Source organism: Zosterops lateralis, assembly GCF_965231275.1.
Source record: "Zosterops lateralis genome assembly, chromosome: 12".
Lineage (NCBI taxonomy): Eukaryota > Metazoa > Chordata > Aves > Passeriformes > Zosteropidae > Zosterops > Zosterops lateralis.
Window position 1 is genome coordinate 5,423,351 of NC_139772.1, and position 70,368 is coordinate 5,493,718.

General features: G+C 41.0%; 1 long non-coding RNA gene across 4 annotated transcripts; it reads left to right on the top strand.

Annotated features, from left to right (window-relative positions):
- The first annotated feature begins 2,178 nt into the window (after positions 1–2,178).
- Positions 2,179–54,132, top strand: LOC310914366. Of its 4 annotated transcripts, none has more exons than XR_014591013.1 (5): positions 2,179–2,322; positions 45,857–45,943; positions 47,034–47,169; positions 48,412–48,606; positions 53,941–54,132. It is a non-coding gene; the product is annotated as an uncharacterized lncRNA (long non-coding RNA). The 4 variants fall into 4 exon arrangements; XR_014591014.1 differs by having other exon boundaries at positions 47,038–47,169; XR_014591015.1 differs by lacking the exon at positions 53,941–54,132 and adding an exon at positions 49,151–49,934.
- Positions 54,133–70,368: the final 16,236 nt, after the last annotated feature.

Genomic DNA, 70,368 nt, shown 5'->3' on the forward strand with positions numbered 1-70,368 from the left:
TCAGTCCATGTACATCCTTGCCACTTCATAAGAGCATTTATAGTGAAGGTTTTTCCATTTGTTGTGTGTGCACATGCAATATATGTGTAGAAGCAGCTAAGAATTTGCCAGGTGCACCTTCTATTAATAACAGGGGAGAATCTCCTCTCCAACACAGCCTCTGCTCTCTTTGGATAACAGAGCTGTGAGACACCATAAAATGGGCTAAACCATACCATTATGTGTAAATAAAAGTGGAAATTTAGGTGACTGTGGATGAATGATTCACTAAAAGAGCTGTGTAGTCCTGTTTTCCCTGTTAATACCTGCATGTAAGCAGAGATGCATCTAGGCAGTCTCATGGATTTAGTTGCAGCGGGGACTTGCTAAGATGAACCCACAAGCAAAGGAGAAAGGAGCAGATTTTTGTTACTCACTCTGAACTTTGGTTTATGAGGTTCCTGTCCCAGGCAATGATGGGAGGTCAGTGCCACCAGACAATAAAGCAAAGTGCCTGTTACAAGTCAGCCCATTAACTTTTTTTCCCAGCAGTTATATTAAGTGGTGAAAATATTCTCTGAATTTCAGGCATGCCAACGTTGGCCCTATTTATATCTGCATCATCTGAAAAGGTGGGGCCTGCCTGCTGTGGGATGATACAGACACATGGCAGTGCTAAGTCCGTAAAACCCTGGCTTGACTGAACAAAGAGCTTTAATAAATGTGATGGGTTTTGGAGCCTGTAGCTGGAATTTTTCCTTCTCTTCAGTTACACTAATGCATCCAATAAATTAATGAATATAGGGATACCTTAATGCCAAACAAAGGATTGCTGCTTCTTGTAGTCCATTGACATTTGTAGATGCTTTTGGTGTTTTTTGGGAGTTTTGCTCTTGACTTCACCAGGGCCAGGATTTCTCCTGAGGAGTGTTCCCACAAACAAAAGCAAGAGTAAGAGCTTCTGAACTGATTTGTGTGTGCCTTAGATTTCCCCTCAGCACTATTTGTTTGTCCCAAGAAATAAAATAAGTGCCACTGATGCATTCATATCCTTTTCAATTTGTCTAACACAAAACAATAGTTTCCACTTCTTTTGTGTGATTTATGTTCCCTTAATGCACAACTGGTGCTTCGACATGCTGCAGAAGAGAATTTGTTGGACACGGTAATGCTGATAGAAAAATGTTCTCTCTGTTTAGATGTCATGACTATTTCCCTTTTCAAGTGAAAATTCTAGTGTCACATACAAATGTTACCTTTTCCCCTGATTATCTTGTAGAAAGCTGATAGTTTTGGAATAGATACAGATTTTTAATGCAATGCTATGGTTCTGGTTTATAGAAAAATGGATCAATTACCAAGGCAGGCTTCAAAGAGGGAGACTGCCCTAAGTTATAAATGGCTCAGTCCCTTAATTCTGTCATAATCCTATTTGATATATAGTTCTCAGTGCTGCTGAATCCTTTTAGGGCTCTTTGATCAAGTGAGTACTTTCAAATGTGATGCCTCCTGTCATCTAACCCCCTAAAAATAACACAACTTGCCATTTAATTTCTGGAAACATTCATTTTTCCTGCCTTTCTTTTTTTTTTTTTTTTTTTTTTTTTTTTTTTTTTTTTTTTTTTTTTTTTTAAGCAAAACAAAAAGTCTCACTTTCACATTAGCTAATTTAAGGGGAGAAAGAAGGACTACCAGAAACAAGAGGTTTGTTTTTGAATTTATCAAAGATTCTCTCCACTATTCCTTAGGCTGATAGCCTGAGCTGTAGCAGAGAGAGGTACTTGGATGTTGATGTTCTGGGTTTTGCTGAGGACTGAATTAATTGAGGATATCGAATGTATGAGAGAATATCATAGACAGCTTCTGCTTTCAAAAGTAACAAATTGTTTGGTAATTATTTTGAGGTACCTTACTTTATGCCTTGAAATTCAACAATAAGGAGCAGATCTCTGTGTAGTGCCTCATGTCTGGCTTTTTTCAGTCTCCTGATGAGTCTTTCCCAGATTAGGTCATGGGACTCATTAGATGTGCATGTTTGACACAGATCCTTTTCTTCCTCCCAATTTTTAAAAGAACACCAGGAAATTGTACAGTTACTAAGCCTGAGTTAATATTTTTTATATTAGGATGATGTGGTGCCAGAACTCCTGCTTTTCTGTTGGGCACTATAACTGCTGTCACTGCTACTCAAAATCCAGCTCTGTAAGGAAGAAAAGCACGCAAATGGAAGGTTTAATATTTGGCATATGAGAAGCTCTTTGTTTTCCTTCCCCTTTGCAACCGCTGTCACTAAGTTACATTCAGCACTGGTGTTCTTTCTTCCTGTAACTGATATGCACCCAGGTAAGCAGATCCATCGACTTAACAGAGGCAACTCAAGAGAGTGAGGGATTTTAGGATCAAATTGTCCAGACCCGTGCAAGGTTTTCAGCTCTTCTAGTTGGAAATTGGCAGCTCCTGGAGCTACACTTGGCAGTTTCCTGCAGGAGAAGCTTGGTCTGGGGCAGCAGAACCCCAGGAGGGAAATTTGGCTTGCACAGAGCCATGGCTTGCTCAGCACCTCCCATTTTGCCCAGCTAGTTATGTTTTCCAAGAGATCATTTGTGTCCTGGAGAAGGAAAATGCTGGAGGAGTGTGGTTGAGGTGAATCTTTCAGACCTCTCCCCCGATGTGAAATGAGTTTGAACTTTGTCCTCGTGGAAGCTTTGGATCTGTGGGCTCCGTGGGGAGCCGTGGCTCACACTGTGCACACTCAGCAGTGGCAGCCTGCAGAATTTGGCTTCTTTTCTATCTTTGTATCTCAGCTTAAAAGCCAGTCAGCTCTTGGCTTTCTTACACATGGCTGTGACCTGTCTTTCTGCAGACATCTCCTCTTGAAAGGTAACGAGGAGAGGTTAAATCTTCGGTGTCGTTGTAAATACTCTTAAAAGGTAGATTAAATCTCCATGTCTGTCTCTTGGAGCAATTAGATTTGCCTACAGCCCTCCAAATGAAGTGATGGGAGCATGACAGCCAAATGCTGTCATGATAGAACCAGGCTGGCTTGTAAAAAGGGCTACTCAATGATGCAGCTGCTCTGTGCCTGTAGAGGACTGGATGTTTTCTCCCATAGAAATAGATTATCCCAACCAATCCCATGTCCCTGTTTCAGACCAGCTCTCCCCCAGCATTTAACAAGTAGAACAGACTATCACAGACATAGTTCCAACCTGTTCAGATGTTATTCTGCTTCTGCCTACAGGTTATTTTATGTTCAGCTGGAAACTTGAGCATTTTGAACTCCTGAACCACCATCTGCTCAATCTATAGAGTCTGTTTATCAAAGGGTTTAAGTGCACTGTAAGGTCCAAACCATTTTATGGAGCCTTGCCAGCTGAGATGAAATATTAGTTGCTGTATATTTTGAAAAACTGTCGCTTTGTAGGCCAAAAGAGCTTGGAGATCCCAGCTGGTAATCAAAGACCAGTGTCACATTTTTTATGGTTAGAGGCTCCACTGGTCCCAGATTCTTTAGAAAGTGAACTGATAAATTAGCCAATCAAATTTAGATCTGACTTAAATCCAAAATGCCATCGCTGAAGACCTGTATCACCAACAATAAGCACTGCAAAAAATCAGACCTTGTGAAAGTAAGCATGTAAAACATCTATGCAAGATGTTTAGCTTCACGTTCAATAAATCCCTCCTTAGAAAACAAAAGCTAAACACAGGCGTGATCCTGCAAGCACTTCTGCCCAGGTGGAGATGTCCTAACCTGTCACCATCAGGGTCTGAAAGGGTTTGCTATTGATTCCTGTGGGTTAGATGTGAGGGCTCTTTATTCCTCTCCACCCACAGGGCAGATCACTGTGGAGGTTTCAAAGGCTTTGCTCCTTGGTCCTGTATTGCAATTAGTGACAATTGAGTCTAATTTTGCACCTTACTACTCAGTGCTTGGGCTGATCTAGAAAAGGCCATGCTCTGAGATGCTGTGTGCCATGGAATGGATTTCCTGAGCCTTTAGCCTGACCTCATGTTGAGGGAGAAACTCCCTCTTTTAGAGCTGGTTTTGCTGGCAATGTGGCAGCCCTGGACTCACAAGAGTGGTGTGCAAATTGTCTGAGGGTGGGGCAGGTGTGCCTGGCTTCCAGGGTGAGAACAAGGCAGAGGCAGTGCCTTTGGAAGGTGCCTTCTCCAGCATCTGCCCAGTTTGACAGGCCACACAGCCTGAAGGAGGCATCTCTTGGTGGTCTTGGGAAGTGAGGAGTGGAGCAAATGAGGGGATTATAGCACTCTCTCCTTGGCCTGGATGCTGCTTTGTGCAGCAGACTCGTGAGCAAACCCCAAACCTGTGACATCTCCTGCTGTGCCCAGCTCTGCGGGCAGCAATGTCACCTGGCACTTGGCAGGACCTCTGTGAGACCCTGGGCTTTGGCAAGAGGGGGAAGGGGAAAGTGGGATTACTCCTGAGAGGAGCCCCGAGCACACAGCTGTCCTAGCTGAGACACTTGCCAGCCTTCTAAAATAAACCCACACACAGTCACTCTTTTCTGATCAAAGAATGAAGTGGCTTAAGCTGGATAAAGCCTGTGTTGGTGACAGACTTCACTGCTAGGGCCAGCTCCTGCATTTACTTCATTTAGTGATGGCTTTTAAGGATTTTGATTTAATTCTTTGGGTCTTAAACATAAGCAGAAAATTTTCATAACTAATCATACATTTTTGTTTTAATTATGGAATTTGGCAGCTTCAAAGCAGAATATCCTCTCTGCAGTGTTTCTTGTAAAATGTTCTATTAAAATGTATTGTTCTATCCTTTTCCTCCGGCTGAGTTTAGCACAGGGTAGCTAAAGAGACCACAACAGAGCAATTTGCTCAAGACTTTTCAAGGAGAAATTGTTTTGAGTGGCTGTATAACCTCCAGAGCCCCAGAACACATCTGATTTCTCCTCACCTCTGCTGTGACTTGTCCCATGACATGGGACTATCGATAATGTATGTATCTTCTTACTGTACTGCTCAGTACATTCTCCTGGAGGTAGCTCTGGTTAGAAAGCACTTGAAGTTTCCTTACACATCTCCACTTCCCCAAGGGATCAATGTCTTGATGGATCACATTCAAACACATTCAACATCTCACGGAGGGTGTGCGAAAGGACAACAGAATCACTTTCACTCTATCCATATCCATTTCCTACTGCACTCCCTGTTTTACAACTATTGGCATGCCTGGAGGGAACAGCATTTCTCAAGGTCACAGGAGGTGGAAAATAGCCACTGTTGAGGTACAGAAATTTGTGAATCAGGGTGGTAAAGGCACGACCTTTATCTAACTCCAAGGAGAAGTTGGGATTTGGGATTTGCTGGTGGTGGCAGCGTCTCTGTCTGTACAGTGGGGTTGTGGTGATTTTTTTAGCCTTTACAAACAAGGTTAAGTGCTTATTTTTTAAAAGTTAGTAATTTTTTAAAGTTAATAAATTCAGTAATTTTTAATAATTTTAATAATTTTAATTTTTAACTTTTAATAAAGTTAATAAAGTTAGTAATTTTTTAAAGTTAGTTATTTTTTAAAGTTAGTAATCTTTGCATTTTCAGGGTAAGAATAATTTCCTAAGCTTGTCAACTTTACATTACAGGAGTGAAGGACAATGAGATCCCAGTGTTATCATGTTTCACCTCCCAGCGTGGTCTGTACATGTGCCTTACAAAGTGCAGGGCAGTTTTAGGCACTGCACACTTTCTATTATGTAGAATACTTTATCAGTATTAAAAAGGAGACTTTGACAGACCATAGCCTGGGAGTGGCCAGCAGTGAGCAGTCATTTACAAGAGTTTTTTACTGACACTCGTGGAGGGGGGGGAATTAAATCTCAATTTTCCACATCCAAGAAAAGAGCCCCAGCCATTTGGTTTCGAGGGAAGAAGGAAGAAGCACATTGCTTCTTTGTAGCCTTGAGATGAAATGTCAAGTGCCTGTGAACCTGTCCCAGCAGAGCCTCTCCCAAGTCAAAATGATGTATTTTGGATCTGCCAAAAGGAATATTTGTCAGTGTCAGTGCAACTCAATCCAGCCACGTGTGATTGAGAGTGAACACAGACCAGGCAAGTGCATGGAGCATCCTGCAAGAGATCCAGTTACTGTTGGAACTTTCTACCACAGATTTTTCTAAATTTTTTTTTTTAATAGAAAACATGATTTATGGAATTTTCTGAGAACAAATTTCATTATCATCACAAAAGTATTCATCCTTCATTGAGGAAAGCAAATGAAGTATCTTGTTTCTACTTGGACTTCTTGAGTTTGTGGTTTTAGAACCGAATTAAGTTTTGGGTTCCTTTGACATGTAATCTGCTTCTACCCTGACTGCCAGGATGTCTTATGGGAGTTGTAGTTTTCTGGTACCACAGTTCCAAACTTCATCATTGTCAAGACAAGGTTAATCTTCCACAATCTTTAGCTGAACCAGTGCTCATACCCCAGGAACCTGCTGACTGTCAGCTGAGTAAGGGGGATCTTTGACTCAAATCTGGAGTCCATGTGCCAGAAGGGATGGATTGAACAGGGAACAGCTGATTTTGGTCTGCAAAGACCTGCAGATTTCATAGCCTTGTAAAAGCAGGAACCAGATGTATATTTTAATGAAATTTAATGAATTCACTATTGAGCTGCCAGGAAGAGAGGGAAGTTGAGATGATAAGAACTGAAGTGAGGCATTTACTCATTTCTTCGCAGAATTTATTGGGTCAAAACCAAGAAATATTTAAGCTGAGCTTTTGAGAGGGCTGTAGGTTCCCAGTGCCCGTTGGCTGTCAGGAGCTGCCAGGCATACACCTTTTTGATTTTTATGGAAAATCTAAATGGACTCAGTGGATTTTTTTCTTCTGCTCTTTTTTTTTTTTTTTCCTTGGAGTATACTGTGAAATGTGTGTGGTGCCTGTATGTGATGGGTAAATCCTTCTTTCCTGAGAAAAGTGGTTTAGATATTGTGTAGCATCATGCATAACACTCTTAAAGTGCCAGTCCTACAGTATCTCAGGTATTCCTTGACTTAAAAAGCTTGTCAGAGGGGGATGCTTATTTCCTTATTTTACAAACTGGGAAACCAAGAGACAGAAGAAGCTCTGTGCAATCACACAACTGGATCAGGAAGATATTCTGGATTTCCCCGTGTGTTTATTTTTCCTGTGTTCTGTTAGCATTGGCTCAAGTGCACCTTGCAGCAGTGATGGCATTCCCATTAGCACATGGCTTGGATGGTGGGAGCTTCCACACAGATTAATAAAGAAGCAGAGTTTCTGTGCAGGCTTTATAGCCTGAAAAGATCATGGCATTCCCTGTGTGAGGAGAGCTGCCTAAAGTCTTCCTGCCTCTATTTGTGTGGAAGAGACATTTCAGCACATTTGACTTTGCCCAACTTAAATGTTTGTTTCACTTTGCAAGTGATATTTTGTAAATATTTGTCAGTTTGCCAATGTTTGTGCCTCTTGCAGCCTTAAACAAAGCTTGTTCCTGTTAGTGAACATATCTGCCTTTTGGCATCTTTTCATTTCATTCTTAGGATTCCATATGTTTTTAACACACTGAAAATAAATTCTTACTGCTGGTAATTCTGCTGCCCTTAAAACCTTTTACCTCTTTTATCACTTTTCTACAGTTCTTACTTTCTCATTTTTATCTGTGGCTTTCAATTCTCTTCCTCTTTCCACCCCTATTTGTTATCTGTTTTATTTATGCATACTTAGGATTCATAAATGGCTGCATTTCCTTCTCCCTCCATTTTACCCACTGGCTCTTTCTTTACTAATTGTGTCCTTCTGAGCTAATTAACAATGCTCTTAGTATCAATCACAACTTTCTGTTTACATTCTTTGTACTACTGTAAGTGGCAAGGTTGGTTTAGCCAATAACTTCACAAAAAGCAGCCAGGTCCAGGGCAAGTGAAGGTCCAGGGCAGGAAGAGAAATCTAAAAATGTCCTTTACATTTGACTCGACTCTTACTCTGTCCAAATGCCCTGACAAATTTCCACTTGTCCTTAGGATGACTGAGGTGGATATAAATAAACCCCGACATGTGACCGAGCAAGGAGTGTGAGGGGTTGAAATCCCATCCCAAATAATCAATCCCACTGCAATTTCCTAAGTAAGATTGGAGAAGGGATAAGAGTCAGCTGTACTGAGCAGCAGTGATTAGCCTCATTTACCCTGAATTGCCTGGGAATGGCGAGGTTGTGTGATTGTATAAGTCACCAGCTGAGCAAAAGTGTTGAGGGAAAGGATGGAAGGAGGGTCTGGGTTTGTTTCTAGGTGATAGAAAGCAGTTGGCCATGAACTGTGCAGCTCTGGAGTTCCTGTGCAAATTGCTATTAACTTCATGGCCAGCTCAGTGCAGAGATTTTGTGAATTGCTTGGGACTTTAGTATTTGTGTTCAATTTCTGCCATATTCTTGCAGTTGCCTTTTTTTTTTCTTTTTTTTTTTTTTTTTTTTTTTTTTTTGTTCTCAAGTAGAGACCTGTGTGTTTCTACCTTGAGTTTTGCAAGCAGCATTAAAAGCACTCTTAGGTTAAACTGAGTCTAAGAGGAGCAGGGTAACCCCAGGCTGGTCTCTAGGATGCTGCTGGCTCACCGTGTGGAAAACTAAGATCTGCTTTGGCTCGAGGAACAGGCTCACATTGAGGGGCCCTGGCAGTGGAGGAGCAGGTGTGTGCTCGCTGCAAATGAGTTCCCCTGGCAGCAGTGCAGGGATGTGTGCCTACTGCTGATCAGTGCTGTGCCTGGCTCCAGCTCATTCCATCAGGATTTGCTTTTCTGAGCACTTAAAATCAATATAAATTAATAAAAAGAAACCCAACGGCCCATAAACAACATTAGCTATGGAGATGTTAAAATGCAAGCAGTCAAACTATATTTAATCCACTCTCTCACATTAATGTTGGGCAAGGGCGCATTTTTAAAATGCTGCTATTGGATTAATAGCAGATGTTGCTCAAAGGAAATAATCAATGATTCTCATGGAGAGTTGGTTTGGAGGAGGCTTCTTGGGGCCATCAGCAGTCAGTGGTGTGTGCAGAGCTGCCCAGTGCAGAGTGACTCTGGGCTGTGTCAGGGCCAGCCTGGCTCTGTGACCAAGAGCCCTCCTTTGGCAAGACCCAGACAGGCCCCCCTGCAAGCTGTCAAAAAATGGACTGAATTTTTTCATTATTGCTCTGAGATCCATTTCTTCCCAGCTCAGTCCTTGCCTGGCTCCAAGATAGTATCTTTATAGTTCTCTGAAGTTCACCAGGGATTTCCATGCTTTTGATAAAATAACAGTGTTTAATATTGAATTATGTACCAATGTTCTTTGGGAAGTGTATCCTCATTTCAGTGGAGTCCCTCCATCCAGTGTTACAACATCTTCCCTGCTTTGTGTGTATCAGACTTCTCTGGTCTGACATAATTGGCTAGTTTTAATTATTTTATGAGTTCTGGCATAATCTAGCACAGAACTGAAGTATCTCCTTCCTATTTCATTTCTGTGGATACACAAAACATTTCCCTGTGCAGCAACAAGGCTCAGCCTGGTCACGCAAGCTCCAGAGAGCTGCTGGGAGCTCTGATGTGTCTATACCACTGTTGCAGCATCCAAAAAGTGAGCAGAATGCTTGTCCTTCCTGTGTGACACACAAATGAAATGCCACATTTTGGTGTAGAAACAGAGGGGAAGGTTTGCCCTGCACTGTCAGTGTCACAGGGCTGGAGAGGGTGAGGGAAAAGGGGAAGGAAGGATGTGGCAGACAGTTCTGTGGGGAGCTTCCATCAGCTGTAAACCTTGGTGCAGGGCACTCACAGCCTTGAGTCTGACCCCAGCATCTCAAAAGTACCTGAAACCAGCAGCACCTTGGCTGGTTGGGACCTTTCTGCACAGGGAAACTCATGGGAGGAATGAAGAAGCTGAGAACACTTCACAGTAGTAGAGGAGGTTTGAGGCTTTTGGTCAAAGCACAATCCAGGCTGTCTTTGTCTTCAAGATATCTCAAGGAAACATCCTCCCTTCTGCCTGAAGTAGATTCATATTTAGACCTCTCTTCTTTCTCTAATACCTGTGTATAGGTAGTTTGTAAATACACACACACACATATATCTCTCTCTCTATATATATATATGCACACACACACACTCCTATATACCATAACCTCCCACCCTCTTCCTATTGTAAGGGTTTTTTTAAAAAAAACATTTGTGATTATACAGCATCTTGTAAGGAATTAAGAAGTTCATAATTATTTATAAAGTTAATACTTATAATGAAATGGTTGCACTTTGATGTCTGTGTATGTTTTCTGAGCTAGAATGACCTATATTGTAGAGGTATTATGTGTAGTAGGTGATGCAGGGATTGGCTTGGGAATTACCCATGTTTAATGAACACTAAAATTAGAATTTGACTGAAATCCACATAAATGGCTCGACAGCAAGTTCGACTGCCCCTGGGGAGCTGTGGGCAGCTCAAATTTACCCACAGGCATTTTTGAAAATGTTTTTTTTGAATCAGCATAGTGTGCTTTTTGGAGCAGAGAGTGCAGCTTGCACTTTAAACTCCCTTCTCTTCACTTTGTCCCCCATTTTGGCGTTGAAAAGCCCTCCATGGAGAATAGAGAATGAAGTATGTTGCAGGTATAATATATGCTACACTGGTGGGGTTTTTTTTTTTGCAGTACTTGCCATGGGAAGTCTTCTGCTTTCCCTACATGGTGGCCTTATTGCTTTTACTCTTGCTATTTTGAATTCCCAAATATTTGGCCTCTTCTGTGGGTATGTGTACTTTGGACAGTGCAAAACCTGGTTTAGCTGTTCTCCATCTTGCTGCCCACCTCTAAAAGCCTACAGCCATAGAGAATCCCTGCTTTCTGAAGGCCTTTTTTTTTTGTTTTCATGTTGTTCTCTCACTCTGAGCAAAGATGAAGCTGTGCCTTTCTTTAACCATAAAGAGAAGGGGTTTAATTATCCTTCAGGAGACCTGCTTTTATAATGACTATTAATTCCTGGTCACTGAAGGAAAAAACATTCCTGAAAGAACAATATACAGAGCTCTCACTCTGCACAGGCCTGGGGAAAAAAGACCAGTCTTAATTTCCTTGCATCACCCCAAAAAAGGAGTCAAGAAACACTGACTCCAGTGTTATTTCTGTTCAGGATGCAGATGTAGGCTGTCCTTTGCTCCTTTTGCTTTGTCCCAGCAGCTGTCTGGTGGCACTGAGCTGTGCCATGGCCATGACTTTGGGGTGTCTGGGTGTGTGTGACAGGACAGGAGTTTTTTGCTGCAGAGCCAGGCAGGAATGGTTTGAGCCCATGGCCTGTTTAATTCACAGCCCAGTTGTGCAAGTGGAAAAGTATTGCAATTATAATTGTCGCCCAGAGTCACTGTGAGAATTCTTCTTGAGATTCAAGGGGAAATTTGCTGATTTAAGAAGCCAGCATTTTTCCAGAAAATCTTTGAGCAAATGAATATCCCAAGTCTCCAGGGGGATACATTATGTTATTGGTGGGTTCATCTGCAGGACTTTGGTTCAGGAGGCATATATCTCCTTTTAGGATGTCCCTGGAAGGAAGCTCTAGGTAAAATGGAAGAGTATAACACTGGTTTTAAGCTGTTTAATTGGAATTTGTGAGATGACATGACTGTAAAGAATTAAGTCCCCCTGTGCCTTCTTAGTTGGTGTACTCTGGATTCAGTTTTTTGCAGTTTTATGTTCCTAAGCCTGAACTGTAGCCAAGCCTTTTAAAACTTGTCTACATTGCTGCTTCTCTCCTTCTTCTTGTCCCTTCTTCTTCTCGTTTTTCCCCCCAATTTTGTCTTGCCTGATAGCAGCAGGATGTTGGCTGGAACAGACAAGCCTTTTTATTTCTTTTGACTGTTTCTGCAAAGCTTGATGAGGAATTTGCATAATCAATGAGGTAACCCTGTCACCCCAAACATGGAGTCTTTAAAGACAATAGTTTTATGCAAATTAGATATTGATGGTGTAATGATTAATTGGCCCCAAGCCTTTATTAATATGCAATTGTTGTAGTGTAACATGCATTTGTAATTATTTTGGTTTGGTTGTTCAAACAAGTGGTGGGCACTTAATTGCTTGCAGCAATTGAAGAGACAGGATATCAGAGAGAAAAACAAAGATGTGGTTAACTGGCTGATATAATATTAGATTTCCTTGGTGTCTATGGGGTTACATGGTCAGATTCTCAGGTGATAAAAAGCAACACGACTCTCTGGCAATAAATAGAACTATTCTGACTTGTAGCAGCTGAGGATGAGATTTGAGATGTTCCCAAACTCCAGTTTCATGTTGTGTTTGGATCATAGCAGAGTGGGGATGGTGAGCTGTGTTGTTGATTGCTGGTGGTTATTATTATTAAAAATAAACAACTTTGTTTCCAAGGGTTGCAATGAGCTAAAAGAATTCATCAGTGAGAAGCTTCTTGGACTGTTTCAAGCAAATAAATAAGTATCTGAGCTACTTTACAGTGTCCAAGGTGTTTATGTGCCTTTCCAGCTAGTTTGGTATCTATTTTCCATGCCCTTTGTCTTTAGATCTGCATTTAGCAGACAGGGAAAAAAGTCTGTATTTGGAGGTGACAAATCCTACATCTCCAGAACTGTGCTTAAGCTGTCAACTGCCAGGTGTTGGTAGTGTATGAATTTACTCTATTTTTGCAGAGAGAGTACATTTAAGTTGGGAAGTTTCTCTCCTGGGGGACCTGGAGGAGATAGCAGAGGGATCCACATGGGAATAGTGGACAGAAAGGTAGCAGCTGAGTGTTATTAAGATCTTCTAAAAATGAACTCAGGTAATAGTTATAGAAACATAAATATTAACTTGGTATATAATTATAATTCTATTATTATTGTACCTATTGTAGCAATGAGCACATTCAATGAGAAAGAATCTACAAAACAGAATAGAGAAATGGGAGTGAGTAAAGTGTAACAGATCCTTCTGGGCAGACAGACAGCAAGATGTCATTTACCTCATCAACAGAAAGCAGAATTACTTAGAAAACATGCAACTTTTGTTCTTTATTCCATCAAATGAAGGACTGGGAGTGGGAGAACTGTGTATGTAGTGTGGGTAGGACTTGACTTGGCCATGATACACTTTGGGGCTGAGAGTGCAATCCTTTGGGTTCCTCAGTCTTGCTGTGGTCTGTTGTTTCCTAAAGCTCTGTCCAAATTCCTATGATATAAAGCTTATTCTTGGTTCCTCAAGAGGCACAAAACCCAAGGAGAACCCACACCCCATTTTTATCCCACTTAACAGGACAAATAACAGTGTGTGTGCATTGTCCTGAGGTTGGTGCTGGTGTGTAAAATAAAATCTGTTTTTAAAATAAAATTTTTGCATGGTCAAAATGAAGCTATAATTTTCCCCAAATCGTTGTAATAGAGTGGCTGATGAGATCTAGGTTGTTTTAAATTAATGGTGTTATCACAAGGAAAAGGAAATGTAGAGCTTTGCTTTCAATCTTTTATGAAATCTCTTATTTTTGTTTAAACCCACTTATGATAGTGGGGATTAATTATACAGATCCACTCTATTTTGGTTGGTGTCCTTTGACATAGGGGTCAAATATAAAATGTGTCCTGTGTTCTTTTCTGTGATATATGCTCTGCTTCCCAAGTAGGAAAATACCATTTAATCTCATTATGGATTCATGGTCTTTTTTTTTAATGTAGAGCTAATAGACAAGACAACAAATTAATGCTCATATCATCTATATAAAGAGTTCAAGCAGATGTCTTTGATCTTTTCATTCACTGAGAGAAATTGGTGCCAAATGGTTTTAATTTGAAATTGACTGAGCTAAAAAGCTGCTCAGGACTGAGGAAGTTCCATCATTAACCTGTGCAGCAACATCTTCTTTACCACCCGTTTGAAACTCAAGGAAGAAAGTGGGTTTTCTTACATTTGGATAGTATCACCCACAAATGCTGCAGCAAGACTTTTAATTCCTCTCAACAGAGGAGAAATTAATTCTATTAAGGAAGAAATGATGCCTTGAGTGGCCAGGAAGGTCGAGTCAAAGGCAGAGTAAAAGAAGACCTGCTGATCTTGGGCTGGTCATATTGCCACTATAAGAGAAAGTAATACCAAGTGACCCAAAATCATGGACTTTAAGAGGGAACTTCACAGGCTCCTCTTGAATTCATCACTGAGCATCATGAGCATCATGAGTTGCCAGGTAATTTCTCAGCCTGTGAGCAGCTTGTTCAGTAAATCCTTTGTAATCTTTCCCTATACCAGCCAGTGATAAGAAACAAAGAAACCTCCCCTTATCTACCAGTTAATTATAATCTTTAGGAATTGAGAGGCAACTCAACCAACATCCAGAGGAAGGGTGCAATGCTGGCCAGGTGTTAATATCTGTTTAAAAATGAGAGAGAATTAAAAACAGTCCCAGAGCTAGCAAGAATCACAGCATCTCTCAGCTGAGATATAATATTAGAAAGGAAAGAAACAATAAGATGAATAATTTTACAAATTTTGAACTCTCTCCCTCAAATCTGATGCAGTTTGGTTCAGGAGGGCAAGGACGTGCAGGAAGAAATAAAGTCACAAATGGGCACACAACTGATTGCATTCACCAGTTTTAATTCGATGGGTAATATAAAATATATCCCTTAATAATTTAAAAAACAAGTGAAGCCTCTTCAGCAAAAATAAAATAAAGCTCTATCTTTATGTGCAAAGGTGAAAACAGGAGGTCCAGCAGCAGAACAGCTCCTTCCAGGCATCTACAGCAGCGAGTGCCTCAGGGAATGACCAAATATTGAGTGAACAAGGGAGGTTTCCACGCCAAAACCAGACCTTTGGTCAACTTTTTGTTGCATCCTGTCCCTCCTGGGCCTCTGGATCAACCCTGGGCTCCAATCAAGGAATCCTCCTGTCTCAGGAGACATCCCAGGGTGTAAAACTGCAGGGCAGCAGAGCCAGCTGTTGGTCACAGCTCCAGCTCTTTCTGAGGTCCATTGAGAACACAAGTTTTAATGCAGCAAAATCAGACTAAATGCAATGCAGAGCCATAAGTTTCATCCTAGAAAGGATATACTGAACATGTCTATCAAGGCCATAATCTGTAAAAAAATTCAGAGTCCTATCTTAGAGATGCTACTGTACATCTGAACAAATGTTACAGGATTGAATGAAGTTCCTCACTTTACACTGGCCCAGAAAATCTAATCCACAGTCTTTATTCTCTCTAACATTGCACATATATTTAAAGTATAATATATAATTTTAAACTGTGTATTATTTATCCATAAGAATGTTTGTAGGATAAATAAAACATTTGCATGATAAAGAAGATGAGCAATTCCAAGATATTCTGGTCTCCTAGGTAAATTTGAATTTAAGCAGGTATTGTTATGCATTTTACAGAAGTGTACATTGAGAGAAGAACTTTCTTGAAGTATTATACCAATACCCCAGAACATTTAAGCTTCATAAACTGCTTAACTTCTGTTTTCTTAATACTCTTGCAATTTAAAGAAGCTGAAATATTTTATTATTATTATTCTTTAAAATCATGTTCTCTTCAACTTTTCCACCAAACTTCAAGCGGATGCTTATGAGCAGTTTACAGAATAAACCCCAAAAAATATTTATCAGTGGAAACATGGACACAGTATTTACTATGGCAGTGAGGTACACACAATCCAATGGCATATTTATAATCAAAATGACAATACCTCACCTACCTGGAACACAGGACATGAGGATACCAACTCTGCCATCAATCTTTTGTTATATTTCATCACAGCAGGGCTGTAGCCTGTGCTTGAGATAGTCTGGGGAACTACAATAATTATTAAACCAAACCATTATATTACTTACTCCTAAAAGGGTAGTGACAGGTTTTCATGTAAAATCAATCTCCAGATTTAAAAAAAAAAAATCATTATCATAAAAGAAAAAAGGTAATTTAAATAACTGATTATGTGAAGGTGGTACGGAAAAAAAATTATCTTTTCTGCTCACACTCTTCAGCAGCTCTATAGGAAACATGTGCAGATTGTTGAAAATGCCAGAGTGCCCCGAGGCACACAAGTGGTGCCTGTGTTTGTGTCACTGTAGCCATTAAACAGCTTAGCCTGGAGAGCTCATGAAGATGAGGGTGTTGTGAAGTTCATTGTGGGAATGATCCACAATGGTAGTGAAAGGGACAAATCCAGGAGTGGGAAGTAAAAATGCCAGTTGCAATTTTTTTTTTATCTTTATTTTCAAAATCACAGAACCAAAGAGGTGCAGAGGTGTTTTTCCTCACATCCCACGGCCCAGGATATTCAGCAGCCCGGAGCCAGGAATGATGTGGTTGCTTTGTGGCTGCCTTAAAGAGCAGGATTCTGCTGCCTTGTGCAGAGTATGGAAAGCAGAGGTATCAGGCACATCCTCTGGAGCACTGGGAGCCACATGTGCTGCTTGGGGCAGCAGGAAACCATCAGAGCACTTTTACTTAGTTCATTATCATTTTCCTGGCAGGTAGGAATCCAAAATGACTGACTTCATCCACATTCCAAGGAGAAATGAGAGGAGCAGCAGTTCACAAAGTGGATATAGCAGTATTAGTGTTTGTAGAGTGGATTATTTTAGCTTTTTCCATCAGAGATATTCTCTCCAAAGCTGTCTCTGAGAGACATAACAGAGTGAGAAGTGTGTTGTCTGCACCAGGGTTTGTTTGTGTGTTCTCATAACTGGGAAACCCACTTGTCAGAAAGTTACCCCCTGGGCCAAATCCAAAGGTGACATCTGTGGTACTGCAAATTACACGTTGGTGGTTGTCTTTAAGGGACTCAAAATCGATGGAAGTTGAACAGAGACCTATTTTGACATAAACTTCTACCCTGTTATTAGCAGCTTTTTGCACTTCCTTCCTGCCAGGTTCCCACCACTTAGCAGGAAGGTGGTGAGTCCTTCTGGCTTAAGCTGTCCCTGAAGCTGGTGATTTACCCAGCCATGCCCCTCACCTGTGGTGGCCTCCCTAGGAACTGCTGTCAGTCCTGGTTCTTCACCACTCTCAGAGCAGGAGTAGCCACTTGTTAAACTGCGGTGCAGACCCTGCTGGTGGCACAAGGGGTGGGCACAGCATTGCAGAGTCTGTTTGTAATAATTTGCTTCTTCCTGGAGGAAAAAAAATAAAATATTACTGGATCCATTATTACTGAACACAGAGTAGGAGACTTAAGAGTTTAGTTTCTGATGGATGACTGTGTGGATGTGATAAATGTTAGAATGGTTGCAGCAGTAATGATTCCATGTTGTCCGAGAGGTTGCATTAATTTAATTGGATTTGGAGTCTGAGTTGACCTGCCTCTGCACAGTCTTAAGCAGCCAACGTGCATTGGAGGTGTTCAAGAGAGAGGGGGGGTGTCTGGGTGGTTTTTTTTTACTTCATAGACAATAAATTCTAGATCAAAGCAAAAACAAGCAATGATATGTGTAATTTTTTAACAGGAACTCTATAAATATTCAGCGCTGCTGTTTGGCAACATTAAGAAATCACTGAAAAATGCAGTCATTGCTAAATGTGTTCATTTGAGAGGTTTGCTGCTACAAATGTGAATCTTCAAAGGCCGTGAAACTTAACAATAGCTGGTTGGTATTAGACAGAGAGTTAATTATAACATCTATCACACAGGCAAAGTAACTAAAACAAATCCGTAGCCCTCCTTAGTTTTCAGCTTGTTGAGTGAATGCTGTCAGAAGGAATTTGCCTCAATGTGTGTGCTTGGTGATGTTATCAAAGTGTGTGTCAGGGGGAACATTTAATACTGTTCAGGGGCCTGAGCAAGCACGTTGGGATTGGCAGAGACAGTGACAGAGGTGACCACGGCAGGTCCTGACAGCTTGAATACAGAATTACATAGTGCAGTGACAAAGTGTTCAGTTTATTTAAACTGGGGGACAGGATGTGCAGGAGACAAAGGGAGAAGCAAAGAAAAGGTTAAGTTACTGAAATTTTAATTGAGCTCTGAGTGACTGTTTTTAAATAATTGGTTGTGTCAAAATGTAATGATCACCGGCCTGGGAAGCTGCAGCCTTTCACCCTCAGGTCACTGGCTCAAGTCTGGGCTGTGCTGGTTGTAATGACTGATGTTCAATACCAGCTAATGTGAAATGAATTGCTGATCTCTGCCCAGCTTCTACTGGATGAGGCTCTGCATCACCAACAGTGTGTGCTGGGAGCCCTGGCACAGGCAGCATCAAGAGCTAATCTCCTCCTTTTTATGTGAGTTCCCTGCTGGGAACTGGTTCTTTGGTATGTGAGACCTTTCACTATTGCAACTGTGATTTTATTAATGCAGTGAATAGATGAGAACTTTGCTGTTCAGTGTTTCCTGCCCGTGACTTTTGTGTGTGTTTGGTGAAACCTTAGCAATCCTTCACAAATTCTAAGGAGCCCTTCACAGCACTCCAGGACTGCTGGCAACCAGGGCAGCAGGATTAATCACCAAGGATTGTTCTCTGGGGTCTGGAACAATCATTTCACCCCATATTTAAGAATGTTCTTGAGTTTTTATCTTCCAGGGACAGGGAAATAAAAATAATAGCCATTGCACAGACAACATTAACTCACACTATCATTCCCCAGCTGTGTCATGAGCCATTTTTTCTGCTGCTGGAGTGTGAGATCCATTGCTGGAAGTTTCCTGGAATACATTGAATGTTTCTGAGCACACCTGTCTCTGCATAGTTCTGTTCCAGAGCTGCTCTTCCCAAAACCATGCCATACTGCAGGCACTGGGACCTTGGAACAGGGATTTTCTGTGGTGGCTCAGTAGATCAAAGCAATCCAGCAGTTGCTGTTTTACCTTCTGAAGTGTAGGATTCTTGGAACAGCTGCCAGATGAAAAGTTTATTTGTGTGTCCCAGAATAAGTAGTAGAAAGTTCCTTTAAGCTGCCTGAGTATTTTCTATGACTACAAGACAGCCTTTTAATAGTCCTAAAATAGCTTGATTTTGTTGGCACCTTTGAAAAGTTTCAGATCTTCTGGACAAGCCATGCAGATGAGAAAAACTTATAAACTTTAGAGCTGATGTTGATTGTTTCCAAAGAAACCAGCACAGCTTTAGCAGCATAAAGCCAATCCAGGTTTGTATACCCAGGGAGAAAGAAATACCCTTCCTGGCACAGTTTTGCCATTGATTTTAAGACTGGAAAGGTTTCTCCACTGACTCAGCAGCCCTGGAGAGGAATTAGTATCAGTTTCATGGGTTCGTGAAATCTTTTTTTCTGGTTACCTGGGTTATTTGGTGGTGAGTCACTTTAAACTCTTCAGTGAGAGCTGAGGAGGGTGTAAGAATGCAGGCTCTCCAATTTCCTATTACACTGTGTTACCCAAACAGCTGGATCTTCCCTGAGACTCTCGTGGGAAGGGCGAAGGTTATGAACCAAGCTGTTCACTGGGTTGTGGGTCCTCTCCAGACACACTCCAGCTGAGAGTGCTGGCATTTGAATGAGAGAAGGTCTTGACATCTTAATTCTGGACTAGCAGGTATCACTCCCCATGCAAATATAATTTCTTAGAGCGTGAGCAAGTAACATATGTCCAGCCCCCGCACTGAGGGAGCCCCAGGGAATGGGCAACTGAAGTCCAAAAGCCAAACATATTTCCTGATTAATTGGGCCCTTGAGGCTTTTGGGTGACATTAAAGAATCTGCCAGTCATTTTTTCCCCCTCTCACCTCTTCTTTTAGACAGTAAGTAATAAAATAACATAAATTCTGGTTTCAAGATCTCATTGCAATGAGTCATTTCATTGCAGACACTTTGTACCTTCTGTGAGACCTCATCCTGTAAGGGGCAGGGTGCATATCTTGGATGCCTACTCCAACTACAGAAAGAAAGAATACAAGCTCAGCTGCTCCTCTTCCAGCCAGGGGTACTGGCTTGGATAGCACCCACCATGTTGTGAAACTGATGGAAGTTGATTTGGAATTAGTAAGGCACCAGTTTTTAATGGCAGAAAATCTTTGCAGATTTAAGAGTTTAGTGGATTATTAAAGGTGTGTGATTCTAACTCTTTGTTGCTCATTTTGGGGAGAACAGCCTTGAGATATCCAGAGGCCTTGGAGATCACTGGAGAAGCTATTTTATCTCCTTTACACATCAGGAAGGCATCTTCCACCTCAAGTTGGCATGGCTGTGTTGGTGAGAAATAAGTGGCCCCATTTCCAAGAATACAAGCAGCACCATGTTTTATCTTTTTCTCACATAATAGACCATTTTTTTCCTGTGCAGCCTGGTCTAGGAGTGGTGACTGTTTAACCAACAATTCAAAAATTTTGAAGAGTTCTGTATTTTAGTTTATGTTTTCACTAGTAACAATGGCATGACTGATCAGGACCATTGTGTGTGAAGAATCTCGTCACCTCCAGCACAAGTCCCCCAGAGAAATTGCCTGTGTGGGTTCAGCTGACCATTCATTAGGATTCAGCTACCAACTGCTTGGCCTTTCCCCAGCCAGGATGAGAAAGAAAATCCTAACAAAGTCCCACCAAGAACCATGAATTTTTTTTCTCTTTACCATGGAATGCAGTATGTTTCTATATGGTGTGTGCAAGGGGCAGTTCCCTGAAGAGGGATAACACCAGCATAAACAGGCAAAGTGACAACCTCTCGATACCCTTGTAAAATTCCACCCCGTTAAAGGGATCTGGAGAGGAGATATATGGCTATTAAAGTAAAACATAACTGCCTGTCAGGGAAAAGCAGTGACAACATGCACCGAAAGCTCCGCCATCTAATGCCTGTCAGCAGCAGTGGGTAGTGTTTAACATTGTTCATATTCCTCAACAGAATGTGCTGGAATTGGCAGAGACAGGGATGGAGTTGACACGGGCAGGTTCTGTCAGCTCAAATCCGGAGGTGAACCCTGTGCATCCCAAAGCTGGTGCTGACAGCTGCATCCACACACAGGCAGGTTTGGGAATCGGGAACCGCAGGAGGGCAGGGGAGGGACCAGAGCTGCACCTTCTCCCAGGGAAGCAAGGTCCGTGAGTAGGGAAAGGAAGGGGGCAGGGAGAGAGAAGGAACAACAAGAAAACAATGCCTATTATGTTTCATGTCAATGTTGCTGTCATTAGGTAGTCGGAAAGATTTCAAACAGATAAACTCCCCTTTGGTATGGCAGACTGCCTTGGCAGCCAATTTTAGGCCTTGATTTGATTGATAAACTCTTTGTGACAAGGAAGGATAAAAGAGGCCCCTAGTTTGGTACATATAAATAGGAAATTAGCTGGCAAAGTTGTCAAAGATAATTAACTCTCTGATTCTGTGTGTCTATTCAGGTTGACATACTGAAATTATTTAGAAATGCACATGTCAACGCTCTGACAGAATTTGGTGCTGATCAGATAAACAGTTTTTGAGATGCCTGATTGTAAAATGATGTAAGAGCTTAGCTGGTGGTTTTATCATTATGCATTCTCTTAGCAGCAGCAGGTATCAAACGGCAACACCATCCTTTAATGTGTGAGATTCAGAGATCCGGAGACAAAGTTAAGCGCTACTTCACAGCACTCAGCTCACTTGTTTTGTTCCTTGCCCCTAGGTTAAACAAAATACTAATAATGTGCTAAATTCCTGGGTGTTCATCTGCTTCCAAGCTACAATGGGAAGTAACAAAGATAAGGGTCTGTGAGATAAGAGGTCTGAAAGCCGGGGCATTTTGTTACTCCTTCAGAGGAGATAAACGACTCACTGCTATAATCCCAAACTCAAAGATTGACAAGGTTAGGAAAGTGCAACAGGAAAAAAGTCAGTGACTGTGTGTCTTTATAGTGGCTCCTATTAAAGCAATGACAGAGGACAACAAATATATTTAGCATTGCACAGTCAGCGTCTCAGCCACTGTCCCTTGTTTACAGCTGTCTGCAGTGGCTGCTGTAGCACTGTGTGTGGAGTGTACCTTCTGAATGGGATTTGATTTCCAAGTCCCATCAGTGTCCTTGGAAAAGTTCAGCTTGATGTGTGTATATATTGTACAGCAGATGTGAAGGTACAATAGTCCTCCAGAGCAACTTGGCTTTGATATCTTCTTGGTGATTTTCTCCATCTGAAAGTGTTTTCAGACTCCAAAACCAGCTGCTCCTTGTAAGTGGGAAGGTATAGGTGCCAAGATCTGTCTTGAGCATGGAACACAACTGGCCTTAGCTTTCCTTAAACCACCTGGAGCTTTGTGTGGCTGTACAGCCTGGTACAGAAAGAACCAGTGCCCCAGTTCTGAGTGAAGGCTGTGGCAGCATCGAGTCAACTCCCCCTTCTACTCCCAGCTGGTTGAGATTTTTAAGACTCTGGAGTCTAAACTCACATTGGATGCTGTCTATCAAGCCTTGCATCTTTGTCACATCTTGTAAGCTGCCAGTCAGTCCAGCTTTTCACCCCAGCTTTTCACCAACCGCTAGAGAGACAGCTTTGCTTGTGTGCTCACCTTTCCAGAGTCATGTCCAATGGGGGTTAACTGCAGAAGGAAATGGAAAGAAAATGAATATAGACTGGATTGGCCACTGCACTTATTTACGGAGAGAAAGGGGACAATGCTACAAGCCACAAACCCACTAACAGGCAAATCACCTGCAGAGTCTCTGCCTGGTGTGTCAGCAGTGCAAATAGGTGCCTGCTTGAGCTGCTGCTGCTCTCTGAAGTACTGACTGCTGTCTGTCTCCTGCCCTTTTTGTGCCTTTCCTACCATGGCTTCCAAGGCCATGTGACCATGTGAAATATCTCTGGCACACAGGGGCCAAGACCTGGCACATTCGAATCATGACTCCTGTGCCTCCACCAAATCTGCCTTATTATACTCAAATCCTGGCTTTGATCATGCTACTGTTGAGGAGCTCCAGGATCTTGCAAAGACCTACCTGAAAAACATACCACGTACTTAACCTCTCACAGGATTCACAAAGGGTAGGAACAGGTTCTCTGCAAGTCAGTGCTGATGAATATGCTACTGTCCTCAGTGTCAAAATGATACTGGCACATGCATTATTCTCCCTGAGAGCCCTACAGTTCCTTTTTATCATATTTTGCACTCGTTTGTACAATGAACAATGTCTTGCCTCCCATCACTTACATACCAAGAAGCTTTTTGTCTGTTTATAAATAGGGTCTCACTTGACATAATAAAATTCATGATATTATTTTCTCATCCATAAGCATTTCTGTAGTGCTCATTTCTGAATTTACATTCTGCGACTATCTTGTGCAAGTAGGCACCCCAGGGGCCAGAAATTTGGCTTTAGCAGTAAGATCTTATTTTTCTCTTTTTTGCTATTCACCTTAACATGAGATTTTAAGAATTATGGAGGTCTGTGGTGGTTAATAAGGGAATGGATGTAGGTACCTATTCAAAGTGCAGGGACAGATGAGTGCTTCTTAAAAGATACCCTACATACAGATGGCTTTGCTTTATTATGTTCATCATATCTAATTCAGCCCTCCCAGCACATGGCAGTGGGGGGCTGTTCATAAAGAAACTGATATTCTCATGTATAATGCAGCATTATCTAACCTTCCATATAGATCACTGGTTTAGGATGAATTATCTTAGAGCTGTGTGCCCCTGTGTTGTGCGGTATCCATCTTACAATAGGTTTGTAACTTATCACAATTGAAAAACCAAAGGAATAAACTGGAAGGAAATGCACTTTTCTCTTGAGTGGTTCTTGTTAGAACTTAGTTGAAATGTAGCATCTTACAGAGGCTCCGTTTATACACAATTTGATGATGAAGGCTTTGCTGCAGGCAACCTGGAAACATGAAATAGGGCTTTAATCATAACACTTCCACTTTTCTCCATTGGGAGCTGTAGGTGTGCAGTGCCTTGGAATAGAAACCTGCTTTTCTTTTGATGCCCAATGTGTATTTATGTGCCTGAGTTTAGGTATGCAGATTTGGAAACAATGGCACTGGAAAGCAGAGCTACCCAAAGGACAGGGGTCTCACAGAAGGACACGGGGCTGTGGGTGGGTGACAAACTTTGTGCCTCTGCAGCAAAGGCCAGCAGCACCATGAGAAGGAGCATGGCCATCAGGCTGAGAGGGGATTCTTACCCTCTGCTCAGTGCTGGTGGGACACATCCAGGATCTGTATGCGGCCTTGGGCTCCCAGGACAGGCAAGGGTTGGTGGTACTGCAGCCAGTCCAGGGAAGGACCATAGGGATAATTAAGAGGCAGAAGAATCTGACACATGGGGAGAGGCAAAGAGAGCTGAGCCTGTCCAAACTGCAGAAAAGAAAGCTGAAGGGATATTTTGCCAGCTTGTATCAATATCAGATGATGGAGAGTAGATGAGCCAGAGCCACTCTTCTCAGTGCTTCACGAGTTGAAATACAGGAAATGCAGTTTAAACACGAGGTGGTTTTTCCAATATGAGGGTGGTCAAAAGCTGTAACGAGTTACCCCAGAGTGTGCACGGAGTCTCCATCACTGGAGGGTCTCAGGACACCATGGGACACACTCCAGAGCAACCTGCTGTGACTGATCCTGCTTGAACAGAGGGGCTGGACTGGACTATCTCCAAAGGTCTGTTCCATCCCCATCTCTTAGTATGGAATTGTCTTTTCCACAAAACCCAGGCTTTCCTCTAAGGAGAAGAGCATAGGTGGTTATGTCCCGGAGCGGGAGTAACTTCCTCATAACTTGTTGGCAGATGCTTGACACATCTGTTTGCTTTAGACTTCCACTGAAAAGACATTTCTGTTCCTGCATCACATGTGTCAAATTCAGCTTCTGGGGAAATGTACAGATGTTCGCACACAGAGAAGAAAATAACATGCCACGGGAGTATGTCATGGTTGTTGATATATCTTACACTGTATTAATGAGGAAAATATGTTTCCTTTAATTAAAACATTTCGCCTGGGCTTCAGATATGTTGCGATTTTAACAGGCTTTTACTTGTGTGTGGTTAATAAACACGTTGGGTGTGTGTGAGCACAGTGATGCTCACATGCTGCTCTTTCCATCCAGCTCTAAGGATGGGTCCAGTGCTGATGGCGAGGTTGTTGGGAGTTTTTTTTAGGAAACTGCATGCCAATAGTTCTGTTGCCTTTCATCTGCTACATCTTTGTGTGATTCTGCTCAGGAAAATAGTTAGAGTACTTATGGAAAAGTCTGAAATTCCTTAGAGTTAAAATTGCAGATATCTGAAGGACAGGGAAAGTGCTATGTGTGCCACAAGGGCTGGGGAAACTTTGGGTATTTGGTGAAACAAATAGGGTGAGAAAGGGGCTCTCTCACTCATCTCCAATTCATCGCTCTTGTGGAGCTTAAAAAGCAGTAGCTATTCTGTTTTATTTCCATATGTTGGCCATATGATCGTGCCGTCTGTGCATATTCTTTTTCCATTTCCGTGCACTTGATTTCTAGACAGAATTATGTATATTTTGAAGGTGTAGTAAATTTTGCTGTTAGTGGGTTTGGGAGCTTGAATCTCCTCTAACAAAGTATATAATCTTCTCCTTTTTTTTGCCTATTTCCAGACCTGATTTCCTCTCCTGTGCAAGTTTTCCCATCAAATAGGACAAAATGCGTGGCCTTGAGTGCTATGAGCAGGCAGCCTGTGATTGTTCTGCTTCTGCAGTCACGTTGTCATTTGGGGATATTTCAGCCTCCTGATCTGCATATGGGGCCAAAAGAGTTCCAGCTGTGAATAATTCAGTCTCCTGCCAGTATTATTGAGGAGCCTGCTACCTAGAAAATTCAGAGTGCCCTTGTAATATCTGACTTTCTTCTGTGCCAGAAGCCTTATACAAGTCTAGGGAAGCCGGTGTCCCATTCTGGGCTCACTGAGGTATAATAGGTAAATCTTGGTCTCCCAGAAAGACAAATATTTAGGCTTTTCAGGTGACACACTTTAGTAACTGTTGGCATATATATTCCCCTAAAAATCTGGACTTTTGTTACACAGAGGGAACAAAAAATCTCTGTGTACCGGGCCCACATCTGCTCCACAGCTGCAACAAACATCAACTTTATCACCAGCTTTCGTGATGTAGGGTAAACTATGGCAAATATTGTCTTCTTAAGCAATTAATGAAAGGTCTTGGGAGTATCTCAGCAGGAATGTAGAAATGGAAAAAGGGAGCAACTATGGAAATTTTTTTAGAGAAGAAGGAAAAAATGAGCCTTAGTAGCAAAAATAAGAATAGAAAATAGATTTTCCAAAGTTCTTTTAGAAAACAATTGCAAAATCAGTGGATAAAAGGCAATTTGCTGGATTTACTGATGATTTTAGTAATGCATTTGATGTGGTTTCTGAAGACATTCTTGCTTGCAAAACAAGTTTACACATTGGTCAGGGTATAAACATTGTGTTGCAAGGACTGCAAACTGATTGAAGGATAATTATTAACAGAAACATGTGGTGTTTTGGGGAGGTGTTTGGCAGAGCTTGGCACCAAGATGGGATTTATGCTGATTCTCAGCTACTGATAATGACCCAAAAGCAGGCTGTGCTGACAATATCTTTAGATGGCTCCACCTGGGAGGTGGAGAGGACAGTGGAGCTGGCCAGGTGTGTCCAAATAGAGCCACAGAGGATGGGAATAGGACAGGAAACAGTCCACTGCTGTGCAATATGGAAAATGAGAAGCCAATACATGAGGAAAACCTCATTGTGAGGGAGAAACTGAGAAGAACATTTTGCTGACCTGAGGTGATAAATGACAGAAAATGAAATAAAAATTTGTGGTGCAATTTTTTGCCACAAGAACGTCCCAAATAGGATGGGCAGGAGGCAGGTTTTTTTTGTCAGGATGATGACCTCTCTCTAGACTGGGAGCCTCAGAGGAGGCTGAGTGAGAATTCAGAGAAAATCTCCAAGTTTATGTGTCCGTGTGTGGATGTGTTTATGTGCACCCAAGTGACAGTGGCTCAGTTTCTGAGAACTGCTGAAACTGAGGGTGTGAGGATACGACTGTGAGCAGGAATGTGAAAGGCATAAACACCATGGTGTTAGAAAAAAACAATACAGGCTTTTATTGAGGGACTGCTAAGAATAATACCGATGAAACTATCAACTGGAAAATTGAAGCAGGATATTAATGAAAACACCCTGAATGAATGAGGTCATTTAGGCTGGAACATTCTCCTTTGGGTCTTTTAAATTCGGTTTGGGGACCACACTCAGTGAGTGCTGTGTGGATGCAGTTCTGCCTTGGTCCTGGAGGGTAGGTGAGTTGAGCTGGTTTTTAGGTCATAGGAGCTTCTCAAATCTGCAAGATATTGGGTTTCCTGGGTTTTATGATAGGAAGTTTTCCACACTCAAACCTCACATCAACCACAAATGAAAAAGTCAAAATTGTCTTCACCGTTTGGCCTGAGCAGGTCACCTGAAGTCTGGCTGGGTTTTGTGCTCATGGATGTTTGAGCATCTACACCTTCAGAGGTTTGTGCCATGGATGGGTGGTACAGAGTGTGAAGGGCAGTGTGGCCCTTCTGCACACTCAGGGCCTCCACCATGGGTGCTGTGTGGAAGCCCCAGCCTGTGCAGACAAGGCTGAGGGGGTGTGGACAGACAGATTAATGTGAATTTGTGCGGTTCGTTGGTTGTGCAGAGCTTGAACAATCAAATCCCTTCAGTTCACTCTGCTAACTGGATTGCTTATGACAAAATCACAGCTTTTTCTCCAACCCTTTTTAATCTCCATTTTGAAAAAAATTGGAAATGACATGGTAAAGTAAGACCAATTAACATTAACAATTGCAGTTTATTTGCTTCCACTGTTTTACAGCACGCAGCCTGGTAGAGCAATGTGCATTGCTATTTTGGAGACATCAAAATAAATAAGTAAATAAATACATAACCCTGTGGGCTTACAGATTGAGTCAAAGAGCAGGAGATTATTCCTGGCACTCAGAAAAAAATTGTTGCCTTTGAAAACACCAGACATTGACAGTTTTGCATCAGGACAAAATTAGGATGAGGTGGAATCTCTCCATTCGCATTGTGCCAATTCAGCAGATGTTTCAGGCAATTCTGGAAGGTAAAAAGAAATGAATAGAGACTAGAAACCCAAACCAACCCCAGATCCCTTGAGACAAAGGTTACTATTCCTCCCCCGACCAACTGTCCTTCACATGTAGTGAGATGGGGTTATCCAAGCATTTATATTTGTATTTTAGTGCTGCGTAGCACTTTTATAAAGAAGAGATGCCAAAGCTTGTAACAAAGAGGGTATGTGTCATTATCTCAATTTTACAGGTAAGGAAACAGAAGCACACAAAGGTGCTAAGACTTGCTGGCAAAGCACTCAGTAAACCACAGCAGAGCCAAGCACCTGACAGATGATCCTGTGTGTTTGCCTTTGGGCCGTGTCATCTGTCATCTTAATGGTACAAACATTTTGGATTTAGTCACCCTGGAAAAGCAGAGGACTTAGAAAGGAAAAAAAAAAAACAAACCAAAAAACAATCCAACCACTCCAGAAATTTGCCAACAAAAATCAAAATATCCATTTTAAAAACTTCTAAGAAATAAATGTCATGTTATTGTTCTCTGTGAGGGAAATGCTCTCAATTAGAGCTTTATGAATGTGAAGCTATGCCCACCCTCGTTCCACAAATTAAAACCAGCTACGCTTGAGAGAAGCTCCTAAGAAGAGTCACTTAGTAAAAATACCAGTAATTATTCTAACATCTCTTATTCTTTTACCAAAACAAAATAACATAAGCTTGGAGACTGACTGACTTCTATCATAAACATTAACATGCTGTGCTTGGACCTCTGGAGATCTGTCAAAAACCAAAATGTTTTGTCTCCACGTAGGTTTCTGCTAATGGATTTTCCATGCATCCCCTGTTTCAGTTTCTCTTTCCATGAGTGGGACTCAGAAACTCATTGCTGCTCTGGGCAGTATCAGTTCCTGCTACTACCTTAAAAACATCAAGGGGCTGATTGCAAGTTACATTTTTTATTATGCTCTGTGTATTTTTAGAGGAGAAAGGAGCACTGTTTTCAACCAATTTAACTTAGTGTTGTGAGTGAAAAAGATACCAGCCAGGGGAAAGAGCAAGTTTATCTCTCAATCTCTTACAATGTATTTTAAGTGTGCTCCTAGTAATGAATTTCATATTCTATTTTAATTGTATTTAACACTTTGATCCCCAAGCCTTGAGGAGTACTCCACTGCACAGGTTTCTGTGCACTCAATGAGAGGCAGGTAAAAAAAAAAAAAAAACCAAAAAGGGAAAAAAAGGCAATCACTGCCCAGGGAGCTTTGACTCTTATTATAAGCATTTCTTTGCAGGAGAGCTCACAGGCAGAGCAATCTGATGGAATCATTCTTAAAAGGAGAAATCCTATTGCTCCACCCTTGCCTTCTTTCCAGCCTGGCTAATTGTATTGAAATTGCTTCTGATTTTTACTGAGGCCATTCTTTGCCAGCTTCAGCACACTGTGTTATGTTAGTTTCAAAGAGCTTTAGGAACATGTTTTAAAGATTTCTTTATTTCTTCTATTTGTATTTAATACTTGATTACCTCTAACAAATAAAAAAACATGGACCAGCAATATAATGAATAATGATTTTGAGATTTTTTAAAAAATTATTGTCTCTTTTCACATAATAGCATTCCCTATATATTTTCCAGACTTTCTTTGCAGCCATATGGACTAGAAAAATCAAACTTAAGTAAAAGACAACACAAAAATTCACCTAAGCTTGGGTTCTTGGGCAGTCTCTTGATACTTTAAAAAACATCAGCTGTTGCAGGGTTCCAGAAAAGAGGTTGCAGCAGAGTGGGGACAGTGGCTCACCTGGTTTCAGTGTTATTGCTCTCCTGAGGTGGGCAGAGCCAGGACTGTGCACCAGCTGACTTGCCTGTCATGATATGGTTTGACTTGCAATTGTGTGTGGTAATTTTTTTTTTAAAATGGAAATGTTTGAAGTGTGGCTGTCTCTCACTGGAACTGGACAGGGAGTCCCTTTGGCTCTGTTTCTCTTACAGAGAAATCAGCCTCTGCATCTTTTTAAAAGCATTTTAAAAACAGCACACAGATGAGTACAATGAAATAAGAAACAAATGCAGAATGAGACCCTATGAACATTGCACGATGAAGTGCTTGTACACAAGGTACAGTTAGAATTATGTATATTAGAGCAATGTGTTGTCCTCCTAGAAAGGCGAGGACTGCTAAAAGCCATCCTTGAACCCACAGTGGGGCGTTAGGGCAATCCAGAAATTTGGAGAATTGAGCTGGTGGTTTGGGAGCCCTGGTGCAGATATGAAAATATCTCACCTGTAACTGAACCAGGTTTTACACTGACCACACTGTGGAACAGAGTCCCCACATCAAGGAGGGCTTCCACAAGAGGTAAAAGCAGAATCTCCACACTTAGTGCCCCCCAGACCACTCTGCATGATTGGATCTCCTTCTCGCTGCCCAAGGCTTTCAAATAGGCATAAAACCCCCCAGTCTTCCCCCAAGCAGTGAAATGCACTGGCTCAGGAAGGTGTTTTGGTAAAAGTTTCAGGTGGGAGAGATGCGAGTTCCCACAGTTACTGTTTAATAAAGGCATAAACCTTACCTTTTTTTTTTTTTTTTTTTTTTTTTTTTTTTTTTCCCGTTTGGGTTCTGACTGCTTAGTTTCGTTCTTATTACTTGGTATAGTTTCATGATTACTGTTGTTTCCTCTGAATCTCTGTTTTTGCCAGCATACAATGTGCTCTGCTTTAGAATATCTAAAGTATTTGCAGTATGCAGAATGCTGTATATTCTTGAAAAATTACACAGCCCTCTGTTTTTGTGTGAAGTCTTTAGCCTGAGACTTTCACCTGCCACAAGTAGAGAATAATTCCAAGATAAGCCCTAGTTGGTTAATGCCACATAATCAAATATCACAGGTATTTTCATAGTATATTAAGGGTAGATTTTGCCAATCATATTTTTGTCTGGATTTTCCTTACCCTGTGAAAAACCTCATTACAAGAATTAAAGCTTCTACTGGCACATGTGCTAATCTATATAAACAGGAATGCAAGTGCATGACCTTTGCTACTGATACTTTTGCATATTTTTACTGGTGTAGAAGAAGATCTTGTTCTGTGAACACAGCACCAGCTCCAAGAGAATTGCAGGTAGTACCAGAAAGGTAATTTGAGTCTATTCCTAAGAATTATTACTTTGATGAAGTGCAAAATATTTCCAGTATTTGTTTGTCATCATTGTCAGTAGCTGTGCACCTGGCTTCTGGTGCTCCAAGAGGAAAGCTGCTCTACCCCTTTCTTTTACAACCCCTTCCCCAGCCCCTCCCCCCCCCTTTTTTTTTTTTTTTTTTTTTTTTTTTTTTTTTTTTTTTTTTTTTTTTTTGTCTATTTGTTTTTGCTATTTTTAATGCCTTTCTGCAATGACAAACAATGAATGAGCTTCTCCCCAGCCATCCAAGCACAGCACTGTGGCACCCCTCTCGCTGCTGCCTGGCGATGTGAAAAGAACAAAAGCCAATAAGCAGTGATGACAACCATGTAATCCAGTGTTTCTCAGCTCTCTATCTCAGGGAAAAAGCTGCCTTCCAGTGCCACTCCAGCACAGGTGAATGTCTGCTCCTGTCTGAGACTCAGCAGGAGGCAGAGATACTGCCAGGATTACTCTTTCACTCTGCTCTTTACCTGCAGTTGTGCTCAGGCCCTGCAGTGCACTGATATGATGAAGAGTGTTAGTATCCACATCAGAATAACAGTCCTTTTTTTCCTCATGTCATTCCTCAGTCAGAGGGTGAAGAGAAGCACCAGGGTTGCTTTGTGGAGAGAACATGCAAGGCAGATGTGTTGCTTAGGCTGCTGGGAATGTGGTTTTTCCCAGTTGTCTTGTGGTCATTCAGTCTTCAGGGAAGAGCACAAGCCTGCCAAGCACTTGTTCTCAGTCAAATCTCAGATTTAGGAGGAACAGGTGTAAAAGGGAGTCAAGAGAAATGACTAGGGCTTAATGCAGAGGCTTTCTTGTTTATTTGGAAGGCATGAATTACTTCTTCATATATTTCTTTGTAAAATACTTAATTTTTCGGGGCAGCTGAGTGTTTAGGTTTTGAGTTTATCAAGGGATGCTGTGTAGGGATGAAACAGAGATCAGACAAGTTCCTATCCAGCCCATGCTTCTCAACTGGATTTCAAATGCCAAATTTCCATGGGACTTCAAATTTTCAAAGAAGAGATGTTGGTATCATTCTTGGCCAGCCCAAAAGCACTTTTCCTCTTTAGAAGTGAAGCCACATGGCCTGAGAACAGGGTGGCTCTGCCCCACCCTAGCAGAAAGATGATGTACAAGTGTATCTGAAGGGTGATACCAAGAGATCTTTGGTGCTTTGTACAAGCAGCACTGAGGTTGCTCTATTCCCATCAAACAAGAACAAGGTGACTATTCTGAAAATGGTTTTCTTTAGGATAGAAGTAGCTCATAATCTGCTGTTGCAAAGGTACTGCCCATGACTGTTCCCAAGTGTGTTTCTTGCTTTCCCTTAGAGCAATAAAGTTGATTCAATTGGAGAAAATAAGGGGAAGGTTTCATAACCAGCATGTCTCCATTGTTTTTGTTTCCCCCAGAGACTGAAGTTACAGTTCTGCTGCAGAAAACCGGCAGCAGCAATTCTGATTTTCTTGGGAGACACTTCAGATTTCCACTTATTTCAGCGCCTCTGCTACTGGTGGAGTGTTTCATTGTATGTGATTTTCTGCAGCCATTCCAGAGAATGCCTTCCTTTGCATTAATCTTACTTTTTTTTTCAAAATTTCTTTTGTTCTCATTATCAGCATAGACCTTAAAGTGCAGCCCTCAGCCAACATCTCAAAATGATCTAAATAGAGGTGTGGGCACCTGGTCTTTGAAAGAATGATGCTGTTTCTTCCTGTAGGTCTAATTATAACTGCAAATGCATTGATCCATAGGAAAAAGGGTCCCACACAGTAACTGTAAGGTCAAGCTATTGAAGGGAGTAGTTTCGAGAGAAAGATGTGCCACCTTAGATCGAGACTCAGAGCGCAGAGAGGTCTCAAGCTCCTCTCTGTTCTATGAATTTCTGAATTGCTGTTAGGTCTAACAGTTCTCCTTTGTATCAGCCTATAAATACAGCTGTGTCTACTGGATTTTGCCCAAGGGCTCCAACATCCTGGTTTGCTAAATTTTAATCATGCTTGTGTTTGCGTTTGAGTGGAGTTCACATGTCCTGTAGAGCCCTTAATCCTCAATTTGCCATCCCAGGCAAAATGCCCAGTCTCAGCTGAGGCCTTCCTAGCAAACTGCTCTGACTCCATTGACTCTTTGCAGTGTCCTCTAAAGCATTTATGGATCTGGTGAGAGCTCTGCTACTCCTTAGACCAGCAATACAAGCTGCTGTTGATACCCTTCATTAAGAAATATCATACAAGCATTCTGTCAAGCAATTGAAATTCATCCATCTCTCCTGGTGATATTAAAAAAAAAAAAAAAAGAAAAGTCTCCCTGTATCAATGTGCAGGCACATTGACAGCTGGAAAATATTTTAGCACAACTGCATGGAAACCCTGGGTTTTGCTCTAAGAGGTTTGAAGAGCACATTGTAATTACTGCTTGATTCCTCTGTGTATAGTGTTGCAAGGTTAGTCCCTCTTTTAAAAACCAAATTAACTGTGTAGTTTGCATCCAATTTCTGCATGCAATTGCCATGATTACGTGTGCAGTTCACATAACTGCACATAGAAACTGTCAGAGTTGTCCGTTCGGATATGTGAAGTGGAAAGGCTGTTGTCTTTTGCATGTATTGCTTTGGCAGCTGATTTGCAAATTTGTCCCTACTTGTGGTCTGCTTCCCAGAGCAAAGTACTTGTTTCAATTTGAATAAGTGGCATCTCTCAGTCATTCCTTAAAATTGACAATTATAGACTGGGGTGCGTTCATTTGACAAAGACAGATTTTCTTCTAGAATAAATTGTTCAGAGGAATTTCATTTGTTGTTTCTTTTTTCTCCCTCTTTGATGTAGGGTAGTAAGAGCGAATCGACAACATGGCTTTTCAGGAAAGAAAGACTTCGAAAATATCCTATAGTCAGCACTATGGGCAGTTCTGTTCACAAAACACTTCTTGAAATATTGCAGATATGGATTTTAAGATTTGTATGTGCTAAGAGCAGTACATTGAAACACCCTCCAGAATGTGTTTTCAAGTTAAAATAGTGCTCTGATGAAAATACATTATATGAAAATACAAAAATTTATGATTTGGGTAAACCCTGGGTCTGTCTCATAAAACAGCAATTATAAGGACTATCCCTTTTGAATCTGTTGAAGAGTCAAACCAAACCAACCAAAAATATTTTATAGTTTCCATTCGGTTCTGCCTTTATATTATAACTTAACAGCTTCAGGCTGCAGCAGAAATTGAAACCCCTTAAAATATGAAATATGAGTAAGAAGAGAGAGCTTTCACCTCAATGACATCTGAAACACACTTTTGAGGGGGATCTGTGGCTCAGAGAGAGACAGCAGCTTCACCAACGTCATGCACCAAGGACATTGCACAAAGTCAGCACTGGAGATTAGGTCTTCTGGCTCTTTTAACTCTGGGCCAATACAAGAATATATTTTTCCCCATTTGTTATTTTATATTTACTTTCATGTTTCTCTCTCTCTCTTCTCCAGGTTTTTCCAAAAACTTGGGAAACTATTGATTTTTCTTGAGTTCTCTAGGAAGCCTCAAATCCATTTAAATACCAGCACCTTTCATGCTCACATCCTCTGGCCTATGCAAGCCCTCTTCATCTAAATCTGCATCTAAATCTCTAGAGAAGAAAATGCTATTCATCTTAATTTCCTTGGGTTTTCTTTCTCTTAGAAAAGCTGACCAAATTCTAAGCCAGATTTAGATATTTCTGAAGGTTCAGAGTTTGGGAATATGGATAGTGAAGTTAGAGGGGGCAGAATTTGAATTCCTTTAGGGAGGCAGCCGCAGATAAGGGTCCATCACTGATTGTGCTACAAAACTGCAGAATTGCCCTATGTCTGCTGATGCTGCTTAAGCAGCACTGGGAAAATATTGTATCTGTTGGAATAGTGTATCTGGAAGGAATTATTTTGGGTCCTTTGAGTCATTGCCCAGTTGGGCAGTCAGGGAAGGCCTCACTGCTGTTATTGCCACTTGAAAGGAGGTTGTAGTGAGATGGGGCTCGTTCTCTTCTGCCATGTCTCAGATGAAAGCATGAAAAGAAATGGCCTCAAATTGCACCAGAGGAGGTTCAGATTCGATAATAAAACCCCCAAATACTGAAAGAGCAGTTAGGCATTGGAATAAGTTGCCCATGAGGCATTGGAGTCACCATCTGTGGAAGCGTTCAAGAGTTGTCTGGATATAACACTTGAGTGTGTGATTTAGGGATGATTGCTGTGGCGTTGAATTGATGATTTTGAAGGTATTTTCCAACCTTGTTGATTCTGTGCTACGCCAAAATTTTCACACAATAATCTCTAATATATCACTTTCTTCAGAACTGAGGACGTGAGAGGTCAGTGTGGGAATTGCTCTTCAGAAACCTCCTTGCTTTTCTGTGAGACCCTGTTGATTTGCAAGTCCATTGGACACTCAAATGGACCTGGCAGTATTGCTTTTATGACAATCTTTTACCTCTTCTCTCCCAAAGACAGGGAATCAGAGTGCCTGGTCACCCATGATCTAACAGAGCCTTGCTGGATCATGCAATGAAACCCAAAAGCTGTTTCACCTCCTTTATTCTGCACAGCTACCACAGATCATCCACTTGTAAAAAGGGGCTGTTGAGGGAAGAGAAATGAGCTCATGGTAATGCCATGTCTCAGAAATTACTGTACGACTATTTTCTTGGTTGCTAAAACAAGGCACAAAGCCTCCGAAGAAAATATTTATTAAGCCACAGATGGCAAAGCTGAGCTTCTGATTTCCCTAAATCCTTAAGAGGATTGTGCTACAGCTTATAGGAGCATCTTAGTGGCTGGATGCTCAGCTTCTTATTAGATATGTCATCCATCTCTACACCCACAGTGACTTGAGGAGAGACAGTGTTTGCATTCCTGCTTTGCTAATTGCACACCTTAAATTAGGGTAACAGATAACTACTTTTTCTTTGGTTTTTTTTGTGTGCTTCTGAATACAATGCAGCAATCTCATTTTGTATGTCTGATTTTAGATATGCCATATCTATCTTTTTGATTTTAGTTACAAAACTGGGAGAAAGCTGTAACAGAAAGGTGAATGATCAGGGTAGTCATACCTTTGTTTTGAACAAAGCATAGAAAAGCACAGGATCGTACCAGATAAGTACAGAAAAATAAAGGAAAAGATGTAATTACTTCTATTGATGTGTCTTTTTTTCCGAGATGCTGTTTCACTTGCACTCCTTTGTTGTTCCCTATGTTCCCTGAAATTCCTGTCTATTGTTTTCCTGCTCTTATTCATCTAAATTTCTTCATATTTTACAGTTGAAGAGAGATGAGAACTGAAAATGTGTTTGGAAGAGATCACAGTAATCTGTGTGTCCAGTCTTGGCACAGGCTACTTACAACTCCTGTCTCAGTTGTCTTCATTACACTGCCTTACACACTGCTGGGATTCCCTGGTTCCTGGTGGTGTTGGTGATGGTGGTTTCTCAGCAAAATATGCTCACTCCAGACAGCTGACAGTGCACCATAATTTTGTTGAAAGTTCCCTCATTCAGATCATGACTTTTCTAGAAAATCCAGAGCAGCTTTTCTAGTAAAGAATGTAAAGACATGACACTAAATGTGATTTTTTTAGGGAAAAGCCGGGGCAACAGATTTTCTCGATTGTCCATTTTTGGATGAGGATAACTTGCACATTTCCTGAATGAATAAAAACATGAGCCAGTGTGTCCGGGTGCAGGAGAGACTTACAGCAGTCCTGTGATGCCACCCAAGTGAGCAGAAACAAATCTCCTCTGCTGCTGGACCATTTCTCAGGTTAGTTCTCAGTGCTGATCTTGTTTACCATCCATACCTTTATTACTGAGAGAGAGTTTTTGAGCTAAAGGCTGCATAGAAAGGGGCTTGGAAGTTTGGACCTATTAGCCATCTTGCCTTGTTTAACTCCTGCAGCTTTAGGGAAATGAAATTTTGTATATTGCTTGACGAGATTAATTGGATTTTAGGAAAGTAACAGTTGAGTTTACATTAATGTTATCTTCCTGTCAAATTAACAGATTCCGAAGTGCTGCAAGCACCCAGATCCGAGGAAGAGAGTCACTTAATAAGCACCCATGCACTAGATTTTGACAAGTTGCAGTTAATATTTGAACTTCACTTTTTTGCAACAAATTCTCAGAAGAATTTTGTGATTTCCACTGAAAATTACAAGCAGCACATTATGGTGGCTGTGCTTTTGTCTCTTCTGTATTCTAGAGAGATAAAAGAACTAAACCAATGCAAAGACTTAGCACAGTAAGGTTGTCCTGCTCCAGAAGAGACCTAGGGACAATCCAGCATGGATGCAGGGTGAATGGGCAGGAAAAGAAGGTCTTGGGTTGCAATGGGGAGTGAGAAAAATGAGCAGTGTAAATATAACTGGAGAGTTCAGCACCAAGTACATTCAGTTTTCAATTGCCACAATAATAAACCAAACAGTAACAGTGACTGTGAAATGCAATTATAAATATCTGAAATAAAGTCAGCTGGGATAAAAATCAGATATGCTGCAAAGTCTATGGGCCTGTGATTTTTCCACTCCATAATGGAGACACACCTACCAAATTTATAACTATGACAGAAGAAACATTAATTCATAGCACAAACAGTATTTTTTCCTTACTGATTTACCAGGCTTCCTAATTCATGCAAAAAACAATAATACAAAGGGAAGATTTTTGGGTGTTGACTTTAAGAATGCATCCAATTTTTTTTTAATTTCAGAAAATCTGCTGGAAAGCGGGTCTAACTGTCCAGCCTCAGGTATCAGCTGAAATACATTGACTTTCAGGAGAAAGAAAAAAAAAAAAAAAAAAAAAGTTGCTATTTTTGAATAGCAGAAGAATGTTGTGGTTTCTGGTTAGCTCTGAACAAGCCATCAAGGATGAGTTGTTCCTTAATAGCATGACAGATTATGTCATGAGCAAATGCCCTGTCCAGGACAGAGATCATGTTTGATACAAGGGAACCATTCAATTAACCTCAGGGTCCTGCCAGCCTGGGCCACTTGTCCAGCTGAAGGGCAGGACTGGTGAAGTTGTGGAATTTAAGGGTTGACTTGCATAAGGCTGGATTCTGACTGCAAACCTGTTCTGTTGGATAATTTGCACTGTAGAAAAAAACCTGTGAATATTTATTAGTGATTGCATTGTTCTGGAATCTGTGGGAGGATTCCTAGATTAGTTGCTTTTCAACCTAATTCTGTTTTTTGTAGGGTAGTTTTGGGGTAACTTTGTTCCAGGAGAATCTGGTGAAACTGGAGAGAACACAGGGAAGGTTTTGTGCCTGGCAAAGGTGTCTTTGAGATTTGCTCAAGACTTTCCTCCCTAATTAAATGGGTGTCTTCCTTGACTTTGATCTTATGAGTCATTCATCTAGAAACTACTTACATTCTGCAAGACATCACTGAATAAGTCTCTCAATTTATTTATATCTGTAAGATGATTTAACACTAAGTTAATGATGTAGGGACCTATCTGATTCCCGGGAAAGCCAGTCAGAGGCTCTCACTTGTCCCCATCTAACCAACTGGGTATAATACCTACTTACATTTAAATACCGTTTACATTTCTACAAAAGAATTTATATTGCTTTCTAATACCTTGGATGCAGAGCTTTTTATAGATTACTACCCCATAAATCGTTAATCCTTACTTTTAAAGTTATCTTTCATTAGAAATGGAACAAAAAAACAAGGCTGAAAGTACAGACCTAAACCCTTCACATTTTGAGAAGTTCCAGATTCAGATACCTTGAGCATAAACTTCATTCTGTGGCTTTGGATTTAGACTAAACAGAAAATAAACCTATCTTCAGGTTCCAATTTGAACATATGGTAAATTCTTTGGCCTGATGGGTTTGTGACACTGGGAGAAGGTAGAAATCAGAAAAGGTAATTTCCTTGCTCTCGACTGAAAAGCAGTAAAATTGATTTGTTCCTGATATTTTAGGGAGATTTGTTTCTGGAGACAGCAGGGAAAAGCTAATTCAGCCAGAAAACCTTCCTGTTTTCCAGGACAAAACTCTGTTTTTCTGTTACATCGTCATTGCCTTCAGCAGATGGGGAATTAGTAGCCAAGAAGCACAGGAGCTGCTAAGAAATTCTGTCTTAGACTTTAGGAATCTAACACATGGAAAATCCATTCTGGACTTGGGAGCTGCTGGTCTGTCCAGTCCCTGGTGGGACATACCTACCTCCCAGGGGGATCTGGAAAGACGCTTTGGGAAATTCAGCAGCTGAGCAGCAGCACTCCTTGGCTGCTGGTGTCACTGAGGCATCCAGCTTCTCAGGAGCTGCCTGGCAGGAGAGTGCTGAGCTGGGCTGGTGAGAGCAAGGGCTCTGGATGAGCACACAGGACAGCAGAGATGATGATAATTAGTGCAAGGGTGTGCGGGGAATGTCTCGCTCCCACCGAGGACAGCGCGGAGCCGCACCACCCACGAGGCATCACTGGGATGATGACTTAATTGAAGAGAGTTGCTCAAGCATGTACCAGGCCTGGCACAGAGTTAGAAACTTCTGCTTCAGGTAATGTTTTAACAAGTTGTTTTCTTTTTTTTTCTGTTGTCACCTGAACCAGAAAATTCAGGTGCCTGCTTATTGCGTAGATACACCTCGGGTGATGCACCAAGACTGGTTTTTGGTTTTTTTTTTTTCTTTCCTTTGTTTTGTTAAACTGGTTGCATTCTTGTGCTCAGGCCTCTTCAGGTCCCAAGTGAAACAAGAAATGGGAGGATGCAGAACAAAGCCACCATGAGTACACAGGTGAGAGGTGGAGTGTTCTGCTTCATTCCAGAGAACAGGAATCATATCTGGTCAGTCAAGCTTTTATTCCGGCTCCAATTTTTATAGAAAATATTTGCAGGAAAAATAAGGATTTGAAGTTAGACTCCTAAATATAAACTATGTGTTTTGATTTATAACAAGAATTGAAAGTCCAACTCTTTATCATTCATTGTAATTTAAGATTAAATGCAAAAAGTTAGCATTATTATCAGTGATATTACATGCCAAAGTAAAAAAGGAAAAATTACCTACCCTGCCTTACAATTCCTTCTCCTTTGAAGATACCCCTGCCTCTTTTTCTTTCCTCTGGAGAAGTAAATTGCAGTATATCTGGAAGAATAACTAAGTAATTTTGGACAAAGAGGAGAGAACCAATTCCTTTATCAAGTCTCTTCAAACAATACTGAAGTTCCTAATTATTGAATGAGCTGGAACTTGAATGTTTTGGGTGATGTGTCCAGTGGCTCTCTCTGATGATCTGGCTGCTTGCAGACAGAAAAAAATTTACTCTGCTGCAGCTGCTCCATTGTTGGTCTGGTGTGATCTGGGTTTGCACAGGCACCTGTGACTGAGGAGAGGGTTGGTGTCTTGCACCACCTCCACTTTCTGAGTGACTTCAGATCAGACTCCTGACAGCTCATGAATTGTGAAGTCCACAGGGAAGAGAATATTTATGTAATTATTTTTGTAGGCAAGTGAATAAAAGCTGTGGGAAGCTGTCCAAAAGAAATTTGGGATCTTAATCAGATTCTCTGAGTTGTGAAATGAGGTGGCAATCAGGCTCCAATATCTCTGTTCACAATCTGTGCCACTTCCAGACCTCATCTTACCCTGCCAGGTCAAAAGACACATTCCTGCCTTCCTGATGGAATCAGAACTGATGCTGCCTCTCTCCTAATTACCCTGTGTGTACATTTAGTGAAAGGAAGCAAAATTTGGAACTTTGTAAAAACACCACTTAGAACACAGAAATGTTTATAACAGTGACAGATAGGCACAGGTGACCTCCCATCAAAGAGTGAACATCTGTCTTTTCTTACCACTGCTCTAAGAAGAGATGATCACCTAACCCAATGAGCACAGCCTGTTCCATACACACTGGTGCTGGGATTGACAGAGATCCGGGTGATCCCAGCCCTTGGAATGTTGCTGTGATTTCCATATGGGGTAAGAGAAGAAAAAGTTTAAAGCAAATATCCTACTGTCCCTTATGAACAGCTTGTCCAAAATGAAGTCACTGATTTGTTTCTTTATGAAAGCACCCAACAATGTCTCATTTCAGTGACCTGGCAGCCTAATGCCCACCAACCTGGCTCCCAGGTAGAGGTTAACTTGAGCCTAACCCCCTTAGCTCTAACCACTTTTGGGAAAGTAAAGCTCTGCTGAAAGTTTCTGGTGTTGAGCAGGGAGCCTGCAGCCATCCAATAAACCCCACTAAGCACAGGGACTGCAGGGGTTTGTTTGCAGCCCCTTGTGTGTTAAAGCTGCAAAGTCTCTGGGCACAGTCCAGTTGGATGTAAACAGCATTCCTCTGCTGGGGTGGCAAACGATACCTTCCTCCCTGCTGCGCCTCAAGATGTAGCCAAAACTTGTTTACTCTGTAATTTAGAGTTCATTGTAATCTAAATAGGGATTTTTGCAATGCAAATAGGGCTGTACAGAATGTAATACATTTTATTTATCGCTACTGTTAATTATGACTATATAGCTTATCACTCATCACATAGCTTGGATTGCAAAACACAATGTTTCAAACACACTTTAACTCTCAGATCATGATCAGTAAAGAGAATATATTATACTTTTAATATGCACTTTCCCCCACAGTGTTTTACAATAGGCTGCATAAACTCCATTTTGCAGAAAAGGTTTCCAAGAAATGAAAAAAAGAGATATCTTTATTCATGTGCATAGGTAGTTTCTGATTGCATAAAGTGGGCAAAAAAAAGTATCCTTTTATTTGGTTTCCTGTAGTCTCCAGTTGTCCTGGCTGTCACACATCTGTGAGGGAGCCTGCTATTAACCCCAAAATTCTGAGTATTAGAAGATCATCCCATAATGATCTAATGTTAAGATAAATAATTGCAGTTCAGCATGTCTAGAAAAGTCTGATGGACTAAGTGCTCTTTAAAGGTGCTGAAACTAGAAGTGGAGTGCAGAGGTTCAGGAACAACAATATTGCTGAACAACGATAAGGAAACATTCAGGAACAATGATAAGGAAATGTCTCCTCTCTCCTTGGCCTGTAGGAGGTGATCTAGGCTTGCTTCTTCTCTAATTTGCACCTGCCATAAACTAATAATCATGCTCAATAAAAAATAAAATCAAAATACTACCCAGTGAAGAGGGATGAAGAGTTGTGTTAATAATGTTAGTTACATGCCCTGATGCTGGACTTTGACCTTCTGACAACACCCACCATTCTCGAGGTGCCACTGCAGATAAATGATTCCCTGCAGCAGAGATAAAGTGCTGAATGCTTTGCTGTTGTCCATGAGATACCATGACCCTTATGCTCCAAGAGGTCAGGAATCTTTTATTTGCTGACTACTGTTCTAAGTTAATGTGGTTAGGCTGGGTCTAAGGAGCCTGGTTCCATGAGTTTTACTAAACCCTCCAGCTCTTCCTGTACCACACTGCATTTCAGAGGAGAGTGCAGCTGGAAACTGCTCACCCAGAGAGAGCTGGAACCTCCATCTATCCAGCAAGCCTTTCAGGTCCTGGCTAGGCAGAGCCAAGTTTGATCTACATTTGACAATATCCCTGTGCTGGGAGGAAGGTGGATCTAGATGGCAGCTACAGATTTCATCCAGTCTCTGCATCTTCCTTTCAGCTCCCCAACTCCTGTAAGTCCGTGATAAGGGTGTTGTAGGTCCTACACAGCACTCACCACCCTCATATCTGAGATGATGGCTGGTCCTGCTAGGACTGCAAAAGTGGGGATGTGGCAGGAGATCCCAGTGCCTCAGGCATCTGTGTAAGTTCCCATCCAGCCCATGCACCTGGGTTCCTTCCCACAATTAATGAGCAAGAGGATTAAGTTGTGATGTGCTGCTGGATTTTGGCCTAAAATGATATTGAGGGCATGGCTGAAGAATATGAGTAGATTGAGGGGATGCTGCATCTTCTACACCCCACTGCCTAAAAGAGCTGCTGATTTTAGCTGAATTTTGCCACAACAAATTCTTTTGCAGCAATAAACTTATTGGTGAGACTGGCCGCCATAAGTGAGTGCAGTGCTGGAGGGAGGTGTAGAAATCAATGCAGATATTTGGCAAACTGGAATATCTGACAGTGTTGGAATTAACAAAGCTGGTTTAGCATTTTCCCTGCCAGTATCCACTCTTATAAATAGGAATTTCATTTTGTTGATATAATTGCAATCAGCAAAATGTTTTGTAGAGCGAGAAGTTCTCTCTACACTATTTTCTCTGATACCTGAAATTCAGAGTGGACATGACATATTGTTCTGCTTTGAGTTTCATTTAATTTGAGCATTATGATAACTCTGAAATAACAGGAGAGTGGTAGTAAATACTCTGCATTTGAACATATTACCTTAGGTCTCACCAGCTGCAGAAGTTGCATTTACATAGACAGATGGTGGTGTAAGAGCCACCACTACTGACTGTTCCACAACATTAAGTAGTTTTTCAGTCTGTGTGAGAGTGCTTATTGTGTTCGGAGTGCTTATTGTGTTCGGAGTGCTAGCAGCAACCTGTTTTGTTTATTCTTGTATAATCAAAAACCCCAAGCACTCCAAAAGCAGCAGTCACTGTGGAGTAGCTGGTGTAAAGATGGAGGCAGTAAAACTGTCATGTTTGAAAATGCTGTTTGGGAGCTTCCACAATTTATTTTCTGAATGATTAGGGTGGCTGTCACAATGTAAGAGATTTGGAAGTAAACTGTCCAACGTTCAAAGGTACAGGGCTTGTCACAAGAGCAGTTACACTGCAGCTAAATCCTTGGTGATGTAAACAGCTGTCAGCTCTCAATTAAATAGGGATCACTCCATGGCTTTGCCCTGCCTCTGAGATAAGGGAGCCTCGTTGTTTCCGTGCCAAGGCATGTACCTGTGCACTGAGCTGCTCAGCAGATTGCTGCCACCAGTTGTTCCCAATGCACAAAGTTCTGAGTATTACCAGGAAAGAAAAAGCCTGACACTTCTTCCTCTGGCTGAGGTGCATTGCTGTACAAGGGTCAGGAAAACCCCTCCTGGCTGAAGGGTAGGGACCAGCCCAGCTCACACGGCCACTGGCCCAGGTGTGTCTGGCTCTGATGGTGCCTTGGCCTCTTCTCTCAGGGTTACTGCTGGCCATGGTAGTGCCAAGCAGCGCTTTCATGCTCTTGGTTGAAAAGAGATTGCCTTGTCTTGCTCTGTGCTCTCCTTTCTCCCTGTGTAGTGCACCCAATGTGGTCATGAACATAATGAAATATTAGCAACCATGTACATGCTCACAGGGAAGTCTGGATTAAAACAAACTGAACAAGTTTTACAGTATTTTTGTCCAAGAACCCAATTAAAAAGATGTGCTTTCCATCACAAAGATGCTATCAAGTCAAAAATCTTACTTTATATTCCCAGGACAGATCATTAATAGTATTTCAATCAAAATTTGATTATAATAATCCTAACCCAGCAAAGCCTTTTATTTTATTAACTGGTTGAAAATAACAACAATACCATCATCAAAAAAGTTTAAAAAAAGATGTATTTAATATTGAGGTAATTTAAACTCATTTCAGCAGAGACTATAGACTAGGGGCAAATGTTTTCTATAAAGTTGCTCTTTCTGAACACCAGCATTTATGAAAGTCACATCCACTAAATCCATGGGTCTGTCTTGTGCATGTTTTATCTAATTCCAGTGTTGCTAGCACATCAGAAGGTTGTGCTTTTTGGGAGGTTTCCAGTTTTCTGGTAGAAATCCAATTGCTTATTCATGGACGAAATCTGATCAAGATGGAAGATACTGCAATGAGTGGAATTACCTTTTTGCTTTGATGAGCTGGTCTAAAACTGGAGGGAGAAGCAAAATTCTACTATATATAATTTTTTCTCTCCAGTTTTATTTATTTATTTTCCCTCCTCTCCATCCTCGCCCTTTTCTCTGGGCAATTGGCAAATCCATGGGTGCCGTTAATGTTGCTCCTTGGCTGAACATTAAATGTGTATTTTTGAACACAACCTCCCTATCTCTCAGCTCCCTGAAATGCCCCGATCCTGTTGGCTCAGGGATTGTAATTATTCTTGGAATATCCCAAGGGAAATCCCATCACTTTTCTCCCATTCCCATGACCTAATGATTGTTTGAAAGTGCCTGATTTTGCAGCTCCTTTCTTTTAAAGTCTGAGTTTAGAAGTTTATGTATTGGACTTATATTGGACTTTGGAGAACTTTAACTCAGTTCACTTCTCTCAGCCCAGGCACAAAAACCTTTACTGGAAATTACGTGGTGTCCATGTAAATACTGAGATATACTTGGGCAGTGGGCATTTGCTTTAAAGACAGAATACAAACAATGAAAATAACACCAACCTTTAGCCCACAGCCATTATCTGTGGTACCTTAGTAATAGGTGCAATGCCTTGTGCAGAGTTCAAGGCTCTCACATTTAAAGACTGAGATATTTTCTTTTCCCACAGAGTTAGAAAGAAAATGTCGTAATTAAAGACAATATTATTTTTATTAGTTTAAAATGTGTTGTGAATAACCTGACCAAGTACAAAACCCTCCATGCATGCTAGTCAATATAGGATATTTTTATCTGCCATTGCAGTCTACAATACTTCTGTATTAACCATCTTAAGCAAAAATATGCCAGACCATTTGGGCCTTAGGATAATGATGTTGTGATTTATTGCACTGTTCGTTTCCATCCTGCAGCAATTACCAGAAGAGCTGATAATGGTCTGCAATTTGTTTTCCAGAACTGGGAATAGCTGCCAGCAAGAGCTGCTCTCAGGGAAAGGCAGTGGCTGTTTACCTGTCCTGCTCAGCCAGTCCAGGGAGGACAGGTCAGTGACACCCCTGGGAATGCACAGCAAAGTGCCAGCCTGGTGAACTGACAACAGCTGCTTCTTATGAGGTGCTGCAGTGGGACCCAACAGTATAAAACCTGACTTTTTATTAAGTTTCTATAAAAAATATGAGACCTGACTAAAAGAATAGGTAAATGTATCAGTTTTTCTACCCTCCAGTTCATTCACATCAATTGAAGACCTGCCCTTGATTCCAAGAATCAAGCGACGCCACCCTATTTTTAAAGAGTTCACAGTTCTAGTTATTGGTGGAGGTTCCTTAGACTGGAATTTACTGTAAGCACTTGTCATAGTTATATGAAATCTTTATAATCCGGGGGGTTAGAGATGTTTCCTGTTTTGAACTGTTCTTTTTTGTGACCTTGGTGTCAATGTATTGAGGCTCCACACACATTTTTCAGGACTTGGTCCTGTCCATCTGTGACAAGTTTGTCAGCTGACAAGAGATGAGACCCTGTGAATCTCAGTACAAAGGACAAATATTCATCTTCAAACATAAGATGATTTCACACTTAATGAAAGTTTTTGGATTTCCATCACTATCATCAAGGTTGGTTTAGTTCTGTTTAACAGGAAAGAGATTGTAGGCTACAGAAAATTAGTTTGACAGAAGGTGTCATGGCCTAGGGTCTTGGTAAAAGTGCAGAGTAGGATTTCAGTACTTAATGAACTGAGAACATCAAGTGATACACAAATATTTTGCAGACTGAGAAAACGTCTCTAAGAAAAAGAAAAAGTTGGTCTATATGTTGTCATTGGAGAATGAAACTGATTTATTTTTTTTTAAAGAAGCTGCATTTGGCTTAGCCTGTATTCTGTCTCCTCTTCTGCTGGTTCTCCTTGTGTGTTTCAGCTCTGCTTTGCTGTGTTCACTACCTGGTATTTTCCATGAGCAATCATATAGATAGCAGTCTGCTACTGGAGCATAATAAAAACTGATCTAACTTCTTAAGGCATGGTATTCAAAATTTCCAAATGATAAAATGAACTTGCTTTATTTAAAGGAGAATAATTAAATGGTTTGCCTTCCTCCCAATAACTACTTCTCTGTAACATGGCTGGAAAGAAAGAAGGAATCCTATTGGCATTCCCATTGGTGAAAGTCAGAACGTAAGGGTCTGGAACACATCCAGTAACGGAATGAATTCCAGTCCTGTGTCAAGATGATGTAACCACCAGGGGATTGCAGATGCCAAGCACAGGTAAGAAAGGACTCGGCATTACCACTTCTTTCTTCTCTCTCTGCTTTCTTTTGCACTCCTGTTTGTGATAATTCTCCCCTGCGTTCTCTACAGTCAGTGGGATTCCCAAAAAGTTTTCAGCAAGAACAGGAATAACAATGACTGTAGGCACTTTAATACACTTTCACTTTGGCAAGGAGACACAAGTATTTTCCCACCATTCTTCTCCCCATTAGCAGCAGCAGCAGCAGCTCTTTTTTTTTATACCTTTTTTTTTGTCCTCAAGCTCATTTTGCTCTAACACTTCTGAAGGGTTGTACTGAAGTCACTCTTCAGTGAGTAACCAAAATAATCAGGTATTAATTACAGCTAAAGAACAAGGTCCAAAGCATGATTCATTATAATTCTTCAGTTCATCTAGAGTAAATAGGACCTTATCTGTGGGGCTGCCTAAGTTTTTTACCTCAGTGATATGTGGAAACTATAGCTCAACATCTTGGAGGAAACTTTGAACCCACTGCACCAGTTCAAACAGGTTTGTGGCCTTTGGCTTTGTAATCTTTGCCTTGGTTCACTGTTAGATTTGAATGATTGCCAAGTGCTGTAAAAACCTGGAAATTGGATATTAATCTTGAAACTCTTATTTAGATTCTTTTCCCAAGGAAGATGTAACACAATAAACATTGCCCATCTATCTGGCCATGGGAGAGTGTTTTCCACTTTTGTTGCAACTCTTATTCTCAATGAGAGTGGAAGAAACTCTGCACTTTTCAAGAGTAGAGACTGAAGCTACAAAGAAATGCAAAGATGTCATTGCTTAAATGACTGTATGGTTATTTTCATTAATAATGTGGCTTTGCACTCGTGTTAAACATTTTCAATAAAAGGTATCAAAAGGTTTTGCAAATGATAATTCACAAAACAAATACTTTTATTTTTGTGTGTTCACAGATTAATTTGTGCTTGAGATTGTAATCTGTAAATGCCCCTACTGGTCTAAGAGAAAAAAATAATACTTAGGATTTATGCCTGGTAGAGCTTTTTAGCTTCAGCTGTAGTATATGAAGAAAGTGGGTTGTATAATCATACCTTGATTATTTCACTAAATTTCCTTTTTGTGCATTTATTTGATAAAAAAAGTGGTGGTTCTGTTCATCCATGGATGAAGGCAGCATCCAGGGCTTCCCAAGAACTTCATAGGCCTTGAAATTTCGTATACTCTAAGGACAATAACATCAATTTTTCTTTCTAGGGGATTTTAAGGTCTGAAGTGAGCTGTTGCTCATTCCAATGCATTGCAATTGGGACCAGGGCATGACCTGATCTCCTCCTCTATGAGGAGGTCATGCAGAAAACCCAAGGTAACTCCTAACTTGGGTGAGCAGACCAAAAGGAAAGAGTTTAGCAAGAAAACCTGTGTATTTCTTAAAGGTGGTGCCTTCATCAAGTGCAAATCAGGTAAGTCCAGTACAGTTAGGATTTGTCACTTGATTTCTTGCGCTGATTTACCCTGGTTTTGGTCTGACCCTCTGCTCCTGACATGCTTACAAAGAGCCAACTTTATTTGCAAGTCTAATAATGTGGCTGAAACTGGTAATTACCATACATACTTCTAGAAGATCTATAATATAATTAGCAGCTGCTTTGAGTTGCAAAATTACAATAAGAGAAGATTTATGTGCTTCCCTTTAACTTAAGCATGGTTTACTTCGATAAATACAATTCTGAGATAAGAATAAATGCATATTGCATTGGGCAATCTTCCCTGTGACACTGAGATATGTATTACCTCTTTGCTCCAATTATCCAAAATGATGTTGCTTTCCCTTTTTCCCTGCGTTGATTACCTTTTCAAGTGTTCTGTACCACCCTTGCCAAAGGGGTGCAATTATCCCTACAGGTTAAACCTCTTGACTTGGGGTGGAGAAGTTGTGCAAACGCGTTTCTGGTGCGGCGGCTCAGTGAATCAAACCTTCTGCCCTTTCATAACTTCTTTCACCAGGAGTCTCACCTGGGAATCTAAAGAAACCTTGGTGGTTTGGGTAGGAAAATGACTGAAGCCAGGGAGCAAGAAAACTGTTCCTGTGCCCTGGTCTGCCTGGTCCCTCACCACTGTGCCTCCAAAGATTTCTGATTTGCCTCCTTCGGTCCTGGAAGTTCCAGTGCGGAAAGAATGTCCCCTAGATGTAATTGGAAGCCTTTAGAAAATTATTTACCACTTCTCTAGAACTTCATTAAGCCAAAGCTGACCTGATGTAGTGAACGAACTGTGGCCAGTACCTTCTTAGGCTTTGAAACTCAAGGCAGGATCCTTGCTGGCAAAAGGTCCAGCTCTTTCTATCTCAGAAGCTCAGAGGATTCTCAGCTCTTAAAGGCTAGCACCACCACAGGGAGTCCTTCCTGTCACAACCTTAACAAAAAGATGTGTGCCTTCACCAGAATTTCATCCCTTTCAGGCATTGTTTCTCCAGTGGGACCAATGACTTAAGTTCTTCTGCTGAGGGTTATGATTGCAGAGCTCATTACAAGGGTCTAAACTCTACTGAAGGTCTTCTTTGCTTTCCACTCATATGTAATATGATGAAGATAAATTTATTCCAATGCCTTTCAAGTCCTCTGTGCTCAGAAGGGATTAAGATTTAAACCTTTACTGCCCCCTCAAAGAAGGTGGAGTGAACATCAAAACAGCCTTGTGACTGAAAGTCTGACTGAAGCTAATAAAAACCTGTTCTCTTGAAACATCCTTGTTACTGCAAGAGGAGCACATCTGTAACCTGCCAGCCCTCAGTTCCCTCGTACTGCTGTGGTGCAGTTCACTGATTAGAGACAATACTAGATACACTTGTGATAAACTCTTTGTTGGGCCTCTGATCTGTGCAGGGCTGTGCTCTCCTGAAAAGGGGAAGCACAGACTACGTGCTGTGCAGCACTGCTCACCTCGCTGATGTAAAAGCCAAAACACCAAAGAAAAGATCATGACAATAATAATGATAATGATTATGATGATAATGATAAAAATAAAATGACGTACTTGGAAAATCTCTCGTGTTACCTTGACTTAGCCTGAGCAATTTATAGAAAAACTCCCGGTTCCCAAATCTTGAATTGGGAAGGAAACTCCCAGATGGCAAAATTAGAGGCACAGTTATAATTTATTTAACAATGGAGTGGCTTTTCAGAGGTAAAAGAGGAAATACTTCAGATTTAAAACATTAAAGTTGCCTGAAGCACAGAGTGAGTGAATTGATGATAATATGGAACTCTGGGTTTGACTCCTCATGAATGTGTCCCTATCGCCAGAATTTCAGTCCCAATTCAGAAAGATTTAAACTATTTTTTGGAAAGGGACTAGACCTAATGAAAGCTTTTCTGCTGATTTTGATACGATTTTGAAAAAAACCCCAAATAATAATAAGCTTTAACCAGTGTATTTTCTACTTCACTCTTGTAGTAGTAACACTGCTCTCCCAAAAAACTGCAGGATGATCTGGGACTTCATCCAACTCATGCTGAAGTCTTTCCACTTAAATAAAATCCTTAGTGAAAAAAATTAGAGGTGATTCCCTAGTAAATGCAATACTTTGTCTGTGATGGATCTTGCAGTTATTCTTGCATTTATTGCAAAGCCTGGTACAGGATGCTTAGGAGAACTGCACAGCATTACAGGCCTTTGTTTGAATTCTATCCTTTTTATTTTGAGAATTTTTTTTTAACATAAAAGGAGGAGGAAGAAATTTATGAAAATGCAGACTGTGTCAACATCGTTCAATTTCTTGACTTGTCATCTTGTCTCAGTTCTAACTGGAAGAGCCTGAAGAAGGCCCTATGGCCAACTTGTCAGCTCTAATCTCCCCTTCTATTCTTAGCGGATATTTTATTAACACTTTTTAAGACTTTTTTATTTGTTTTGTAGTCTACATGCTGAGGCAGCAGCCAGTTTGGTTTTCTTCATCTTTCTCTCTTCTTCCTGAGAGAGAGGTTGGCTCTTCTGCCATCAGAGTCCACAAATCACAGCAAAAGGGATTGTTGCAGTTTTCATAAATGTGGTGTTACTTGAAAATTATAGACTGCAACTGCTTATTGCAGTTCTGTGCAATGGCTGTAAATTGGGCCCTGTATCTTTCTGGTGACAGTCATTCCCGCAACAGGCCTTTTAGGAAATTGGAAGGGAAATTAAACAAGAGCAAGGGGTAGCCTTCCTTTTATCTTTGACATGCCTTCCTGAAATCCTTATCTATCATATTCAGGCAGAGATGCTGCTGAAATGGTGGTGGATTTAGATGTTGTCTGTCTCTGAAGCTACAGACTGCTGATCCTGCATGCTCTTTGAAGCAGCTCTGTTGACAGGGTCTAGATAGACATAAAATTTTATGAATGATGGACCATGATGACATGGCACCAGTGGAATATACTATTTCTCCATTTTCACTGTCCATTCATTTAAAAATCATCTTTCTCAAAGCCATTTGAAAGGGTTAAGCTGAACACACTGGGACCATAGGTAGGGAACTGTTTGCAGAGAAGATTGAGTGGTCAGTAAAGGGAGGCTACATGGTGACTTTATTTCTCTTACCCAGGAGATAAAGATGAGTGCACTGAATGTTCTGTTTCCCCCTTTTCTTTGGCTGTCTGCACTGTGGATTGAGGCATGCAGGAGTAAACAAGTCTGCCTGTTTGGTTGCTCATTCCTTGCAGGATGTGTGTGGAGGTGTGGACAGCTGGGATTGTCTGGTTGTCCACTGGCCTAACTGCCTGAGCCAGCACAAAGGATGGTAGGTAGTGCATAGAAAACTAATATAATCTACTGTTACATATATATATTTATTATATAGAATATATAATCTAATAACTATATAATACCATACAAGGAAGGATAGTGTAAATGCAAGGTGGTTTCTGGGATTCAAAGCTTTCCTGAGGTGATGCACATTACTCACTGCCCCGTGTGCTGGGATGTGCCCAGTCCTAATCCAGCCCTGAAGTCCTGGCCTTCCTTCAAGTTTGGTTTGATGGGAAGGGCTCCTCACCTAACCTTACCTTTCTCTTCACCACTGAGCTTGCCTGAAATGAACTCTGTGTTGACACTCGTGCAGGCAAAAAGTCTCTGTCTGGAAAGAAAAGGCCTTTTTATATCTGTTCTACAGAAGAAGAACACATGTTAATTCTGGCTATGGCAGGTCCTCTAGGCCCACAACTCTGACACACCCAATATAAAGAGAGTTTAAACAAGCACTTACCCTTAAGGGTGGGAGGGATGCTCAGTTTTATCACCTCACCACACCCCAGTCCTGGTTCCTCCAGGCCCTGTTAGAACAGCCAGGTTTGTTCCCTGTGTGCAAGAAGTGCTGAATTTTATGTCATTCAGCAGCCCACCTGCTCCAGGGTACTCTGTGTTGCCAGAAAAGGGTCAGGTACAAAAACACCTTTTTGCATGGGCTGGGGAGAATCAGTCAGTGCTAGGAAATGATGGATTTGACAGCCTCACACATCCCAAACCAAACCAGAGACCCAACCTCGAGACACCTGTGCCTCTGCAGCATTGCTGGTGCCAATGGAACGGTGCCTCACCTGAACCCAGCAGGACAAACCCCTGACACGCCCAGTGGGAGCTGGCACCAGCCCGTGGTTGTTCATCCTCTGCCAGGGCAAAGCCTGGATTGCTCTCTGTGCCATGTTTAAAGGAGCCTGGGCAAATTACCAGGCAGTTAAACCCAGTGATCTCCTTATCTTTGCTATTAGTATTGCTTTCGATTATTCTGAACGAGAGATGGCAAGAAACCAGATTTGCTTTTGATCTGTAATACCATGTGTTTACTTTTCACCAAGCCCAAACAAAGAAAACCCACAGCTTTCTTTCACTTTTGTCTTTCCCCTAGTTGTTTTCATGTATGAGCACAGTGCTTCAATGTTCAGGCTGTAGATGATGCCAAGGAAAATTGAAGTCCAAACCAAGAAGCTGCTTTCACTGGAATTTAGAAAAACAAATACAGAGAGCTGTCTGTTGCTCATTTTATTTCATTTTCAATAAATCTAAATTTTGGGTCAGCTCAACCTGACAGTGTTTATCTAAATAAAAATGCAATGGTTATGGGAATGAGAGCTGGTCCTTAAATCAGAGGAGGAGACTTTGATTAGTGTTTGGCTAGGAAGAAGGCAAGTGTCTAAAGCAAGAGGATTTGAAGACCTTGCCATGTTCCACTGAACTGGAATAAATTTTATCAGTACCTTTGAAGCAAGTAGAATCAGACTCTAAATTAGTGATTCTGCATTACTTAATAGCTCTTACTCAAATCTAGTGCTTCTGGCTAACTTCAGTTTTTAGCTGGAGAGCTGACTGGAGGGGTTATTTGAAGTTGCTTTAAACATATATGCTACTAAATGATTTACTGGATATTTAGATACCTATAATCCTGGAATTAGACCTACTGGGATATAAATCCCTGAAGCTCACAAGCAGTTAAATAATGACTAAACGGAAAAAGAAAAACCCATCTAATCCTTTCCATGCCAAGGTATATAATAGCACAAAATTGGAAAAATCCATCTTCCACACCAAATAGAGTGATTACAAATGAAGGCAAGAACATTATCCAAAAATATTGGAAGCTGGAGAAGCACTGTGATCAAATAGAACAAACAATTCCTGAAAGAAAGGGAAACTACGTTAACATTTATGTATGTGTTTTACAGAGTCTGTTTGACACTGAGTTCCTTCTGTAGATGGTTTTATCAAAATTTTGAGCCAACTGAATTCCATACATTTATTGCAAAGTTTTCCTTTCACTTTGCCAGGAGGGCATATCTAAAGCTCTCATAAGGAGACTGGAACCATGGGCTAGATTTGCTAAGATCTGTGAAATTTTTTCTGCCCTATTGGAAGGAGATATGGACTGGATTGCCAAGATGGAATTTTACCAGCCTGCCTTCAAAGCCTACTCTAGACAGGAGAAAGCTGCCTTAGGACTTCAGTGGCCCAGGAACCAGGTCCTATAAGTATCCTTGTTCTGTGTTTTCCACTTCCTGTGGCTTGGAAGTACAGTTCTCATTGTAGCAGGCAAACTCAGGAGCAACATCCACAGTTCTGGTTCCGTTGTGCCAGAAGAAATGGTTTTGAAGGACCTCAGCTTGATTCAGTGCTGATCCAAAATACTGCACAATGCTGAAGAAATGAGGAAAGTAAGTTTAAGCTGATGGGATGGTGCTTTGCACAGCTATTGCTGAAAGGGGCCAGTGGTGTTCATTTGATGGAGTGCGTGAGCCTGTGTGTGCAGGGCAGCATCTCTTGAATCGAGGGTTACTGTGTGCACTGCAGGGATCCTGTGGGAAAGGCAGTTATACACTTCCATCCTCATTCCCAAAGTGTTCCTGGAAGAGCCAGTTACTGAACTGGCTGTGGTGCTTCCAGCACTGTGTCTGGTCATTCTGAAATTGATTTCACAAATATTTCATGTGTGCCAGGTGGGCTGATGAGGACGAGGTGAACTCTAAGAAGAATTGATTCTACCCTTGCTCTGCTACAGAACCTCATCACCTTAATATTGCAGAAGTTCATCTGCGTCCTGCAGTGCTGGTGCTAAGAAATGAGGAGCAAATCTCTCAGTAAGGTGACTTACATGTGACTAATGGCAAATACTGCAGGGCCTGGCCCTGCACCTCTTCTGTATAAATGTAATTTTGTACAAATAGTCACATTCATTTGCAACCACTGGATGTATTACTTTGATCATTTGACAAAACGAGCAGAGGCAGGTAATTAATTTTGGTTATTAGGTGTTTGTCCAGTATTCACAAGTAGGAGTGGATCATGGTTACTCTGCCTCTGGGGGTATTTATTTGCATAATTTCCTTTGTTTGGTAACAATGTGCGATCCAGACACTGGGGAAGAGTCATGTAATCCCTTTCTGGTGGGATGTGTGTGTTTACTAATACCCATGTCCAGTTTGTGTGGATGTATTTGTGGCCAGTCTCTGCCCACTGACCCAGGTTGTGTTCCCATGCAGGAGGACTTGAATGGCCCCTGCCCATTTCAGGAGGAAGCAAGAGGCCTTGGCCAAATGTATTGGGCTGTTGTCATGTATTTCCCAAACTTCTCCAAATCTCAAGGCAATTTTCTGTGCTTTGCACTTCAACATATGATTTATGTGAGCGAGTTGTGGAGCCAGTGCTTCCCTTGGTGAGTTTTATTCTACAATAGGAGTTATTGAAATGGAGAAATGACAGAGGCCACAGACCAGAGTTTCCAACTTGCAGCTCTGCCTGTCCTCCTCCCCTGGCTCCTCAGCACCAGGCATTAGGGACTGGCTGTTTCATGAGCCTCAGGATACATAGCAAAGCCACCAGCTTTTCTGAAACTTGCTACTAGGTCAAAAGAGCTTTCTTAGAGGTTTATATTTTTGCACAATTTAAGAGCTCCTCCAAAAATTCCTCTGAGAGCAGAAACAGATAAATGTTAAGCTTCCTTTGCATTCCACAAGAGGTCCCAGCTGGTCTTTCTCTTCCAGCAGTAACCCTGGGGCAGAAGGCAATGCTTTTTATTTCCTCTCACACCCTGCAAAACAAAACCTTAATAAGGCTTAATGCAATTGTTCTTCTCCATGTGTAGTTTGGGGGGGTTCCCTTAAAATCTCTCTGGATGTAGAGTTGCCAGGGACATTCTAAATACTTCGGCTGAAATTCTTTTCAAATTTTTATCACAGGGCTTCTCACGTGGGTGAATCTCAACTGTAGTTTCTATTTCATCTGATTTTTAAGGCCAGCAAGAGCCATTATAATAATCTTGGCTGAGTCCCATAAGCCAGAGGGTTTTGCTTAGTGATTGCTGCATGGAGCTTGTGGTAGAGCTTGAGCACATAGTTTAGAAAGACATTCAATCTTGATTTAAAAACTCAAGTGACAGGAAGTTTGTCATGGATAGTTTACTATCTACCCTGGCTTGTTCTTGTGGATCAATTGTCTGAGTCACAGAATTTAGGCTGTACAAGAAAAGGAAGCAAAATATAGCAGTGTCTCCCTTCACAACCTAAGCCTCAGATGAGACTAAAAAATTGAGTATATTGAGATTTACTTTTTACAAATCTGTAAACAAGTAGTTTCAGAATTTCACAGAAATACACATTAAGAAAAGACTCCTGGAGAGCTGAAGCTTTGTCTCTAAAATATTTGTAGTGAGCTTCCCACCATCATTTTTATGGCATCTGAAGTGTTTATTTATGTCCTTTGGAGGCTTGATTCTGGGAGATAGGTTGGAAAAAGAAAAAAGTTGCTGTTCAACAAGTCAACAGAGAACTTAGAGTTGATAATTTGCCTTCACAGAAAAACCTGAGTGTTGCATGTGCTGAAAAAGTGTCTGGATCTGTGTTGGTTGTGCTGCAGTCAAAATCTGCCTGATTGGACTTTGTGTTCCACTCCAGCCCACATGAGCTTGTCCTGGAAGTTTGCTGAATTCACTGCATTCACTTCTGTGTTGGTAAATGGGGTCTCAATGTTCAGATTTCATGCCTCACTCCTGTTTGCTCAGTGTGGGAGCACAGGGCACGAGCTGTACAGGGGTGACCTGAGCCTTGGTTGGCCTCTTGGCAAGAGTCTTGTCAAGGAGCAGCTGCAGGCAGCACCATCTTTTGCCTTCTTTGTGAAGTTGGACCATTGCAGGAGCATTTCCTTTGGCATCAAGGAGTCCTGAAGGTTCCTTGAGAAACTGGCTCTGAGCCATGAGAACACAATAGTGAGAGACAAGGACAAACAGAGGGCAGGGTACCAAAAAGTTATGTAAGGTTAGACAAGTCCAGGTTAAGGTCCTGTGGTAATGAAATAAGGGCTGTTCATAGGAGCAATCATGTTCTTGGTTGGGTTTTTTTTCTTGTTTTGGTTTTTGTTTTGTTCTTCTGTGTGGGGTTTTGCTTGTTTGTGATTTTTATTTTTTTTTTTCTTTCATACTCTGTAAATGTCTTATCAAAGTTCAGAAAGGAAGTCTCTGCTAACAAGCATGGGGAAGAAAACATTAACTGAAGGCCAAGCTAATAAATCAATGCCTATTCATTTAAGACTTTGCTTGTGGATGAGAAGAGTAATTGCATCAACAGTTGATTAGGCATTAATATCTGTAACAGGCATTAAACCACTGGGAACTTGTAAATGGGGTAACTGGTCTAGGACTGGATGGGAAGGGTCTGATTTCAACAAACCTTAAGGAATCAGGAGGTGGTCAGGAGCACAAGGGTGCTCTGCAGGTGCTGGTACTGCTTCTCCTCTGCTTTTTTAGTCCAGATTTTACTCGATGAAAGTTACTTTCATACTGAAAACTTGGAACACCTTTGACCATCCAAACGTAGACTGAATTGTTTCATTGTCAGTAAGTTAAAGGTTTCATTTTTCACAGGTTTATCAATCACCTAAATATCCAATCTTTCAGTGTTTAACTGATATTTGGACTATAATGTTTCTGTGTCGTTAATGAGGAGCATTTTATGTTACATAAGGTAATTGTTTTTAAAATGTTTTTGTTTACTAATACAGTTGTTCTCTATACTTACATGAGAAAATATCTGAATCGCCACATGATGCTAGGTAATTTTCAATTATATGTAAATGTAAATATAATACATACATACATAAGTACACAATGAAGTCACATTAACCACAGCTGAATGGTAAGAAGGAGAACAGCACTCCTCATGTGGAAACAAGAAATGAGAGGGAAAACCCTTCTCTGCACTGAATTTCGGGATTGATGTGTGTCCCAGATTATTTAGGAGTGAGATTTCATTGCCTCACCCAATATTCACTGCTGGCAATAGATATCCTCCTGTTCCACAGCAGAAGTGCCATTATTGGCAGGGACATTGCTGGGAACATGTCAGTGGTGCAGGAGCTGCAGCTCCTCTGCAGGTGCGACTCGCTCTGACCCATTCACATCACAGTGAGAACTTTCTCAAGGCTCCAATTATTTCCATCTGGTAAAGGAAGGATGCATTTGTCACAGGTGTCTGTTGGCCTTTTCAACTCTGAGTGGCCACTCTCCAACTGGCTCAATGATGGGACTGTCCACAGAGGAAAGGGGAAACATCCCTGTGTGCACACTTCCTTTCAGAGCAAATCTTTATGCTGTGAAGAGCCTAAGACATTTCAGCACATTTTGGATTGGTTTTCTAGGGAAAAGGTTTGGTGTGGGTATTTGCTGCCCATTTTATCTTAAACAGTCTGGAAAAGATGGCTATCATATCCTCTAAACTCTTAATTCAGTAATCTCATAGCAATGTCCTCTCTTTTTAAAATTTTAAGCTGAAGAGGACCCAGCATGCTTTGGCTTTACTTCTCAAGTTTTGCCCTTTTATTTCTTTTTTTTTCCTAACAGGCACAAGCCTTAAGCACAGGTGGCTGCTGTGGTTTTTTATTTCTGATGATAGCTATTGACCTGCCAACTGGGTATTCTCTTGGTAATAGTAAACAGGTTCCTAATGGCTAAACTTTCTTCCATTTAAATTCTGTAGTCCAAAAATAATCTAGTTTTTTATTAACCAGGGAACATATTATTAAACACATACATCATTTTTACCAGACTGTACCTCTGTAAACCTAACTAAGTTTTAAGTCAATGTTTTAGGGTTTTGTTGTTTTGATTTTCTTTTTTTTTTAAAAAATTTGAGATAGACCTCCAAACAATGGAAATTAAAAAGTGAATTTAGTGATTTGTGTGTAAGTAGAAGGCCTGGGAGCTAGAAACTATACACAATTTTGACAGTGTGTTTGAAACTACATGAGAAAGAGCATCTGTCTGACGAGTAGCAGACTCCTTGCTGGCTCTGACAGACTCAGAATCAATAGGTGATTTCAAGGAGTGTGCTTCTCTGGTTTATCTTGTTTTATATGAGTTATGACACCTAGATATTTTTTTTCTATTTACATAGCATGTTTAAATTGAAAAAATCCAGCTATTAAAAGAAAGGTGAGACTTTCCTGGCATCAGCTGGATGACCCCTTGAGTTAACTGATTATGAAAATATCAGAACTTTCTTGTATTAATGTGGTCTGGGCAGGACCCCTTCTGGTACAGCCAAACCATATGGAATTTATATCTCAGCCGGTCCATGGGAAAATGAGATTATTTTCTCCAGGATATGGAAATGCTCTCATTGACTCTCTGGATCTTTGTGAATGAGTGTGAATGCTGGGGGAATTGACAGGCTGCTATCACAGGCTGGGCCCAAGTGCAATCCAGCAGGCTCTGGTCAAGCTCTTGCACACGCTGCTCTGCCAAAGGACTTCAGCTTTCACCTACAACATCCTTGTTTTTCCATTACTGAGACTTTCCCAAACATGCAGAGCCAAAGGGACATATTAACACATGCCTGCATGCCAGAAGGCACAGCATGTCTCAGTGGCCAGGAAACACGCTCGTTATTTAACAATGGATGGAGCTCTCTGTGTTTGTTTTTCACCTGAGTTAATCTTGGCCACCTTACTTGTATCATTTAGGTCACCTAATACGTTATGTAAGTGAACTGTAGCTGGCCAGCATGTCCAAATTTCCCTTTTCCCACAGTAATGGGACAGAGCTTTAGTTTTCCTCTTCTTGCCTCATTTGGACGTCACATGGGTACAGTCCTATTGTGCTCTTCCAGAAAAGTCTGTGGGTTCAGCACTGATGATCCAACATTTGCCATTGGAGTGGCTGCTGCTTCTCTTTGGCAAAACTGTAATTTCCTTTTTTTTCTTCCAAATATATTCCTACTCTGACTTAAAGGATGTGTATTTTTCTACTTTTCTACCTATCCAAATTAAAAAAAAAAAAAAAAAAAAAAAAAAAAAAAAAAAAGAAAATGAGATTTTTCTGGATTGTTCATTTCTTGAAATAATACATGGGTAGTCTCAATGGAGAAGGAGGCAAAGGGTTCCAGAGGAGATAATGCTAAATGTCTTGAAGATCAAGTGGTCTAATCTAGAAATGTGGTCTGGGCTAAATTGTGGTTGTGTAGGTTTTTTATTTATCTGGTAATTATTAGTGAGAGAAGACTGCTTACTCTAAAATATTTCCTTATTTTTCTGGATAATTATAGTGTAATTGGAAATTCTCTTTTTTCTTCTTCAAGAGGTGTTTTTGAAAATTGTAATGTTTTAATCACTTGTGATATATATCCCCCTCTCAGTACATATAAAAGTTAAATGTGCACTTCTGATTTTTGAGTACAAACACAAACTTTTAAATTCACATGAGCTCTTCTCATGAATAATGGAAACTGAACCCAATGGGATGAAGCAGAGGAGAGAGAAAACATGGCCATAACTGGTTCAGGGATGGGAGAGCAGAGCTAGAGAAGGAACTGCTGCAGGAACCTTTCCCTAGCCAGGTGTCCCTGTAGCAGAGCTCTTCTCCTGGAGCCATCCTTCACACTACACAGTTTTTCACTTGCTTCTCTTGCAGGGCTCATGCTGGGGGTGTCCCTCACAGCTGACTCGAGGAGAACAAAGGCAGTGTTGGGTGGTGTGGCTTCCTCCTTTGCACTCAGTGAGGAATTTGGGAGCTCTGTGGGGCAGCCAGTGCTGCTCCTTAGCCTGGCCTCGCATCTCAGCAGCAGCCTGGCCAAACCTCTGCTCTCTGTGCCTCTGCTGTGCCCCACACACCACAGGCACAAGTAATTTTGGATAAGTCTGTACTGAAGTTTGATTTAATAAATCCCTCTAATAAGTGCAACAAAGGAACAGAAAAGATCCCTTTGGTGGCTGAGCCAGCTTAAATGAGCAGAATGCTTTCTAATTAACAATCCAGTGGTTCGCTTCACATGCTTGGCTTTCTATAAAGTGAAAAATACTTTTAAAGCATTCAAAGACATCTTTGTTTTAAAGGAGCAGAGAAATGCTGCTCCATCCACTGACCACCACCACTGATCCTTAAGGCCACGCAGCCCCAGGTCACTCTCACAAAATGGTTGCCAATATTTTCTCAGCAAACTCTCTATCGATTGCATAAATACAGTACAGTACCCATGAGGTAGCGTTGACCTGTCACATAGTAAAGATGTGGCAAGCCCCATAATTCATTACCAGTTGGAAATAGAACATCATTGGAGAGATAAGGATAACAATGACTTTCCATCCAATGATAAATTACTAGCAGCTGCATTATTTTCCCTCACTTATATATGGCTCTCTTTATTGAATTTAGCTTGAGATAAATAAATGATCTGCCAGGAGCCTGGTTAATATTACTTCTCTGGGACCCATTTCAGGCCCAACTAGGCTTTTGCTGATAATATCTTTAAGCTTTTCAGTAGGGAGAGACATAACATTTGTTTCTGACAAGAACCCTATGTCGCCTTATCTGTTTCATTTGAGAGGCCGTCGACCTCAGCTTCTTTAGTTAAAATGAGAGCTTTACTGTAGAGGCTAAGTTCTTGAACTTGACTCTCTTCTTACAATGAGATTATATGTCCTGGTTATAAATTTGAAGCCACACATGATATACAGTTATTCTTAGCATTTCCTGTTGATCACAGGGTGATATTGATAGGCCCCTGCTTTTGAATTTTTCTCTGATTTGTTTGGAAAGGAATTCCACTTATTATAATTATTATTATTTTTCACCCCACAATAATATGTGAGCTTGTTGATGCACACTTGTATTTAACTTCAGGCATTTGTTCCATTTGCAAATGACAGTGGGTTTTTTTCACAACCTCCCCCTCCTTCTTCCACCTTAGGAAAGACATCTTAACATCTTTGTTTGGTTAAAAACAAAAAAAGCCAGTCTAAGAACAAAAGATTAACTCTTTCTGTGAATCAAGGTGCCAAAGAAGGCAGCTGAATCCCCAGAATTTTTTTTTTTTGTTACCGTTAATAATTCCCATATTGCTTCAGTGATCCTGGCTTTGCAGATTCCATTGGAAAATTTGAAGCAGGGAGGGGATGGAGTGGAGGTATGAGGCAGCAGGCATGATCAGTCTGCACTGCACTCCTCCAGTTAATGTTTGGATACCTCCATTGTGGTATTTTTGTTATTTCTGGGAAGTCCTATCATCAGGTTTTAGATTAAAATCGGACAACTGCCATTTTTCATACAGCGTGAATTAGAGGAAATTAAACCCAACCACTTCTGATAAATCCTCTCATAAATAAACTGGCTGGTGGTGTTAGATATAAGTCCAGCCACAGTTTGATTCACATTGTAGGGAACAAAGAGCAAGTCCTGTCTATTTTAATGCTCCATCATCATTATTGTTATTTATACTACAGGAATGCCTGAAGGCTCCAGCTGAGTTTGGAGACCCCATGTGCTAAGTGCATAATTAGACTTGCCTGGAAGGGCTTGCAATAAGAATAAGATTAAAAAAAAAAAAAAAAAAAAAAAAAAAAAAAAAGGAAAGAAGAGCTGTTACACCTTCCTGTGCCTTTTACTTTACAGTCAGGGGACTGAGGCTCAAGGAAGGAAAGCAGTCAGCTCAAGGCAGAGAGGAAAGTCTTTGGCAAGGTTGGCAACTTCCAAAAGGTCTTCTGAGCTTCTGCCAAGTGCCTTGATGTAAGATCCTTTTCTGCAGTCTTTTTGGGGGGTTACCTGTCTGCTTTATGCTTTCCCACTAGGCAAAAGTTAGAAGATAAAATGGGAATATGATGATAAATCTCTTTTATCTGATGTTGGAAGAATTCGTGGTTAGAAAAAGAGGCACACCCTAAATAGCATTTTGCATAGATTCATGTAAAAGAAGATATAATCTGTGTGCATTTTAATTTAAATTTGAACAATGTCTTGTCTTGAAATGAAATAAAGAAAATTGGCCTTTTTATATAACAGGAGTAGTTTTGGCACGTACTGGCCATTTACCCTGTCACATCAGAAGATAAAAAAAAATCTTGTACAATGCTCCTAAAAGGCAGAAATGTTAATATTTATTAAATCAGGAAAATAGGACAGTCATATGACATGCAGTTGGTGTAAACCAGAACCCATTCTTGCTTATCTTGAGAGACTGACAGGATCTCCTCATCAATAATTATTAGCTAAACTTTTCAGAAATTAATTTCAATCACAAACACAGGCAGCAGGGAAAAAAAAAGGTGGTGGACATGAAATAAATTATTTGCTGCCAAAGAATGAGAATGCTTTTCCATTTCTGCTGTGCTGCCATTCTAATGTTTCCCTGAGTACCCTGAAAGCATCAGGGTGAGATTCACACACTTGCACAAAGCCAAATTAAAGAGGCTTCATGAGGGGCTTTCCACAGAAGACTGAATTGACTTTGTGCCCTTGTGTCTATTTGGTGTGTGAGCAGAGGGAGGGGACTGCAGCAGATGTGGCAGTCCCCAGAGTGAGCTGGGACAACTGCTCCAGGGGGTTCTGGCCAGAGATTTCAGTAGCTTCGTCACCAGATGACTTATTTTCTGTGTGGTGATCCCTTTGGGCCTGCAGGTGCAGGGATTGCTTATTGGAGGTGTGAAATCATCAGACCTCCCTCACTTCTATCCAAACCATGTCATTGCAGGAGTGAAGGGTGATGCATATCACTGGAAAAGTTTATTCTAGTGAATCATTCTTGCTAAGATCCTGTGCAGTGGTGGGTAAAGGCAGCCTCTCCTTTTTGTGAGCCTCAGAAGTGGAAGGCTGAAGTCACTTGACCAACATGAAGGGAGGTTCATCTGGGAATAAAACCATATTGGATTTCATTAATGGAACCCCTCTCCTTTCCTGGCTAAGAAGAGACTGCTTTTTCCTGGTACCTGGATCACCAACCATGTGGCATTCATCAGTACAGTTGCTCTGTACTTTGTTCACTCTGCCTTGGAGGACTCTTGATCCATATTGCTGCTTCCAGAGAATTGGTGTTTCTACACAAACGATATCTATTACTCAAAGTAGTTTCTTCATCTGCTATGAGGCCACCAGAGAATTTTATGTCAGTGAGCTGCTGAGAGGTTTTACAGCATTGCTGTCAGTACATATTTGACAAGGATCTTCTACAAACCCTGGCAGAGGAAGTGTAGCTTCTGTATCTACCTCTAAATCTGGTTCGGTTCAGTTGAACCACAGACTCTTCTTCTTTTGATGTTTTGTCATTCTCCACTCCACCTGTGTGCAGTGACACTGCAGTAACTGCCCTGCTAGTCACTAGGTGCCACCTTTACAAGTAATTGGACCCATCTTAGGTGATGATTTTTTATCCCTCCCTCTGCAGTCACTACCTTTACAGCTGACTTACAGCAGCAGATCACACCTGAGCTCTGTGGCTCCTGCCAGTGTCAAGTGTGCAGATGTAACCTGCCTTGCTCAGTGGTGATTCAAGAGTGGTGTGGTGTCAGTCACTTGCAGTGTTGCTCATGGGGACCTGGGCCAAGGCCAACAACTCAATTCACGTTATTGGCTGAGTAAGAAAAATGCCACTGGTGCTGACTTTGTCATAAATCCACAGCCCCTGTCCCCATGCCACCAGCTGTCCAACCAGCCTTTTAAGGACTGATCGTATCTGCATTCTGGTTGCTAAAATTGTTTGGGTTTTTTGTTATTTCAACTCTGTGGTCTCTGAGGAGCAAATTCCTCAATAATTTTGCCTTCTCATCCCCACTGTGTGCTGTGTGCCAGCAAGGCTGGATAACAAGGCTGTCTTTAAATGAAAAAGCCCTGCCTTTTCCTCCTCGCAGTCATACAGGTTAAACACGACTTCTCTCTTCTGTCATTCATCCTATTAAGAAAACCCTCGACTGCCAAGTGCAACCTCATTTGCCAGTTTCCAGGGGATGGCAAGCATTTATACCTGAATCATAAACCCTGAAGGAAGGGCCTTATCTGATGTGGTACACCAGGCTTAATGGGCTCTCTGTGCAGCTGCAGCACCTTGGGTAAGAACTTCAACAGCGCCTCTTAAAAATAACCAGCTTGATGTTTTCTGCACTGTGCCGAAGGACACGGCTGTTTGTGTTTACAGACCTTGCACTTCACTGCTGCAAGTGGTTCCTTGGTGGCAGGGTCTAATTGAGCAATATCCTAAACTGGTTTGATTCAGTTTGAAATTCCAGCTCTGCAGCAAGATCAAATGACCAGTTATCAGCCTCTATCACCTGATTTGTAGGATGGAGATGCATTAATGTGTTGGTGATGTAAGACTGAAGGAAGCCTTTGCTTGTAGCCATTATTGCTGAACCAGTTGTTCTGATGATTTACCCAGAAAGCCCTAAGTGTCCTTATAAATGTAAAATTTCTTTTTTCTTTTTTTTTTAATTCTTAAACAGATGGGAGACTTAGATGGAAAGGAATAAAAACATAATTTGCCAAAGCCCTCAATTAATCATAATCAAGTTTGTGCATGTTATACTCTACAAGGGTAACAACAATGAAACACAAGGAGAAAAGGATGCTTTCCTCAGGCAGTTCTGGAGACATAAAAGCAATAAAGAAGCATACTTCAGAATAATGTGGAGATATATGACTGTACTAAATAAAAATGCTTCTTTAACGTACTGTAAAAATAAAGATGTTTAGTTAGATTTATCATTCTTTTTACAAACACAAATTGATCCCTTGGACTACACCACTGGCTCTGAAAGTATCTGAGGTTGCAGCCCACTATTTTCTGTAATTACTTAAACATTGTTTTATTTCTTAAAGAGCTAACTGGATTATTCCTTCTTTTCACTCCAAGGTTAATACATGAGGCACTTGATCGTGCAGATATGGATTTTTGACTTTAACACTATATTCAAGCCATATTTTAATTTGGTATACTGAGAGGAATGGTTTTGCTTATTATTTTCCATGAGTCGCATCTAAACCTGTGAAAAGACATTTTTAGGACTAGTTTTACAAATAGCAACACGTGGTAATTGAAAGTGACCCCACTCCCCAAATCCGCTCCTGATTGACTTGAGAACATTCAAAACCAGTGAGATTCATTTCTGCAGCTTCATTCAACCATTGCAACGAGCAAATGAAACAATTGTTTTATTTGTAAGAGGAGATTATCCCTTGAAGGCAGATAGAAGGATACTGCCCACAGAACCCCATTCGCAGGCACAAAGAGCGCTTAGTCAATTTTTGGCAGTGATACTGAAGCTATTAGTTTTGGATATGAGTTCACTGATGTTCAGTGCTGTAGATTTCCAGTTAGTTCATGAAGGGCCTTTAAAATTACACACAGAGCTTCATTAATTGCTTCAGAAAAGAAGCAACAAATATCAGGCCCTTAAAGTGTGTGTGCACAGAATGGCCATTGATTTCAATGAATATTCCCCACTGGAGAGCTGGTCCTATGTCCTGGGAAGGCAATCACAGTTTGTACAGTAGTTGCATCATCATTGCCTCAAAGTACAAGGGCTTCTGCAGGATCAGGCCCTGGTAGCTGTAATTTATTCTTTCTCTCTTTCTTTATTTCTCTCTCTTTCTCTCTCTCTCTCTAATTGTCTATATACATGGTTTATATACATGCCCACAGACATACACATATATAATCCTGATTTAGTGTGTTAAAAGTATAACAGTGAATGTGTTAATTCAAGTTAGAGACCAATGCAAGATGACAAAGTCAGGATCTTTCAAAAGAAAAAAATAGAAATCCAATTCTATGGTCTTGAAGGGTTTGGTTTTTTTCCTTTTTGCATTTGATAGAATAGTGCCTGAACATTTGTTCTGCAAGCACCTATCCATAAAGGAGAATTTCCTATGCCTTCCTTGCAAATGGCACAACCTCATATGATCCCTGATCACAACAAATTGATTTATTTAAATAAAAATAATGATCTTCTTTCCTTCTTCCAACCCCAGCAGCAAAATCGCATGTAACCCTGATCAGCAAATTGATACTTATCTTCTTTTGCCCTCCTTTCTCCAGCCCAAACAATACCAGCCTGATCCCTAAGTAATAAGAAAATGATTTATGCAAACAAAAATAATTATCTTTCTTTGCTCTCCACCCTCTGACTGTATAATCTCAGAAGCTCCTTGTTTAACAAATTGATTTATTTAAATTAAACAAATAGTGATCTCCTTTTGACCTCTGTGGAGCACCTCTGTGGCAGACTCCTACCACTGCAACCACCTTACCCCAATGCTTAGAAGGATGTATTTAAAAATATAACAGCACTTCAAACTAACCTTGATACTTTGTGACTCCTCTAACCAAAGCTCGTGAAAGCTCTGTTCCTGTGAAATGAAATTAGGATGTGTCATCTGAAAATTAGGAAAAATAAGTTAAATGTCACTGCACCATCACCGGCAAAACTTTCATAGAGGAGAGGCAGTCCTGCTTGTCAGGGGTTTCATTGACATGATCTTGTTCTGTATTTGATAGTCCTGGAGGTGTATAAATGCATATATATATATATATATATATATATACATGTTATCTGTGCATTTTTTCCTGTGCTGGCTTTATTTAAATTTGCATTTTCTGTGCTGTCCAACCAATGCCTCTTTTGTGCAGCTGCTACTTAAACAGTCATTTGGGCATTACACAGAATTACATAATTATATGTGCCATAAGCAAAAGTGCAAATAGTCCCACTTAGCACCTAATCAGATGATATCTGTTGTGAAATGCTGGTGAAGGAGCCAATAGATATGAGTTACTTTGCTATTAGCTCTGCTTCTTTGGAGGCGCGTACGGGCTGCAGCTGGAATTTGGCAGAGGTGGAAGAGGGATTAAGTGATAGTGGGGGCCTGAGTGTGTTGTGTACAGAAAAATTCTTTCCTTGACCAGTTTCTGTGATGTGCAATGCTCAGAGCAGGACAGTGGTGGTAACCAGTCTCATAGATTTTGAAATATTTTGGTTTTTTGCAGTTCATTCACACCCTGTGTCTGCTTTGGTTTCAGACCCACGGTGCTCTCTGACAGAAGACAGTGACATGACAAGGATGGTGACACAAGGCTCTTACTGTTACATTCAATAATTGATTCTCCTGGATGGATTGTGACTCCCTAAAGGTTGCAAAGAGAGGTAAGAATGATTGGACAGCTTCAAAAACGTTAGTTCCTTCCAAAGTCAGAAAGTTTTAACTCGCTTGCATTGTTCTCCTTCACGGTCTAGCACTCTTTGGGACTCTTTGGGAAATACATGGGAAAATCATTAAGAGAGATTGTTTTTATTAAACAGGCATTTTCTACATTCATTTTTGGGCAATTTTGAGTGGTTTTTTTTAATGTTCAACACTGCATTGGGAATCACAATGTGAAAAAGGTGATTGTGTCCATTTTCATGATTGTCACAAAGTCTATGTGGGAAATTCAAATGAAAAGGAAAATGTTGCAAAAACTGCTCAAGTTGCAAAATAGAAATATAGATACCTCTGAAGTTTTTCAAATCCCACCTTCTTTATTATGTCCATTTGAAATATAATTTTTATTCTTCCAAAATCCAAATAATTGAGATCTTTGCATGTGAACCCCTTTGGAGATATAATCTCAAAATATGCTTGGATGTTTGTTTCAGAATATTCTATTTCAAAGTTCAGTCCTTCCCATACATTTTAATTACCTTACTCCTGACTTGCACAAATAAAATGAGGTGAGACTCATGCTATAACATTATGCAAAAATGCTCCCATAAAAAAAATAATAATCTTGTTCTGAAATTATACACGGACGTTTATTAGAGCTGCAGCCTTTTAAAAAATTTGGCCACTGTCTATTGACTTGCCAGAGAGGCAAGTATTTCTACTTATTCCAAGATGGCTTGGAATTAGTAGAACATGAAATAATGTCAATGGTACTGGTAAGAGGATTAACCAGCAGTTCTGATGTTATTGAACGGTTTGCAGAGACCATATTAAACAGCCACATCAGTGCACAGGTCAGCCCTGCAGCTCTTCAGCTAAGCAAACACAGATGTAGAACTCCCTTTCATGGCCATCATTTCATGCCTTTGACATATGCTAGGCTCTTGGGACTCAATGGCATATTTACAGCCTGAACATTAAAGATTCCTTTTTGTAGATCCTTAGTGGACACCGACATCTAAGTCAGCAGCAAAAGGAAAAGCAGGAGCACAGGACACTGGGGATGGACCCCAGCAGCACAAAAGTATCAGTGAGGAATTAATCTGCTAGAAAGTTCTCTGATGAAATGCTGAGGCCTTTTGCAGTTGCTGACAAAAATTCTCCTTAAGAATCCAGTCAGTTTTACATCTCTTTTTCATTCGGGTTGATCTCTGTATTTTGCCAAAGCTGCCTGTGAAGTGGCAGTGGTTGCGTTTCACAAGGCGAGAGGGTTCAGCTCATGTCAGCACTGCCAGGCCTCTGTGCTTGTTCAAAGTTTCTGCAAATCTGCTGGGACTACAAATTGGCCAGAAGAAATTGAGGGAACAGTCTGTCTTACAGTATTCCTGTTCCTTTTCTATTCCAACAGAAACTTTGGCAAGTTTTTTTAATATTTTCCTCAGTTTTTTCTTTCTCTGAAACTAGGAGTCAGAAATTAAGAAAATTGATAGCACAACTGTGTGATGAACAGGTATCTTTTAGATACACAAAATACATACTTATGTATGTCTGGTGAGAACAGGGTGGGACAGGTTCTTCTTGTTTATCTGAATAGTTTTACCTGCCTCAATCCTGAAAACTTGTCAGTTTTCAGATAAAGATATAAGTATAGACATGCTATGTTCAAAGTAGAATTCTTGGATGTAAAGATTGCTAACAAAGAATTTGCATAGAAAGAAGATAAACCAAATGATGAAATACAGAGCTTTTGGTCAGTAATTACTTAATATGGTGCAAATTTTGAATGGAATTTCCAGCATACAACTGCTCCACGTGTAGCCACTTCTTCCTGCAAGAGGAAATAAACACTCAACCCAGAGTGTAACAATGAATTACATTCAACCTGGAAGTGCTTTAGCATGCCTTCAAGAGCTGCTGCCTGCTTCAGTGATGGATTATAATTTAGCATGGAATCCCACAGGCATGGCAAGGTATTTATGTAGTGTTCTGATTGCTCAGGCACTCCCAACAAATGTACAGTCAGAGCAGAAATCAGAGTATCACTATCTCCCACTTTATTTTATTTATTTATATTTAGCAAGTGCTGGACTATTACAAACCACCCAGCACAGCTGTAGCTGGAATATACTTTCCAAAGCTTATTTACAGTAGCTCTCACTCACAATGGGTAATGGTATATTATCCCATAAGTAGTTCCATTGATTTCAAGAGATCCATTAGAGAGGTTCCATTCCTTGTACAGCTGAGTGTATCTCGATTTGGTCCCATGGTTGAAATGCAGAAAGAGCTCCTTTACTGCTGTGTTCTTAAA